General features: G+C 37.4%; 2 protein-coding genes and 1 long non-coding RNA gene across 3 annotated transcripts; 2 read left to right on the top strand and 1 right to left on the bottom strand.

Moving 5' to 3' along the window:
- The first annotated feature begins 18,858 nt into the window (after positions 1–18,858).
- LOC113339477 (cold shock domain-containing protein 4-like) lies at positions 18,859–20,861 on the top strand. The gene is made up of 4 exons (XM_026584740.1): positions 18,859–18,950; positions 19,730–19,850; positions 20,008–20,067; positions 20,607–20,861. Exons 1-4 carry the CDS (start codon positions 18,859–18,861, stop codon positions 20,859–20,861), a joined length of 528 nt encoding a protein of 175 aa, XP_026440525.1.
- Positions 20,862–23,286: 2,425 nt separating this feature from the next.
- LOC113340346 (pectin acetylesterase 5-like) lies at positions 23,287–26,834 on the bottom strand. The gene is made up of 12 exons (XM_026585553.1): positions 26,573–26,834; positions 26,384–26,466; positions 25,769–25,898; positions 25,566–25,642; positions 25,333–25,422; positions 25,078–25,202; positions 24,908–24,968; positions 24,760–24,816; positions 24,546–24,623; positions 24,358–24,457; positions 24,128–24,273; positions 23,287–23,873 (listed from the first exon to the last, which is right to left on the bottom strand). Exons 1-12 carry the CDS (start codon positions 26,775–26,777, stop codon positions 23,739–23,741), a joined length of 1,287 nt encoding a protein of 428 aa, XP_026441338.1. The 5' UTR covers positions 26,778–26,834; the 3' UTR covers positions 23,287–23,738.
- Positions 26,835–50,196: 23,362 nt separating this feature from the next.
- Positions 50,197–51,401, top strand: LOC113339876. Its single transcript, XR_003355168.1, has 2 exons — positions 50,197–50,422; positions 50,542–51,401. It is a non-coding gene; the product is annotated as an uncharacterized LOC113339876 (long non-coding RNA).
- Positions 51,402–61,223: the final 9,822 nt, after the last annotated feature.

The raw sequence follows: 61,223 nt of genomic DNA, 5'->3' as shown, positions 1-61,223 counted from the left end.
GAAACTGCACGCTGTGGAAAGCCCACTAATAAGCAAACCAACTCGGAGAATACTTGTCGAGAATCTTGAGATTCTTGAAAACATGATTGGTCTCTGTTTTCTTCTGAGGTCCGTTAGTGCCTATTTACTATGCAAATGACTAAAAATCTCCATCTTTGCGACAATGGAACAAGGAACTGATGAAGTCACAGCGCATGGCATTTTGACGTTTTACACATAAGTTACCTTCTGTCAAATACAGTGATAGCTTCTCATCCAGTGCAGCTGTAAAATAGTTGAATATGGAAACCTGCCATGAAGCTCGTCTGGGCATGATATTCGAAAAATAAGAAAACTGCTTGTTAGCTAGTTTACTCAGTTATTTTGGTGTTGCGAGTCTTGCGAGTTTCAACTACTCCTATTGGTAATGCAACTCCTCCAATTTTAGATCAGATGGTTCGCCTTAAGAGACTATTTATTTCTATAAAGAGAGACTTTAAAAGAACCATCCCATGCCCTCCACCTTTATTTCCCGATTGGAATTTCCTCACTCTTTCTCTGCCGAAATCTAAATTTAATCAAAAAGAAGAAATTTGCAGATCAAAATTTGCATATTGGGTTCAAGGTGGATGCGCGTAAATTTACTTCAAACTGTTATTAGTAAGTAAACGCATTCTCTTGAACGTGTATGAAATAGTCTTTGCGTATCTGGCGACTTAAACTAAGTCATTTAGTTCGCGCCCATCATTGGTTTGTCGCACACTAGTCATTTGTTATTCACTTTGTCTCCGGTCACCTCTATTTTGTGCATGCCTAATTACAAATAGGATAAGCTGAAAATGGTAGTGCTTTTGATTTTTATATTGCTAGACAATTGTTGTACTTAAAATTTTTAAATCTTGTTTTTAAAACTAACGGAGAATATCAGCTTTGAGATTGAGATGATGAAGGAAGCTAAATTAACAGTGCAGAACAACGCTAGCAGAGGTGTATGTCAAACTTTGTCTCTATTAAAATAGAAAAACCATGTATCATTCATGATATTTTTCAATTTTCTTGATAGAATTTTTATTAAAAAATTTTAATTCGGAAAAAACTAATAAATTCTCCACATGATCATTTTTCGAGGAGAAAAAAGTTGAATTGTTGATGAAAGAAAAAAATCTTCAAACCAAATTAAACATTTGCTACTATCATTTTATCAACTTTAATTTTTTCTTTTAACGATTTTCTTCCTTATAACGTGATCACATTAAGTGCGGGTAAATTCTCTGTAGAAGAAATTCCTCCCATCAGAGGTGTCTGCCAAATGCCTTTAATGGCAATCAAATCTTTGGCACTTGAAAATCTGGCTACTAACTGTAAACCTATTGGATGATCAGATTACGGATCAATATAAATTTTAATTTGGTCACACAGCATATTTCGGGTTATAATATAAATTCAGAATCAGATATTCTTTTTTGTGATAGCAAACAAGTTTTAGACTATAGAATAAATTCTGGATCACAACTTCAGATTTAAATTAAAGTTTACGGTCTGCTGAACAAATTTTGAGAGCCCTTAACAGATTTTTGAGTTAAAATGTTCATTTCTAACTCTGGAAGACCCATGCTGGGTAACCACGCAAATTTTGCAATACCATCAGCGGAGTTATGACAGGCACTCAATTACTCAAATGTAATGGTTACCGCCTCACTCACTGTCACCAATAACGCCAATAGGGGTACCAAATTGTTTGGAGATATACCAATCTTACGTTTCGAGATATTTTGTTTTATAGAGATTTTGGTATAATCTCAATAAAATTTGTACATCCACGACTCTAACATGCATATATAGATTCCCTATAGTTAGAAATTACAGTAGTAACTCACCTGGTTTTGTCATATATTTAGTGTCCATCGTCTAACTGGGGAGGACTGGTCATTTACTCACTGCCCATCATCTAGTCATTTTTTTCCGGCGCCAAGTTATGAAAGAGAAGACAAAAGAAAGGAAAAGCAAAAAGAAATAACAAACCCACAAAAGAGAATAACAGCTAGTCATTTACTTGTGTCTTAATCGCATCCATTTTGTGTCTTTACGCTTACAAATATGATAACAAGAAGATACAATTCACGTTAAGATTTTTGTACGTAATTCAATTCGCAAAAGTGTATATCAGGAAATCCTGGTCAGGTTTTCAACTTTGAGGTGGTGGAGGAAACTAAAATTACATTAAAGTATACCATCAGAGCCGCTAAATCTACGATTTATAAAGGGAATTCGAAATGTTTGAGAGGACACCAATCCAAAATTCAAGTGATCATGATTATTTTATTTTATGGATTAGTATCCTGTAAAGATTTGGTATGCCTTTTGTAAATCACGCCGAAATCAACTATAAAGTGTATTACCCTATGATTATTTGTGACGTCATAAGCAATTAATTATAAATGCCTGAAGGATAGCCCGAAGGATAGAAATGAACAAGTTTGCTGGTTTGGTTATATATTTCGCGCACATCATCTAATTAGGGTGCACTAGCTAGTCATGATTTAGTCACCATCCTGCCCATAGAAAAAAACAAGCACAACTGCTCTTCATTTACTTGTGGCTTATAATCTCATTAGCGTCTTTATGTCTATACACACTACAAGAAAAGTTGAATTAAGCGACCAGGTATTTTTGGTTGGAAAAGCCCATATTGAATTGCTCTAACCCTTAAAGCGATTTAATTTGGCTCTCGCTCTCGAGTTGCAAAAGATGGGATTTCTACAAGTCTAGAGCAGCTAGGCAATCGCTTTAGTAATCAAGCAACTATCATATAACGTCTTTTTTATTAATTGCTTCATGGCTAGACAGACCTTCCTAGAGCAAGCAAAATAATGATCGCTTTAAACCTAGACCAACCAAAATACAACAAGCAAAATAATGATCGCTTTAAAGCTAGACCAACCAAAATACAACAAGTGAAACACTGATTGCTTCATAGATAGACCAACCATATTAGAACAAGTGAACCTGAAGTTTGGTTGCTTACATTTTTGAGCTACCAAACTTTTTGCCCGGAATTATCTAGCCGATTTCGATTTAGATAAATCCCAAATTGAAATTAAAATGAAACTTACAATTAAAATTGATACTAAAACAAATTATGAACCAAATTAAAAATTGAATCAAATTTTATTATATCACATAGATCAATTTACATCATTTCTTAAAAAAAAGAAAATCTTTACACGAACAAAAAGATCAAAAATACTAACCAATCATTTCTTTAAAAATGATGATTACAATTTCCTTAATTTTTAAATAAAAGATGAACACTCCTTCGACTTTGTAGCACCAAGCTCATGATAAGAGATTCATACTTCCATCATTCTTGTGTTTAAGTTCCTCTCTGATCATTCATCATTGGGATCTTGATGGAGTACTCATACTCTAATAACATCATGGAAGGAATCAAAAGCACCGTGAGAGATTAGGCTGTAGTATGAAGGAAGTGATTCACATAATTATAATCAGGAGATAATGGATTCTCATCTATAAAGCCATCAAACCTCACAATGCACCTTCAAAAGATCTCCATAACTAGCTAGCTCAAATCCTAATAAAGATTAACTCAATTAGAATTAACACAACAATGACAACAATTTCTTGGGCAACGAACGAAACCACTAAGGGAAAAAGTGGATAAATGTCTAGTATAGATACCACTGTCATCAATATGACCAATGTTAAACTGAACTGAAGAATGGTCTTTTGCAGTAATAATTCTCTTTGTAGCAGAACTGCAAAACCATCGTATCAAAGAGGGCACTCTGCTCATTCTCCTGAAAGAAATTAAACACAATGTTAATGCTTTAGGTTCGTTTAACGAGATTATAGCACAAAAGTTTACTAATTTGGTAAAGAGCTTACATGGCTTACCAAGTGCAAAGAATCCAAATTACCGGGATTAACATCATTTCATCATTGGGGAAGCATCCTTCATCATAAGAAATTATTTCTTGGTTCATTTCGCCTTCAATTAACTGCATCCTACAAAGAGATATGATTGATCGATGCATCTTCATCCAGCAGAAATTATTACTTCAGTACAAAAATTCCATACCCAAAGTCTCTTAAAATACATAACCTAAACAGACCTAAAAAGGAAAATCAATTGAGTACAGTAAAATTAAGCCCAAAATTAAACAAAATCAAAAGACAAGATACTTAGCAAATCCTTTGGGAGCATGTTATTCAACTCTAATTCGATTAAGAAACAATTATTAGAAAACGAACCAACTTCTACTTGTTCTTCTCCTCCTCTGTAATTCATCTTCCATTTTCTTCTGCCCTCTTTTCCACCTTCTTCTTCTCAATCCCCTTCTTTATATACTCCTCCACTTGGTTCCCCTGTTTACACCAACAATTACAAAATCAGTACAAAAATTAGAAATCAAAAATTAAATTTCTATAATCAAAATCAACCAAATCAAAAGGAGAGAACCTCGTCAGAGCTGTCAATGTAAGAGTTTTCCACTGTTCTTAAGTATGATTTTGTTGCACCCCTCAACGTAATCTACATCAAAAAAATAGACATCAATTTCACTTAAATCTTCACTCCATCTCAACGTAACCTACATCAACAAAACAGGCATCAAACCCTTAATCTTTTGATTTTGTTGCACCCCTCAACGTAATCTACATCAACAAAACAGACATCAAACCCTTAAATCTTCACTTCATCTCAAGTTCACCTCAAACCCTTGTTTCTTGAAATCTTACAGACATCAATTCCCTAATTCCATTACAGATTCATCTTCTACAACATCAACGAGATCAGTTCTTCCCTCTTTTATCGATCAGTAGCAACATAAACATTGTCAGAATATGAAATAGATATCTTTTTAGATTAAGAGAGGTAGGGAATGATCTAGGTGTGTCTATTAGAGGTGGTGTTAATACGAGTACGTGATTTTATTCAGAACCAGAAGAACATGTAAATCCGATGATATAAATTAGGGTTTTGGGGACGAGTTCAAGATGAAGTAAAATAGAGAAATCAGTGATGAAATTAAGGGTTTCCACTTGAAATAAAGCTAGGGTTTGTGAGGATTCAGTATGAAATCGAAAAGAGAATCAGGGATTTGTGAAATCAGTGAATTAAGGTTTCGTGGAATTGTTCAAAGGAATATGTAGAAGATGAAATTGAGAGTCTTCGGGGAAGATTAGAGATGATTTTTTACTGAAATATAGAGATGGAAGAATCGAGTTCTGTGATGAAGATTCGAAGCAATTGAAGCTAACGAAACTTGGGTTAAGGTTTTTTTTTTCTGAGGGAGGGGAAGATGAGAGACGAGAGAAGTGAATGAAGATAAGTGAGAGAAAAAAAATCGTTTTATCTAAAAGAATTTGAACGGATAAGATGTGGTAGGATGGGGTCATACGGATTGTGAAAATATTTGGACGGTATAGATTTAAGTAAAGAGTGTCATACGGATCAAGGCAAGTGTGTTTTCTTTGTGCTTTCTCTTTGTGTTAATACGAACTCATGTTTTCGGTTTAATTATCAACCTTCGACATAAAAAAAATTCAGGAAAAATATTAATAAATTTAGCACATTGTTATCGACATTCTGGTATAAAAAAATCCAAAAAATGTATAAGAATGAATTGGGAAAATGAAAAATGAATTCGATAATTGGTATGTTTCTTTGTGCTTTTGTGCTTTCTCTTTGTGCTTACGGTTTGAATTTCGACTATTCGCATTGGTCATGAAGTAATTTTGACAAGTCATATAGGTCATGAAGTAGCTTTAGTTCACACTGGTAAACTCTATAAGAATGAGTACTCAGTCATTAGCCAACGCTCGTTCTTCTTTGCATAGCTCCTTCATCTTCTTAAACGTAGAGTATTGAATTGGTGAGAATACAGACAGAGAATTAGAGTTTCATACCCATCCACAAAAATCCAAACCCTGTAGATGCACAGAATGAATCCTAAACGGATTGCATAAATTAAGATTTTCTTTAGGATGTTGATACGGATTGCATAAATTAAGCGATGGTGTAGATTCGTTTTAGGACGCTCATACGGATTGAGAAGCTTGTGTGTTTCTCTTTGTGCTAGTTCAAACTCGTGTATTCGATTTTATTATCAACTTTCCATATGAAAAAAATCCAAAAAATATATCAATAAATTTAAGATATTATTGTCGACCTTCAATTATAAAAAAAATTCCAAACATATATGGAAATGAAACAGAAAAAATAAGAAAGTGTGTTTTCTTTGTGCTTTCTCTTTGTGCTTCCGGTTTGAATTTCTATTAGTCACATAGGTCATGAAGTAATTTTGACTAGTCAAACAGGTCATGAAGTAGCTTTAGTTCACACTGGTAGACTCAAGAAGCATAAAAACTATGAACCAAGAAGCTCCGGCAGGATTCTGACTTCAAACTTAGCAGGATACATCATCGAAATCGATAAATATAAAGCTCAATGTCAATTCGAACTTCAAATGTGGTATAACGACATACAAAATATGAAGCACGAAGCTTCGGGAGGGTTCTGACTTCAAACTTAGCATGATATATCATCAAAATCGATAAATATAAAGCTCGGTGTCTATCCGAACTTAAAATGTGGTATAACGGCATACAAACTATGAACCAAGAAGCTTCGGCGGGGTTCTGACTTCAACATAGAAGAATACATCATTGAAATCGATAAATATGAAGCTCAGTGTCGATTCGAACTTCAATATGCGATATAACGACAAACAAACTATGAACCACGAAGCTCTAGAAGGGTTCTGACTTCAAACTTAGCAGGATACATCATCGAAATCGATAAATATAAATCTCAGTGTCGATTCATACTTCAAATGTAGTCTAACGAGATACAAACTATGAACCGGGTATGGATACAACACCGGTTTCAATACCAACAGTTTTGTCGGTCGACCTCACTCACTTTCTCTTGGATTACGTCGGCTTCTCATGTTATTGATCATTTTAGCCGCATGTCCATACTGTTTAGTCAATTTCACCTGTTATATATTAACCTTATCCAACATCGCTCGCTCCACGCGATTTTCCTTGGATTCCATGGGTATAATTGTATTATTTCCTATTAATTTGAAACGAATTTCACCCGTTATCAATCAATTTTATTCAATAGTTACTCGATTTTTCTTGGATTCCATGGGTTTATATGGTTGACTATTAAGTCAACTCAGATATTCATTTAGTTCGCTTAACGTATCCGGGACCAAAAATTTCACCTTGGCCAAGCTGATTTCTATTTTCCACCGAGATGAGAACTGATGCGTTAATCAGCATAATTGACCAAGTTCCACAGATTTTTTGACCAAAGGAATTATCGATATAATTTTAAATTTTCAAGGTTTCGGTAAAGCTCCGAGATCCATTTCATGTTGTAGGATAGTTTTTTGGTTTCTTTTGTTTGTTTGTTTTTCCTCATTTGGAAGCAGTTAAAACAATAGTAGCCAGAAAAATGACCTAACGGACTGGAATCGGTTTCAAACGCAACCGATCCATCAACAATTCGGTGGCAGTTTTGAAATTGAAAACCGAGGTGTATACGGTTTGGTCAATGGTTTTGCCTAAAAACCGGACCGACAGGCCATTGTGCACTCCTAATAGTAAACTAAGATAACAACCACGATATGTATGACGCTAATCTAACCAATAAGAAACTAAAATGAGATCATGATCGGTTTCAAATGCCTACTTCCAAAACTGACTTCTCTTTTGAACTTGTGGTGGCCGCTTAAACTTGGTTGCTCAGAGAGGTTGTACCAACTGATTCATTTTTTAGTTGTTAGGAGTCGGTGCCTCAAAGTGAATAGCTACCTGAGCACTTTTCAAGCTGCTATAGATGACTTGAAAGAGTGATGTAGCGAGCAAACACATTCGGTCGTGGCTAGATATTAGATGACACAGGTTTGTAGCCGCCAAACTTTATGGCAGTTGCAACTTTGGATGCTTAAACCCTTAAAATGACTAAAATTATGGTTGTTTGGATTTTGGTCGCTTAAACCAGGTTTTCTTGTAGTGACATAGGATTATAACTTGCACCGAGGTGATTTAGTTGTTTATGTCATATATTCTTGTAATTCGATAAGCCAAGATTTATATCCAAATCTGGTCGAGAGTACTATTAGCTTGAGGTGATGGGTTATAATTCAGTGTTTTTGTATATCCCCATACAGATGGTTGACACGTCAGTGATCAGAAGTATAATATTCTGTTGTGATAAAAAGCTTCTGTAAATTACTTTCATTAATTTAAGATACGGTACAAATTATTTGGTAACCGTGAGCCACAACTACGTTTCAAACAAAAGTTGCCATCTTGATCGACTAAAGCATCTCATAAGAACATACAGCAGAAGACTCGGATAATATGCTACCCCCAAAATTTTGGTGGGATTAGAAGCTGTTTCATATACTATTGACAGATACCCCGTGAAAACACCAATTATATATAGTTGTAAACTTAAATCATTTATCCCTTCACGATCACATAAATCCATACATATTTTTTCTTATCTGAAGTTTTCTCCGTATTGGTTCAGCAACAAGCCTACAAGCCTTCTCCATTTTTCATACAGTTAGACGTAGTGATAGTGAAGACTCTGAAGTTGGGAATGGATTCCAGAGTTGTGTTATCTATCTCTAGGATACCTTTTACGATAACCCCAAGCATTGGTTGGGGTTTACAGGGACTCGGAAAGAGGGTAAAAACTTACATATTTATGCGCTAAATATATTTATCCCTTCCATTTTGTTACCTTAGACCGGGTCTTGTGGAGCTGCCCAAGCTCTTCCCAAGATCAAAAACCGTGGTTGAAAGTGCCTCTTCCCGCAAGGCTTCCCTAGTGTGCGGAAATCCCAGCGGGAAGACTCCGGATACGGCTAACCATTAGCCGTTCTAAAAAAATTAAAAAACGGGTAATGACATACCGTTTTAACCAAAAAAGGCGGATTATGATTAACCGTTCCTTGACCTTTCTATAATAGTTTCACAACATCCAAATCATAGATCACAAACCAGAAATTTCTTCCAATCACAAACCCAATAACCAACAGAGAATCAATATAGCTGAAATTTTCTTCTAATCTAAGTATTTCACAATGAACCATCTCTTCTCTTTGCTTGAATTCCTCCTGAAGAAGATGAAGAATTCGTTGATGCTTCTGTTAAATATCTAGATTACAGGGTTCAGTGATGATGCTGCTGTTAAATATTCGTTGATCGGCTTTTCCCTAAATGTTTTCTCACAATTATTAATCCATTTGATAAATTACCCAACCCCTGTTTCGTCGCACCCAAAATTCCTAACGAAAATTAAGAAACAGGAGGTCAACTTTTAATTATTAAATTCCTAGAAATAAACAAACATAAGTAGCAATAACATAATAATAGTGAAACTACTGATGGAGATAAGGGAGAGAATTAATCTGTAAGGACCCTCAACCTCGTCAACGCTATTAGACTAGTCAAGAGACGAATTAGTCGATAATAGTTCGATTAGTTGAGCATGGACTTTAATTAATAGGAATTAATCTAACAAAAATTTAGATACGAAACTAGTACCGTTAGATAAGACTCGAAAAATTGTGCGAGATGGACTACTCGAGCGTGTCATTTGAATACCAGACGAAGAAGAATTTATCAGATTAGTAAGAGGGAAAAAATAGTCTTTAACACTCAAACCGACCTGGCTACCCTCATCTTTTGGTTGGGTGCCGTTAGCATTCTTGGTCGACCTTATCTCCAGTCTAGCCGAGAGGATAAACTCGTTCTCATTTCTTTCTTCTTCTTTCTCTTTCTTCTCGTTTCTTCTTTCTTTTTCTCCTGCTGCTGTTCTGTGAGGCGAGAGTGAGATGATTTGAGAAGTTGAATAGAACTTTGTGATCGTTAGGAGGTGCAGAATATTATGGAATAGTTGGTGGTAATGATTTGCTTATCTGTATTTGAATTCAGACTTAAGAGAAGAAGGGAGTTAGAGAAAGAAAAATTAGGGTTTGAGGATTTGATTATTGTTCTGAATTTTTAATAAGATATAGGGGTATGGCTAGATGAAGAACGAATGGGGTTGGTGTTTAATTAACGTCATGAGGTAGTTTTTATGAAGAATCAAGAGTTAGGGTTTCCTTGAAGATTTCAGAACGAAATTAGAAGATGAAACGAATGTTCTAGGAAAGGGGTTTGTGATGGGTGTTGATCAATTGAGTGAATTAAGGTTTAAGATGAAGAGTAATTCGAGATTAAAGAATATTAAAGTTTCTGTTCTTCCTCAAATGAGAAATTAGGGTTCTTGGAGATTAAATCGAAAACCCAATTTGAGAGATGGTTTATGAAGAATCTGATAGAATCGGTAGAAGGGTTTTTGTTTGAATTGAAGTTGCAGACAGTTGGTAGAAGAGGAATTGAATCAAATATTTAGAGTTCATGGGTTCAGATGTTAGATAAAGTAGATGTAATTGATGGTGAGAAACTAAAATAGGAAGGTTTCTGAATCAGATGAATGTGGAGAAGAATTTGATCCTAGATTATTGATGGAGAAACTATGTTGAGGTAGTGGTTCTTCTTAGTTAAGTTAATAATGTTTATTTACTTTCATTTAAGAGCTTTTGATCTGTGTGATGTTGATGAAGGTGTTCTGAAACTGTGATTGAGATAATTATAAAATGAAACTGTATTGTTGAATTAAAAGATGTTCTTAAGCCACAATTGATGATGGTGGAAGAATGGTTATGCAAATGAGAATGACTAGGTCAGATAAAGATAAATGAATGGGTTTAAGTTGGAACTGCTGGTGGTGGTGCAAGTGATGCTACTTCAAGGAAATGGGATCGTAATGCTGAGAGTTCCCGTTGATGTTAGTCTGAGCTGTTGAGTTGTTCTGAGATGCAGGTGTTGGTGTTAGTCTGTGAAAGAATGAAGTTAAAGATGGTGGTGTTGTCTGTGTAGTTGTTAATGCTGAATTGAAATTGCAGAGATATGGATTCAGAAGTGATGTTGGTGCTGAGATGGAGATGCAGGTGATATTCTGTGATGTTTTATAAAGATGAAGTTCGAATTGTAATGAAATGGTATGAACCGAATAGAAGAATTGCTATAATACAACTCAGTTAGTTGAGCTGGTGATGTTGAAATGAGATACAAGAGTAAGTAAAGGATCTAATGGTTGTGTTGAATTGAATTTGAGTGTGCTTATGAGATGTTTCAGCAGATTTTGATTGTAATGTTGTTAGCAGTGGATTTAGTGAAAGCCTGCAACTGCAGACCAAGGTAAGCTGTAATTGTGTTTGTAGTTAGAATTATGAAGTAATAGAATGATTGTATTGTAAGAGTGAAGGTTAGATGAACTTTGGAGTTGAACCTGTGTACTGAGAGACTTGCAGTTGCTTCCTTAAGGTAAGCTGAAGTTGTAATTGAAATTGTGTTATGAAGTTATTTTAAAATTGAATGGAATGTATAATGATTGTATGAACTTCTGTTCTTGAGATTTAAGCCTGTTAGTCATCCCAGTCAGATTATCTGACTGCTTTTGTACCTAACTGACTCAGTGAATCGTGACTGAGTCGGATCAGACTTTGACTCAGTTGACCTGACCTTGACCATGGACTTTGACTGATATTTACCGTTAGATGACTCAGCTGACCGTTAGTTGACTCAGGTTGACTAGACCTTAGTTAATGGGCCTGTTTAGAGAACTTGGGCTTAGTACCTTGTATCCTTAGTTTGATATTTTGGATTCTTTATGGTCCGAATTAGACTCTCGCCTTTTCTACAAAGTTGTAGATATTCATAAGACTTAGTTACAGACTATAGAATCAACCTAATTGAAATAGTAAACTCTTAGTTATGTTAAAGATGGAGAAAGAGATACCATAATGGGCTTAGAACCATTAGACAGAATTGTATGATTCTTGTGTGAGCCATCTTGGCTAGTAAAGATAATCAAATTGGAATCAGGTTTCGATAGAATTTACCTAGATCTGGACGATTAAAGGTGAAGAAATATATCCATTGATTTCGGGAACTTTATTCCTCCATTTTTGAAGATGGAGATTAAAGCAGCCATAAAAGCATTAGAAGAAGAAAGGCACTGGTGTGGACGCGAACAAGAGTTGAGCAAAGAACCAAAATTGGTTTCACCATTATTGCATTTTTTTAGTGAAGAAGATGACATTTTAGAAAATTCACTGAAATAAAACTTAATTATGCTATGTGTACAACAGTGCTGACTCAGCTAACCGAGTAAGGGATGGAAACACTAATTTTGGGGAGAAAACGCTAATTAGCGATCTTGGGGAGGGGAGGAAATGCAAAAGCATTTCGAATTGTAATGAAATGGTATGAACCGAATAGAAGAATTGCTATAATACAACTCAGTTAGTTGAGCTGGTGATGTTGAAATGAGATACAAGAGTAAGTAAAGGATCTAATGGTTGTGTTGAATTGAATTTGAGTGTGCTTATGAGATGTTTCAGCAGATTTTGATTGTAATGTTGTTAGCAGTGGATTTAGTGAAAGCCTGCAACTGCAGACCAAGGTAAGCTGTAATTGTGTTTGTAGTTAGAATTATGAAGTAATAGAATGATTGTATTGTAAGAGTGAAGGTTAGATGAACTTTGGAGTTGAACCTGTGTACTGAGAGACTTGCAGTTGCTTCCTAAAGGTAAGCTGAAGTTGTAATTGAAATTGTGTTATGAAGTTATTTTAAAATTGAATGGAATGTATAATGATTGTATGAACTTCTGTTCTTGAGATTTAAGCCTGTTAGTCATCCCAGTCAGATTATCTGACTGCTTTTGTACCTAACTGACTCAGTGAATCGTGACTGAGTCGGATCAGACTTTGACTCAGTTGACCTGACCTTGACCATGGACTTTGACTGATATTTACCGTTAGATGACTCAGCTGACCGTTAGTTGACTCAGGTTGACTAGACCTTAGTTAATGGGCCTGTTTAGAGAACTTGGGCTTAGTACCTTGTATCCTTAGTTTGATATTTTGGATTCTTTATGGTCCGAATTAGACTCTCGCCTTTTCTACAAAGTTGTAGATATTCATAAGACTTAGTTACAGACTATAGAATCAACCTAATTGAAATAGTAAACTCTTAGTTATGTTAAAGATGGAGAAAGAGATACCATAATGGGCTTAGAACCATTAGACAGAATTGTATGATTCTTGTGTGAGCCATCTTGGCTAGTAAAGATAATCAAATTGGAATCAGGTTTTGATAGAATTTACCTAGATCTGGACGATTGAAGGTGAAGAAATATATCCATTGATTTCGGGAACTTTATTCCTCCATTTTTGAAGATGGAGATTAAAGCAGCCATAAAAGCATTAGAAGAAGAAAGGCACTGGTGTGGACGCGAACAAGAGTTGAGCAAAGAACCAAAATTGGTTTCACCATTATTGCATTTTTTTAGTGAAGAAGATGAGGACATTTTAGAAAATTCACTGAAATAAAACTTAATTATGCTATGTGTACAACAGTGCTGACTCAGCTAACCGAGTAAGGGATGGAAACACTAATTTTGGGGAGAAAACGCTAATTAGCGATCTTGGGGAGGGGAGGAAATGCAAAATACGCCTTGTTTTTTTCTTCCACTTTCTTTCTATTTCTTCTTCTCCATCAACTGCCGAACTTCTTTCTTTTTCTTTCTTCTCGAGCTATCTATATTAGTTTGATAGATGATTTAAATTTCATTAACAATATAGTTTCAGAACAAACCTACAATTTTCATTTTCTGTGAAAGCCAGAGTTATGCTGGATGGATTCAGAAATTAGGGTTCTCTGAAGATGAAAGGGGATCTGATTGGTGATTGTGATTGAAAAGGTGGGTTACATCTAAAAATCAAGTTAGATAGATTTATGTTGTGCCTGATGCCAATAATGGAAGCTGCAATTGATCGATGGAGTTGTAGCTATTGAAAAATAAAGAAAATACAGGGAAGAGGAGTTTGGGTTTGAGTTGAAGAAGGGTATGATTCAGATATAGGTTTTGAGAAGAATTACAAATGGATACGACAGTATATGAATTACAAGGAATGAATAGATGGAGGAGATTGGAAGGTTCTGTTTAGGGATGGTGTCTAGATGAAGATGGTGATTTCTGCAGATTGAATTGAAGCTAATGATGAATGTTATAACTCAGATTTAGTTTAAATTGAATGAACAATGATGTTAATGTTAATTGAATGAACAGATGATGTTTATGTTGATGTTTTTACACTTTGTGTTATTTTTTGGGAAATGTATAAAACGGTCCCAGTATTAGCACCCGGTTTGCAAAAGGGTCATACTGCTACAATCCAATAACAAACAGTTCCTACTTCCGTTAAAGACAGTGTTATGTCACTGGGTCCAACGAGTTCAGAGTTAAATGCACTCGCCAGTTTACGAATTTAACCTTAACCTGACCATAGTACATCCAACACCGCACATCTTACGATTGAAGCATCTCGATATGAGGACGGACAGAGATTGAAGTAGCAGGATGAAATTCTATAACAGTTTATGGTTAGGGCAAATCCAATTCATTTCCGTGTCCCCCCTTCTCTCTCTAAAACTGCTGCAGAAATGGCGATTCACTCCAAAACTTGAGTGAATCCCTGGTTTTGATCGCAAACAGTTGCTCGGTGCATTACGCTGGTAGTGTATATGGTTTTTAACATTGATTCGTGAATATTTGCAACCAAAGAATCATACTGCTTGTAAGACGTCGGTGGTTTTCTTACAAGATTTCGTCACCATGTACTCGGCGATCATGAGGTTGGTAATCACAACCATATTCTGTCAATTTCCACTACCACAATGTAATTTATCGATTATTTTTTATTTATTTTTTTGCAAAACCCTAATTTCTGAAAATTGAAAATTTTACAGACTGTTTTAGTAAACCCTAATTTGTGAAATTGGGTATGCTATCTGTTACTAGTTTATGGTCTATTGAATTTGATTATGTGTATGTGTAGGAAATATGTGAAGAATCCAGTTAGGAGATTTAGGGTTGAAGAATCTGATACAAATAAGGTTAGGTTTTTTGATAACATAAGTGTGAATTCTGGAGGATTGTAAGGTTTCAGTGATACAGTTCATCTTGCATACCAGTTACCACCTATTAAGAAGGTTAATTTGACATGGTTCAGTGACCCATACCCTTTCTATATTGGTAGTAATGATGAATTCTTTGAAATGTGGGATATGGGAGTGGTTGAATATGATGGGTATATTCATATTTACATGAATGTTACCAACATGAAAGTTCCTCTTAGTGATGAATGCCTTCATCTTCTTGTTTGTCAGTTTCAAAGAGTCTTTTTTCAACACCTGAGAAGGTGCAAAGTGCATCAAGAATTCACATTGAAAGAGGTGCAGCACCAGTCAGCATTTACCCATCTCTTTTTTATAACACCTAAGAAGAGAATCATATATAGTAAATCTCCTGAGCTACTAAGAAGAAGTCCTAGGCTGGTGCAGAAGTCAATTGTTGCAGTCACTGGTAGTGTGAATGGTAAGAAGTTATTTGTTAATGTGGATGATGATGACACTGGAGTTGAAGAAATATCAGTTGAATCAAGACAGGCTGAGTTGGAGTATGAAAACATACAACTCACAAATACTGAAGAAGATATGTGTCATCCCATTGATGACTGTAGAAGTCCAGTTGCTGATGATGCAAAAATGGGTATAGAAGTGTACACTGAGTTTGTGAATAACTACTTTGGGGGATTAGACTCTTTTGATTACTTACATCCACAACTATATAAGAAAAAGGGAAATGCAGGTATGATTTCCATCTCTATGTTTTGATTAAATGCATTTGAACTTGTCTAGGACTTCTTCTTGTATGCATTTTAACTTGTATGCATTTTAACTTGTCTGCATTTAAATGTGTATGCATTTAAACTTGTATGCATTTTAAGTTGTTTGTCTGTATTTTATGTTATAGATGAAGGTCGCAATGACAACAGTTGTGGTGTTGGTGAAGAGTGTGACCCAAAAGGAAAAGAAATAGATGTTATACCATCTGATACTGACAGTGGTGATAAGAAATTGTTTTATCTACTAATAGTGGCCAAATCGGTGTATTACCAAATCACGCCCCTATTGCCACAAGTTCTAGTAGCTGTGATTCTGAAGATGAAGATGGTACTTTATCAGTCCAAGGAGTTGTAGAGGATGAGGGACAAAAAACAGTTTGGGTCAGTCAGTATGAGAAAGTCTGGGGGGCACATATAGAAGCTGCTGAAAGAACATGTGGTTTTGATGATGACACTGGAGATGCTGAGGAATTTTTGGATGTTGATACAATGTTTGTGGGGATGGAGTTCATGGATAAGAAATACTTTAAGAAGCACTTAAGGGCTTATGCAGTGAAGAACAAGTTTCAGTACAAGTTGAGGCCCAATGACAATGAAAGAATCAAGGTTAATTGCAAGTATAACAAGTCTCAAGGCTGTAAGTTTTTTTATTTATGCAAGTGTCAGAACACATGAACCTACTTTCATACTCAGAAAGATAAACTTGAAGCATACATGTGTGACTGAAGGTGTAACCATAAACAGGACAGCAAATGCAGAATTTGTAGGAAAGTTTTTGTATGATAAGCTGAAGAATAGAGACCCAATGCCAAGTCCTTTCAATTTACAAGACCAATTCCACACTACTCATAATACTAGTGTTCATTATCATGTGTCTTGGAGAGCTAGAACTAAGACACTAGAAAAAGTGAATGGCAGTTATGATGAGTCTTACAGACTTGTTATAGCCTTTTGTGATATAGTGGACAAAACCAACCCTGGTTCTTTGAAAACCTACACATTTGGAAGGTGAGTTGCAAATTTACATAGTTTATAGATGTAAAGTTGTATTTATTTTCACTTGTTTTTAACTCTGAAATTGAACATTGATGGAAATACTTGTTTTATTGCAGTGTTGATGGATGCTTTGAGTCAATGACCATTGCCTTTGCAGCACCACTAAAAGGTTTTCATGATGGTTGCAGAAACGTCATAGGTTTTGATGCTTGCCATTTGACTGGAAAGCATGGTGGCTGTTTGATGGCTGCAATTGCTTTGGATGTAGAGAATAGAATTGTCCCATTGGCTATAATGGTAACTAGGAATGAAATTGGTGAGAATTGTCACTTGTTTATGAAAGCATTGAAGCCATATATTATCAACCATCCTAGAGGAAAGCTGAATTTTATCTCAGATAGACAAAAAAGGCTGTTAGAAACCATTACTGAATTGTTTCCAGATCATAACCAAAGATACTGTTTCAGGTAAATGTTAGTTTGTAAAATTGAATTTGAATAATTTAGTTGGGTAGTTATATTTTCCAGATCATAATCTTGTTGTGTTTTCACCTGCAGGCATATGTACGCAAATTTCAAAAAATACTATAAAGGTACAAAGCTCCATAACATAGTTTGCAATGCTGCACTATGTTACAAGGAAAGACATTGGAAGGTTAGTATTATGATGCTGCATTCTCTTTATTTTATTTTTATTTGAGAACTGTTTTGGTATGGTTAATAATGTTATCCTTATTTTAATCACCAGACCCACATGGATGAACTTGTGAAGTTGTCTCCAGCAACAGCAGAATATATGATGAGGAAAACCAAAGCAATGGTCTATGGACTTCTATGACCAATCTACTTCATCTGAGCACACCAACAACAACTTCCGTGAGTCCTTCAACAACATGGCTGGTCCAATGAGAGACAAGCCCATTTGTAACCTTGGAATGATGTATGGTCAACTCATTATGGGTATGTTTTACAAGAGAAGAGATGAGGCTGATAAGTTGGATCTTGGAACCTTGGTGCCAGAAGTTATGAAGTTGATAAAGAAGATGGAGAAATGCACAGCTCACCTGAGACCAAATGGAGCAGTATATGGCAAGTTATATGAGGTGAAGAACATTGAAACTAATGCTCTGTTTCAAGTTGATATTGTTGACAAGACTTGCGGTTGCATTCAGTGGAAACTTAGAGGAATCCCTTGCATACATGATGTATGTGTTTTGATGGATATGAGAATCAATTGGGCTGAGTGAGTTTTCTTGCCTTTTTTTAAAATTAATTTTTTTATGTAGTTTGTCATTTATAATGTGGTTGCAATCTAGTTGAACCAAGACATTATTAACGTTGTTATCTTTTGGTGGCAGTTATTTTGACAAGTGCTATCTGGTTGATGCTTTGAGAGCAACTTATGCTCCTGATATAGGTTTATTATTGGGCAGAGAAGACTGGGTTGAGGTAAGCACCAACTTTGCCCTTATTTACTCTTTTTTTTGTCCTTTCCTTTGTCCTTTTATGTAATTTTAAGTGTTACGAATCTTTCACTTTATGACAAAATATTTCTTTAATAATTAGGGTTTGCTTCCACTACTTATTATCCTGTTTCATTTCCTCTTTCCTTATCAATTCTTCTTCTTATCTCTTTCTCTATTTATCTCTTGTTTCTTTGTGTAGCCACAAGGCTTAGTTATGAGACCTCCTATTGATATCAGAAAACCAGGGAGACCATGTAAGAAAAGAAAGAGAGCTTATGATGAAGGTCACACTGAGAAGAAGGTTAGAAGTTGTACAAGGTGTAAGACAATTGGGCACAACAGGAGAACATTTGCTGGTGCACCTGTTGGATCTAATCCAAAAGCTAAGAGGCAAAGAACTATGGTTTAAGGAGGATCTCACTCTACTTCTTATCCAGATCCACATGAGCTTAGTACCAGTAGGAGAGGCAGAAAGGAAACAAGAAGAAGAGGAGCTGCTTCAACATCTGCTGCTGCTGCATCATCATCTCAACCTACAGATAGTGCTGCTGCTGGTGCATCATCATAAACAAATGCAGGAGGTAGAGGTTCAACAGGTACTAGAGGCACAAGAGGTGGTAGAGGCTCAAGAGGTGGTAGAGGCAGATTTGGAAGTACAGTGCAGGTGCAACAAACACTATCACAAAGCATTGCAGGTGTTGGTGGGATGAGTCAAACACTAACTCAAACTTTCACAGTGCCAAAGGTTACAGTTCCTGCTGCTGCTACTCAATAAGTCATTTAGATCGTTGTAATTTGTTATATCTTATTTGCAAATTCAGTCGGGAATATCAGCTTTGAGAAAACAGTCTTGTAGAGGAAAAAATTGGCCATATAAATTGGTTAGTTTTTCATCCTACAAAAGATTTCACAGTTTGATATATTCGAACCTTTTTATGAAATTATAAATGTATTTTTAAGTAGTTTCGAAGAACTATTAATGTACCAAATGATATTTTTTCAAGGACTCAGACCGTTAGTTTTTTCGGACGAAAGAAAAAGATCTTGATACAAAATTAAACATTCAGTCTCAATAATTAGTTCAATCCCCTAGGAACCAAACAACATATTACTCTATGAGAAAAGGTATAATTTTCTTTTTACCATTTTCTTCCATGTAATATGATCATTTAGAAGAGCTGATGAAATCACAGTTGCAGAATAATTCGTTTTTATATATTTATTTTCTTTAGTATAGAATAAAGTGTGATTAGCATAGTCTTTAATGTTATTAACATTTACTGGAATAAAAATAAATTGACAAAAAAAAGTATTTCTATGCATTTTTTAAACACATTACCAAGAAATACTTTTCATGAAATTTCACGGAATTGAGTTTAAAACATACTTTAGGCCACGATTACCAACATATTTTCTTTAGTATAGAATAAAGTATTTCTATAGTGCTGCTGCTGGTGCATCATCATCAACAAATGCAGGAGGTAGAGGTTCAACAGGTACTAGAGGCACAAGAGGTGGTAGAGGATCAAGAGGTGGTAGAGGCAGATTTGGCAGTACAGTGCAGGTGCAACAAACACTATCACAGAGCATTGCAGGTGTTGGTGGGATGAGTCAAACACTAACTCAAACTTTCATAGTGCCAAAGGTTACAGTTCCTGCTGCTGCTACTCAATAAGTCATTTAGATCGTTGTAATTTGTTATATCTTATTTGCAAATTCAGTCGGGAATATCAGCTTTGAGAAAACAGTCTTGTAGAGGAAAAAATTGGCCATATAAATTGGTTAGTTTTTCATCCTACAAAAGATTTCACAGTTTGATATATTCGAACCTTTTTATGAAATTATAAATGTATTTTTAAGTAATTTCGAAGAACTATTAATGTACCAAATGATATTTTTTCAAGGACTTAGACCGTTAGTTTTTTCGGACGAAAGAAAAAGATCTTGATACAAAATTAAACATTCAGTCTCAATAATTACTTCAATCCCCTAGGAACCAAACAACATATTATTCCATGAGAAAAGGTATAATTTTCCTTTTACCATTTTCTTCCATGTAATATGATCATTTAGAAGAGCTGATGAAATCACAGTTGCAGAATAATTCGTTTTTATATATTTATTTTCTTTAGTATAGAATAAAGTGTGATTAGCATAGTCTTTAATGTTATTAACATTTACTCGAATAGAAATAAATTGACAAAAAAAAGTATTTCTATGCATTTTTTAAACACATTACCAAGAAATACTTTTCATGAAATTTCACGGAATTGAGTTTAAAACATACTTTAGGCCACGATTACCAACATATTTTCTTTAGTATAGAATAAAGTATTTCTATAGTGCTGCTGCTGGTGCATCATCATCAACAAATGCAGGAGGTAGAGGTTCAACAGGTACTAGAGGCACAAGAGGTGGTAGAGGATCAAGAGGTGGTAGAGGCAGATTTGGCAGTACAGTGCAGGTGCAACAAACACTATCACAGAGCATTGCAGGTGTTGGTGGTATGAGTCAAACACTAACTCAAACTTTCATAGTGCCAAAAGTTACAGTTCCTGCTGCTGCTACTCAATAAGTCATTTAGATCGTTGTAATTTGTTATATCTTATTTGCAAATTCTGTCGGGAATATCAGCTTTGAGAAAACAGTCTTGTAGAGGAAAAAATTGGCCATATAAATTGGTTAGTTTTTCATCCTACAAAAGATTTCACAGTTTGATATATTCGAACCTTTTTATGAAATTATAAATGTATTTTTAAGTAATTTCGAAGAACTATTAATGTACCAAATGATATTTTTTCAAGGACTTAGACCGTTAGTTTTTTCGGACGAAAGAAAAAGATCTTGATACAAAATTAAACATTCAGTCTCAATAATTACTTCAATCCCCTAGGAACCAAACAACATATTATTCCATGAGAAAAGGTATAATTTTCTTTTTACCATTTTCTTCCATGTAATATGATCATTTAGAAGAGCTGATGAAATCACAGTTGCAGAATAATTCGTTTTTATATATTTATTTTCTTTAGTATAGAATAAAGTGTGATTAGCATAGTCTTTAATGTTATTAACATTTACTCGAATAGAAATAAATTGACAAAAAAAGTATTTCTATGGATTTTTTAAACACATTACCAAGAAATACTTTTCATGAAATTTCACGGAATTGAGTTTAAAACATACTTTAGGCCACGATTTTATTGCAATTTTATGGAAACAGATTTTTGACCAAACGACGGAAAACACATTATTTCTATGGAAAGATGGCTAATTCCATAGAATTAACTCCTATCAAACACAGCCTTAAAATTAAGAAATATAATTAGCATATAAAAGTTTTTGTTTCTTAAACTTCAAATTTCTTGGGACAAGGTAGGTTTCGCTTTGAATACAGGCCGATAATATCAACAAATTTACTTGTATGTACACATGAATCATAAATAAAAAAAATCACACAAAGAGAAAGGATTTGTATTATTTTGATTAAGATAAATGATTAATGGACAGTAAATCTTGTAATTTTGATGCACACCAAATGAAATCTATGATAGATATACATGCTCATACAATGTTTTTGCCCATTAGATCTCTATTTCCTCAAAAACACAAGGCCATTAGATCTTAATCCACATGAAATATAACTCAAAATCTTCTTAATAACCTTGTCTGTTCTCGTCTTTTTCTTAATGATCTTCCTCGTAGCATGATCACTAAGTAATACCTTTGAACTCACCTTAAAAGAATTATCTCTGCTCATACTTGTCGAAGTACCCACGTTTGCAATTAGATCCCTGGCACTTGAGAATCTACTACTTACGTTAAACCTCTTAGATGATCGGATAACAGAAAATGGCAAGACCATAAAATTCCTTTCAATGACATGAGTAAGAGATACTAATTCATATGAATCATATAATGGACTTCCACAATCCCATACTTCTTCTTCGACTTCATGATCATTGTGCAGAAGAGTATCTTCCTTATTCATTGAAGACTTCGATACGTTTTTGTTTGTTCGTCTGACTATACTTATAGAGATTTGGAGAGTTATGGTTTTTGGCAGTGCCACTGATGTGATTAGGCACATTTAATATTGTTCTAAAACTGTTATGTAATAAAAGCTATAAATTATTTCTAACTAAACATAATTAATTACAATTAAGAGTATTTATTTGTATTCGGTGATGTACGAAGCATCTAGCAGGGGGTCTGTAATGGAATGTAATGAAAAGAATTAAACGATGATTCGACCCTTGAATTTCATCCAAAAAGTTTCAACTCTCAAATCATTTTCATGTTGACATACGTAGTAATTTGTCAAGGAAGGATCACCGTTTTTTTTTTATTTTGAAACGACGGAACTTACTTAACTCTCTGGAGCATACCATGGGAGTCAGGGACCAAAGGGGATGAATTTAACCAGTCCATTAGTTACCGGAACGGACAGTCTCTGTGTTCTTATTCCACTTGAAGCCAGTATCTACCGATCTATTGGGTAGCATTAAAAGTTCAATGTACTTGGACAAAATATTAAAGGAAAAAGATTTTTTTTTTTACCTTATTATAGGTACCAGTAAGATATAATCGTTCATCGTTCTTGATTTGTATAGAAACATCAATCAATCGAGATCGAATATACTACCAATAATTTATAGATCCAAGAACAAATATCAGGTACAGTTCGCATCATGTGCCCTGTGTTAATGAAATCTTGCTTGTTTGTTTGTTTCTCCTCTTGTGTCAATTAAAACAATCTTAATCAGTGGTTTGCTTAACAACATTTTCTTGCATGTGGATGGTTCTCATAATGTCGTGTCTGTTTCCAACATTTAGGTTAGTGACCTAACTTAATACACGTTAATACACCTCATTTAATCATTCATTTATCTTTATTTTGCAGTATTTAGAAGCGAGTGTGTTTTCTATTTTTATCAGAAAAAAACAGGAAGTGTCAAAAATATTTTCACTGACGAGAAAAATAATTGCACCAACAAACAAAGAAAGAATCGTCATTGGCTCAGTGCTCAACGACTTGGAGGGTCACGTATGATATTGATCGCTAAAAATAACTGTCAACATGAAGGGAGGTGCAGGACGTTTGCTAGAATATAATAGAGTTGTGATAAAGTTTGATGCACTTTTGGTGCATGCCCGGGTATACCTGGCTATTCTAGCCTAAGTACATCACCATCCACGTCATACCCTGGCAACACAATTTCCATTTTTTTCTTCCGCCATCAAGAGCATATAAGAGAATGGAAACCATTTAGTACAATTATGACGAAGGCAACAAATGAAGTGCTTTTGGATATCATACCGTACATTTTTTTCTCTTTTGGCACCACTGAAGTTGAAAAGAATACAAGGATCTGTATTTGCAGCTCCCATATGTGATCATTTTCGATATGAAATGGCGCCCTGCATAGTTATTTGCTGACGACCAATTGCGTTAAGCCCGTCTTGCTTTATGAAAAGCATTGAAGTCCAGATTGTGACAAGTAGGATTGGAGGGGTATGGGCCGTCATCAATTTCCTTAACAGCTTTTCTGTCGAAATACCAATCCCCCACTGCTTCTGCAATTGTCTGTTGAAAAAGAGGGTTTAAGAAAACACGTCGTATGATATCAGAAGTATATATAACATCATTTCAAGCTGTTTTTAAGCGTCTCTGTTAATGTCTTTTTATTTGGCTTCAAAGTTTAGAAAGAACATTTGGTTTCTATCAATCCTTCTTTGCTACAGGTTTGCACATTTAAGCCTTGTAGCATCATGCATTAAACTAACAAAAAACGACAGAACTAGCAGGGTAATAGTACTCAAGCAAATTAATATTATCACCTTATTGTTGATTCTTGGGGAGTCCTCAGAATGCCATGTCTTGGTCATCCATGTCTGGCAGTGCGAAAAGCATGAGTTTATAAACATGCCCACATTCCTGCTATATTGGAATTGGTTCAGCTGCTCTAGCATAGAATTCCGGTATCCTGTGAAGGATAGGTTAATAAATGAGTAACTATTCTGTACCTTGCGATATTTCAAATTTTGTAAGTGAAGTTGTGACTTGTTACCGTGCAGTATCTCAAGTTGGCTTGGATTACAATCCATAACATTCCGTTTACATTTTAACCAACTACGATCTGATGCACATGGTACCAAAATGTGTAGTATCTAATCATAATCAAACTGTAAGCATAAGACAGTATTCAAAAACAGAAACTCTAAAGAACAAATGAACAATGATATGTACACTTCTTACCTGCCACCAATCGTAAGAAGGATTCACAAGAAAAACTGGCGTCTTTATGTACTTAACAAAATTTTGGGGAAATAAACACTGCACATATATAGCAATTCAAAAGACATCAGAGCTGGTTGTTAGGAGGAACATAATATTTAGCAGCGAAGGAGCAGAAGAATACGATATAACCATCAAATAATTATATTAACAATATATATGGAGTGAGACCTGCCTGATCAGATGATTCCATTTTCGAGATACAGTCCTTCTGGAAACCCTTTGTCACTCCCTGAGAAACCACAATCACACAAAATATTGACAAAAGTCCAGCATTTTATTCTGGTGACTACAGAAGCTCTTATTTTGATATAAAAGCACACCTGAAGATTTGATACAGCATGATAGAAAGATCGCATGGTGCGCTCTCCCGATATATCTTTCCTGAAGAGGCAGCAACACATGTGTACCAATTAAACATCATAAGTTACAGCGAAGAGATGAACTAAATAAAGGTTTGAATTTTGAAGTACATATCATATAGTACACATACTCATCCAAGAAAAATCCTGCATCTGAGAGACATTTGACATTAACTTCTTTAGGCAGCATTTCTTGAAAAGCATCACAGTGTATGAGAGCCGCCAATCCTCCAGCAGAGTATCCGGAAAGAAGAGCCTGCAGGTTCCCAATCATTACATCTATATGGCAGGAAAGTTTTCAAGACTTAACTTCGGAATACAACTATACAACATCAACTGTTTAATGTTAGCTGTCTCACTCGCAACAAAAAAGTATAAATACAGACCTGTCGAGCAGTAGCTAAACCTAGTGAAAGGAGTTCCTCCATGACTGCATCCCAGATGAGCTGACCTCTAAAGAAGAGGCCCGAACCACTCTACACCAGAAAAAGTAACGGAAATTTGTAATTACTTAAAAGAGTTAAAGATACCTTCAAAGTGATGTGACTATCAACTAAGACAACCAAAAATGAAACATCTAGCTCTTCAAGGAATGCTCAAAATTTTCCAGGGAATACACCTCGGGTTCACTTTGATTCCCAACAAATGATGCCCCATCACAATAGCGTATCTTTACTTTGTTCCAGTTAAAGAAATCTGAAGAATAGAAGGCCAAAAAGAAAAAGCGTCTAAGAAGGTTATACACTTAGCGAAAAGTGAAGATTATAAAATATTATATGCGTCCAAAATGACGACTAAGTGTTCGCGAAATAAATGTACTACCAGGATTCTGTGACTCGTTACTGCTGAAAATGCCAGTAAAAGGAACTCTACGAAACATAAACTTAGAAGATCCTAACGCAGTCCCCTTACGCAGAGTACATGACTCCACTGTATCGCACCAACCACCACCCTTGACAAGAAGGAACAATAAAAAATAAGCACACTACATTACTTTTCTTTCCATGTTAGTTTGAGCCATTTACGGCATTGTAGGATGCTTGTAGTATATTCCATTTCGCCAGCCAACCGTGGGGAAAACTCACAAAAAACATTACATCCCGAAAAAGAAAAAAAAATCACAACGGGCTTCTTGAATATTTTGTATCAACATCAAAAATGCAGCTGCGAGCTAAAAATAAAAAACTCCCTCCAAAAAGAAGTGGTTTCCATTATGAGAAATACTGGGTTCAATTTCAATTTTATTTTATTTTTCGAATTAAAGAAGTAAATGAAATGCCACGCGAAAACTATGAAACACAGCATAAAGGTTTTCATGTGAGAGGGTTGCTGTCGCACCATGGCTCAATCAATATATATATATATGAGAAGTGGTTTAATTTTCAATTGGAAGAGTGTAAAAAGTGGCAGGAATTGAGTTAGTGTTAGTGTATGTACCTCAATGTGAAGAAGCCAATTCTCGGTACCAGAATCAAAACCCTTGCTGAAATGATACCCGGGTGAACTTCCATCCAGGCAAACTATCTCCCAAACCAACATCCAAAAATTAGCTTAAATATTTTCAGTCTTTAGCTTAAAATAGATACATACATTATAAAATTTAATTGAGATTCAAATTTTGATTACCAGCTCCTTTTTGCTGAGCATTTCGCAATAAAATCAAATCAACAAGAGGGGTTCTCTGGGTTTGACTAGGAACACGATCTGATACTGATGATGATAATGACGAGTCAAGGGTCAGAATAATAGCTGATGAAAGAACAGTGAATCCAATGGCTGTTATTATCCATTCTTTTCTGCCCCATTTTGACCAGAGTATAGACTTTGCCATGGTTGATGATGATGGTGAGTTACTGTAATTTTGGTTATCTTCTCTAGCTAATCAGTACTTCCCTCTCTTAATAGAGAAGACTTTTTGGATAATCAAAAGTCAACAACCATTAATAACGTTTTACTCGTGGTGGGCTGGCCCTGGTAGAACGGAACGACCAGTACCCCGGGTTGGATAAGGCGGGCGTGTCAACTATAAGCGTGCATGAAATTTTACGGGCTGGTCTGGCCATGGAAACATGATGATTTGGGTCCCATTTTCCCACCTTAGTCTGTGAATCTGTGATAGAGTTTAGACAGGCCAGGTCATGCAGAAGAATTTGGAGACATGGAACTCATTTATCTAATACAATGGTTTTTTTTTTTTTTTTTCTTTTTTAAATTAGATATTTCATTCAACAGACTAACTTGTGGCGTTAGTAGCCGTGGTTACAACAATATTAATAAAGGTATTACAAGAAAAGTAAATGGTAGACAATAAAAGGTAAAAGATAAAATCACCAAAAGGTGTTGGACACGCATATGTTGCCTCGTTAAAAACCTTGACAAGGAAAACCCACATCCAAAGGGATAAAATCTTGACGAAGGAAAAGAGCACAACGCGATGAGTCCTAGAGAAGATTCTAAAACTAAAGTTGCAAAAATAGCTAAAACATTTGTAATTCTTCAATAACCTAGGAAGTATTCGTTCTCCATCGGTACCCAATAAGTAGTCTTCTAATGCTGGCAAAATGTATGGTTTCACAAGCAAGTTGTGAAGGTTGAGCGTCGTTGCTCGCGATATAACTAGGATTATAAACAGATATAGGCCTGATTTTCAACCCAATAGACAACCATAGGCTTGTTTTTTTTCAAATTTGCAAATCTATGCCTCTATCCATGTTTCCATCCAAATCCGTTAGTTTTGTCAATTTATCGGTCAATTCGGTTGAGTTAATGACACCGAAATTACCGATATACCCTTTACGCACGTGTATGGTTAATTATGTTTGATCTTATAACAGGGTGGATCTCCGAAAAATTCAACGGGTTAGATTAGATGGGATATAAGATTGCCACGTGTTGTATGGATATTACATCTCTACGAAAATATCAACGGGTTAGATTAATCAATTTTAGGTTAGGTCTTTATATTCGATATGAAACTGGGGAAGAAATGCAGATGCTCCCAATCTAGTGTATCTTATCAACAACTTGTGAAGGATCCAGCGAAGACAAATTCTCCGAGTCGATTCAATCTTTATCATTAAAACCCAAATATGAATATCAATTTGCACTCGATTCACCGATATTCAACATGCATACAACCCTCAAATCTCCTATTGTACTTTCAATTTAATCGATTCTAATTATGAACCAATATCGTGCTGTAATTGACTTGAATGCATGAGTGTTTATGCAGAGATTAAAACAAGAAAATGAATATATGAGATGTTTAATGAAGAACAGAGTGAATCGATGTTGCTGACGGTCAATCAATGTTTGCGTTAATGGGTTTCTGTTGATGAATAGGAAAATGGGTTGCTCAAATCGAGTCTAAAACCATAAGATTTATTGATTTCAGAAGGATGTTTGACTGATTGTTAGTGCATAGAAAGATGGTGTTCGCTGCAAAAAAGGGTGGTTTATGTCAAAGACAAGCTGAGAAAGGGGTTTAATTGTGGTTGTTGTGAATTGATTACGGAATTGGAGTGAAATGGTTACCGTGGAGGCTGAGATCGATGGGATCTGTTGCTGTGGAGGTTGAGATTCAGAAGAGGTATGAACGGAGCTTGCAATCGGTAATTGAAGAACCGAAATTGAGATACAGATGAAGAAATAGAAGTTGGGTTTCGATTGGATTGAGAAAAAGATGGTGTTGTAAGAGAGATGAGATGATGTTGATGTGAAATAGGTGGTGGTAGAATCGATTTGAGTCCGTTGTTGTTGTTTTGAGAAGTATTTGGGAGAGGGTTATGTTGCTCAGAAATGTGGAGAGCTGATGGTTTGAGTCTGAACTAGTGGGTGTAGTATAATCTCTATTGTTGTGAGCACTATCTCAGAGAGGCACTATGTTAATTGAATGAGTGCAATTTACAATGAACTGGTGGGTGATTGCTAGTGAACTGGAAGGAACGAGTTTCTGGTGGTGTGGTTTGATGACCGAAGAGATGAACATGTGAAATTGTTGACTCAGTGAAGCAGGAATTGTTGCTGTGTGCAGCGATGATTTCAGCTGAAATTGCAGGCATATTGCAGCTGCAGGAATTGATATTAAAAGGCTGGTTGTTGTTGGGGTCTTGCTGCAGAGAAGTCACAACTGATGGTAAATGGGTTTGTGTGTTGCTGCGGAGAATGTCAAAGCTAAGGAAATAGAACAAGCAAGAATTAGATTTTGTTGTTAAAGGAAAGTCTGTGGAGAACAAATGGTGTTATGAGTCTGAGATGGAATTGCAGGGAGCAAGTGTTAGCAGTAATGTTGGCTTGGAACAGAACTAACGGTGCCAAAAAGGTTGAAGTTGAAGTTTTGAGATTGAAGGGTTTTGGGCTCGACTGGCAGAAGAACCAGGTGATACCAAGGGTTTTAAGTTCATTTTTCTTCGTGTTTCATCTGTTGGCAGTCACGTATAAAGGTTTTAAATTCAGTGAAGAAGAGACGAACGGAATGGAGTTAGGATTTTGACAGGAAATGCTTGCTGCTATTGATTAATTGATTTAAGGAAGAAATGAGATGGAAGGATGAGAAGTTCAGGTCTGGTGGTGGTAGTTGATGTTTTTGCAGATGGATAACTGTAGATGCAGTTCTTTTGAAGTTTGATTAGTGATGGTAAACTACAAATGGGGGTGGTTTGAGCTATGGTGGTGGAGCTGCAACAAATAATGGTAAATGCAGTGGTGAAATTGAGCTGAAATGAATGAATAGGTCAGGTGCAATGATTGCAGTTATGGAATGGAAAATTACAGTCATAGAATGGAAAATTACAAGGTGATGGATGATTTGGGGTTTGCAGTGGCAGTTGAAAATGAGATATGGTGATGATGTTACAATGAATGTTGGTGATAGTAGTTGTAGGATTATAGTTAGTTTCAGTGAAAGCATGCATCAGCTGCTACACTCAGGTAAGCTTAACTTGAATTTGTAAATCCATTATAAAGTCAGTATGCTACTGTTGGGTTTGATGTGGGGTCCACTTTTTTTACTCACGTGGTCAGATTGATGATGTGTACAAGTACACGTGTATAGCCAGTCAGAAGCGAGTTACTGTGCAGAATCGGCGAGTTAAGCTGCAACTCGAAGATTTCAATGATTCAAATGGTTTAATTTTATTTTTATCCTACACTAACAGTGCCAAAAAGGTGGATAACACCGTTAGACGTTTTCTCAATAAAATGGTCAAAACCGTCCTAGATTTGTAACTTTCAAAAAAACGGGCCTATGGTTGTCACCCTGAAAAAAACAGGCATATATCTGTTTTTCACCCATAGAACTATCAAAAAGGTTTCCTGAGCTCTTCTATCACGAACGAGTCTGATAAAAGTGTCACGACGGCCTGTACAGGAAGTAGATTTCTTCTTAATGATTGAGGATGACAGTTTAGCCTTTTCCGCAATAGAAGATTAGTTTGGTGGAAGTTGCATATTTGAAAAAATACAACCAAATAGGACACAACCATTATTGATTTCAGCATCATGTTGTTTCACAGGAGTCTTCATTTTCTTATTCCAAGAAGAACCACAAAATTAAGGTAAATTACACACTAGCCTTACACAATCACAATATGAAATAAAAGGGAAAGCTAATAAACATGGAGAAAATTACATATACAACTAACACTATCCGCAAAATTAAAAAGTGACAGAATTGAAGACTATGTAAGGAAAATACAACTGAACAAGAGAAAATCATGTAAAACAAATTGATAACTAGGTATCCTTGAAGAAATCAGAAAGACTATCACTAATGAACCTCAAAAATTGTCATAGAAATAAATATAGAAAAAGTATTTAAAAGAGAATAAGGTTTAGAAAAAAGGCTTCTGTTTAGCCGAGATACAAATCGGCACGACAAAATGTCACACTCCTGGGCTTGAGTTTATAAGCAGATTCTGGTAATTATCGTTCTTGTGCTTGGCAAAAAGTAAAGCAAAAACTTCTGAAAGCAAACAGAAAGGAAGACAATAGGTTGATGACAGCTTTCCTTTGGGATTTGTTGGGTCAGCGAAACAATGGTTTAGATGTGAGAGCCTTGAGTTGTGTAGATGTGATGATCAATATCTAAAGAGAAACCCCAAAATCCAAATGCAGATGCAAAAGATTTCTTATAACTATTTGACACCTAGTTTACAACAATCCAAGCTAGAAGAACTAAAAATTAGCATACATTAGAAAAAGGAACTAAAGCATCCTACACTCAAGCGACACAAAGCATTACATAAAAATAAGTTTTTATTAACTAATTAACAACACGAAGGGTAACCAGAACAGACCAATCAAGAGCATACAAAGCAGAGGAAAGAGAACATAGAGGGAACTCAAGAAGCAACATGCAAAAATCAATATTTGAACACATTTTAAAGGCACAACAATGCTTTTAACAAAGACCCATAGAACGCAAGAGAAAAAGAGTAAATTAGCCGGCATAAAAGAAGAAAAAACAACCAAGAAAAGAAAGGGAAATAGAGAAAACAAAATCTTAGCAAACAGAGGAAATTGAAGGGACGATGAAACTACTTAGACCTACAAAGAACCAGGTCAAGAGATCTAACACGCAAAAAGAACCGACAGGGAGAGGGGAATCACATACAATCAAAAAATCCAGCTTTGATCCACTACATTTTAGAATCATATTTTATTCTACCAAATTGAGACTAAACAAAAACACTCACCACCATTAGCAATCATTTACTTGTTCTATCATCCTAATAACATAAATAGTTGCAAGATTTTCAAAAAATAAACTAGTCGAAAAATAAAAATTAGAGACGCAATGAACACAACAACACCCTCAAAGAATACCAGAAACAGAAAAATGAGAGACTAGAAAGAAAGAAGAGAAAGAAATAGAAAGACATCCGCATCTAAAATTCAAAAACAGGTCCTAAACCGGAATCAAAAGAAGGAAAACCACCAGAAAAATAACAGGATAAAATTGCAGACAACATGACCAGATCTAGAGAAACATAAGAAAGATTTAAGAAGAAATCAAGAGATCCATCTTGCGAGAACATAGGCAAAAAAAACAACAGACTAGAGAATCCAAGACAAAAAAAAAACAATTTAAGTTCAAACAAACAGATCTGGAGAGAGGAGCTGAGAAAGGATAACCAATCCAAAACCAAGAACAACGGACAGAGACCCAACCAGAAAGGAGAAGAGGCAAGCAAAGAAAGGCTAGAAGAGGAGAGAAGAAACTAATTCCAAGCAACACCAAAGAAAGGAGAAGACAATCAAAAAAGAAAGAGCAGCAAGAGAAAAGAAGGAAAGAAAAAAGATTGAAATCATCGATTAGGGATAAACAGAAAATTAAAATCTAAAATACCTAAAATCGGAAAAAATAAACAAAAACTACCCATCACATCTACGCATTTCTGCTTCAACTCTTGACACTCAGATCCGATCCCATCGTTATCCAAAGGTTTGCTAAGATTTACTCAGCCATGGCGGCCACGGCTAGGGTTTGAGGAGGGAGAGAGGGAGGAAGGAGAGAGAATACAATGGGGTTTAATTACTACATCTCTTTCATCTTATAAGAGAGTTCGAGTTTGATTCCCTTCGCAGGAATGTCTGGGAACTTGTACAATCTTCTACCCCTAATAAAAGGTACTGTTATGGTGTTTAAAGATAGGTACTCATTCGTTTTTAGCTATTTATCACCAGCGTCTATCCTATTGATAAACGGTAATTCTGCTGGTTTAGTCATATGTTTTGTATCCATCATGTAATTGGGGAGCACTAGTCATTTGATCGATGGCCAAAAAGACACAAATACAACTAATAATTATTTACTTGGACTTACCACATCTATTTTGTGTCTGTATCCTACAAGTAAGTAGGATAACTTGCAGAATATAAAACCAGGGAGTCTTTATTGGTTATAATTCAATTAACCAAAAGGCTTATTTCCAAATCTGGTCAAGACTATAACTTATGAGATGGTGGAGTAAACTAAAGTATGGTAAATCATTTCATACTTGCTACAATTAGATATATTGATGAGATGCAAGCCTTTTTTGGATATCATCATATGTACGGATGATGTCAGTAAAAGTTGAAAACCATGGAATAAAAATGTAAATATTGAATTAACTTAATTCATTTACAGATTTGGTTTTGGATTGATTTTTTTTTCTTTTCACTAGATTGATTCTTTTTTATTTCCAGGCTTGATTTTCTTTTGGTGGTTGTTATTTTGGGATGTGATTGTTTAAATCCAAAACACTTAAATCCATAAAAATACAGTGCTTAGCAACTTCTAAGTTTTCAGATTTCAAATTATTTTGTGTGCATTTTTATAACATTAAATCTGATAGTTTAAAATGAAAAAGGACTAGGATGATTCTACACTCATCGTGATTGATCCCACAATTTATCCCGAGAGGAGATCTGATGGATGGAATAAAATCCCTATAGTATTAATTGGGATTTGTAACGGTGGAAGTTGGCCTCCTAATTTGACTCTATCATAATATTGTACAGGATTAACCCTTTGATAACATTAGCCGAATGAAAAATATAAAAAAAGATTGAGTGGATTGCAACCCGTAGACTAAGCATTGGCTTTGCAAGGAATGATTTGACATAAAAGTATGGACGAAACTCACTCTTCACTCACAGGTACCTTCCGCAGAAAATGTCGAAGGTGACCGTGAATCATAACTTTTACGAGCAAGAAATTATTTCCTCACATAACAATTCATTTTTTAATTAAATATCATTAAAATCCAATAAACTATCCATATATATGATGAGTTGGTCCCTCTTTTATGCTTTATATAGTTTGTTCTCTTGAAAGGATCACAACCACCGGAGCCAGTCCCCTCCAAAAACTCAGCTCTAACCATTGCTCAGCTCTAACCATTGAATATCTAATATTCAATTATTGTATAGTTACACAAGGAATTGTTCTTGAATGGTTCATTTTCTGGTTCCAGTTTCTAACTTATCCTCAAATGGGATCGATATAAGTTTTATTACGTGACCCTCGGTTTGGAAGAGTGGAAGCCACCACTCCATTACTTATTCTATGAATTCATTTAGTCTTGCTTATGAGGCACTTGGGTAAGTTATTAACGAAGGAACTTAGCTGAGCAGTTTATATATACGGATCATTGAATTCCTTGCGCCTAACTAACCTCGAAAATGGGCTTGTAAAGTTAGGATTACTCGATGCTTATACACTGTGTACATATATCTCACTATCAGACACGTGTATATAAAAAGATACGTGGAAAGCATGCAGGCCAAAACATCAAAACATGATGCGTCACGAAACACCAAATAAACCCCGAGGAGTTACTTTATCTCATCCCCAAAAGAGAAGCTAAGATCAACGGTGGAGAGAAAGTTAGCTGACACGGACTGACAGGGGCAGAAGACACTTGTCTGACACGAGCAGACCCCTCAACTACCCGCATTAAACACTCTGAGCAGTGTACGTGTCGACCAACCTGTGGAACGAGCGAGGATGCTTCTGCGGGATCAAGGGGCAAACGCAGACCTCCGCGGGATGGACGCAAGGACACAAGAAGATAAGGTTCCAACGGTCTTCAGAGATGGGTCCCACGTTCTAACCTTATAAATACCCAATCTCCACCAAGAGGAAAGGGGATCGGAAAAATCAGGGAGAGAAGGAGAGAGAGAGAGAGAGATTGCAAGGGTAAGTTAATCACTTATAAGAGAGAAACATGTAAACCCAAAAGTCATTCGACTATTCGTGTAACCGTGAAGAACATAGTAAAACAACAAACCCCGTGGATGTAGGCCTTAGTGCTGAACCACGTAAACCTTGGTCTTATTTATATTTCAGCACTTTACATTTATTTAGCTCCATGGATGTTTACTTATACGTTTTGTTTTCCTTAATACTTATATCCCATGCGCAAACGCCTCGCATGGAGTTGTTAGATGAGGCCATGATAAACCCGAAGGTTTTGAACCAATGAATCAACACCAGGATATCATCATCACAATCTCTTTAGATGATAATGATTGATTGTGAGCGTACGGACCCCCTCGCAGGTTTGTGTGCTTACAATTTGGCGCTAGAAACAGGGACTTCGTCCCGGTAAAAGATTTATCTTGTCCTGTGATTTCATTTTAAATTGGCATATGATTTCTCTGATTTATCAGCTCGGACCGTATAGATCATTCGTTAACTGTATTATGTTCAAAAACCCACCTTTTATCTTCGATAAGAGTTATTGTTCTATTCCGTCGGATTTACAATTTTCGTAGTTTTTATACTAAGGATCTTCTTTAATAAAACTTTAACCCGTATATTATAACTTGCGTGTATTAATTCTCTCTTGGAAGATTGTATTTCGCCAACTAACCCGCTTCACGCGGATATTCTTGTTTTTGTTGTTTGAAATAACTTATGCAGAAAGAACGCATTGTGAGTAAAGAAGGCAAGTTTCGGCGAGATTTCATTATCAACAAAAGGGCACGTGATGGAAAAGACGCAGGAAGCAGGAAAATCCAAAGCTTTGTCAAAAGAAACACCCAGGACAACCCCGGTCATCACCCGAAGCAAGCAGAAAGGAGATAAAGCTAAAATGACCAATCGAAGGCAAGATACTGCGGAAATCACTTCACCTATGAACGCTAATTCAGTTGCAGCGGCGGCTCTCAGAGCAGCAACGACAAAGTACGGGGAGGCTGCGGTAGTCCCGAAGGCTGCGGAGGCTAGCAATACCTTCGCCATGAGTCAACTTAATCAACCAAGAGAAAGGGTGGATGAATCCAGAACATTCCAACCCGCGCACCTTCTAACTTTTGGAATGCCACTAACAAATAATCAGAATCAAACCATACCGGCGGCTCTAGCACCGCAGAGGGGCGCTCACCCCAATTTGGAAACACCAGCAACCGAAGCTGAACCCCTGCCACCTTTAGTACAGACCATGGAGGAGGGCGGCACCATGGCTGTAGCAGCACGCGCTGGGACTCCCAATCAGGGGTCCAACCAATCACACCGACTAATGGCTGAGCTTTAGGAACTGAGGAAGAGCCAGCAGGTTTACGCAGAAGCTGTAGCTCTGTTGGCCAGAGAAAATCAAGATTTAAAGGAGCGGATTGCTCTAAGCACGAAGACCAGCCAACAACTTGATGAAGAAAGCTCCAAAGCACCAGAGCCAAACCGAGACTGTAGAGTCGTCATAGCGGCTAATGAAGACGCGACAAGGAGACGTAGCGTATCCGACCCGGATTATGACGATGGAGAGTCAGACGGTAATGAGCCGAAGAATTTAGAGCACCAACGCGCAATGGAGGAACTACGAGATGAGATGATGGCCGAGATCAGGCAATTAAAAAATAAACAAGGCGGGGGAAGGTTAAAAGAGGTCATGAGAGAAGCTAACTCCACGCCCTTAACTCATCGCTTGGACAACACCCCTATTCCACTGAAATGCCCTGTCCCAACGTTCGAATGCTATGATGGATCCAGCGACCCTGATGCACATATCCGGTACTATAACCGTGTCTTAGCTAGATGGGGTCAGAACGACGCCGTACTCTGCAGATACTTCACGTCAAGCCTGAAGGGATCGGCGTTATCATGGTTTGATAATCTGCCACCAAACTCCACTCATACGACCAACTCGCAGAGAAATTCTTAAGAACATACATGTACAACAAGACTGTAAACACCGGGATGGATAAGCTCTTTTCACTAGCAATTGGCTACAAGGAAACCACGAGGGAGTACACTAACAGATGGCACAAGATCTGCCAAGCCATAGGGAGCGTGGACCCAGTGGTAAGCATCAACTGCTACAAATGGGGCTTAGACCGAATGAATCCCCTATTTGTTGAAATTCATGGGAGCGTGCCCAAGACAGAGGGAGATCTTCGAATAATTATCGAAAATCACGCTCGACTTGAAGAAATTCAACGGGAAAACCCGAGGGCATATCCGCAGAGGTCTCACCGCACCAATTCAGCGGAACAAACTAATGGGGCCAAAAGGAGTTGCTCAGATGAGAGACCTCACGAAGATAGGAAGGAACGGAGGGATGAACGAAGAACAGGCGACCGAAAATTCGAAGATCAAGTTTACACGAAACTCAACGCTAGCTATGCTCGTATCCTACGAGAGATCAAAGGGAGGGAAAACTTAGAGTGGCCATGGTCTAAGGGAAAGCAGCCCCCGAGATCCGAGAAGTCTAAAGATTACTGTGAATATCACTGTTTCAACGGACACCAGACCGAAAAGTGCAAGAACCTTAAAATAATGATCCAAAAATTAATTGATGCGGGAGAGATCAAACATTACATACGAAAGGATGTTACCGAGGACAGATCCAAACGAACCAAACCAGTCCAACTTCCGGAAGGAAACCGAACAATCAACACCATCTCGTGTTCCGAAGCCACAGGACCCTCACTCACAGCGCAGATTGGAAAAAGGTTACGGAAGCAATTCGAAGACCGCTGCGAGTTATATAAGGTCGATGGGATAGCGGTGGACGAACATGAAGAATGGATGGAATCTCCTATCATCTTCGATGCCGAGGATATCGAAGAAGATATGGAAGACCATAACGATCCCTTGGTCCTAACATTACCAGTAGATGGATGTAACCTCAAAAAGATCCTCATAGACGGGGGAAGCTCTGTAAACGTCCTATTCTATGATGCATTCAAACGGATGAAGCTCCATGATGAACAGTTAATGACCTCTTATCACACCATCTACGGATTCAATGGAGCAGCCACGAAGCCCTTGGGAGACATCGTGTTACAGGTTAACGCAGGGCCCATGAAACTGGAAACCCGATTCAGTGTGGTGGACACCCCTTCCCCCTACAACGCTATTATTGGACGAAAATGGGTACATAAGCTCAAAGGAGTTGCGGCAACATACCACCAATATCTCAGATTTCCAACACCTGAGGGAATAATGGAGATCAAGGGAGATCGGATCACTACGCGAGAGTTCCAGGCCACTCAGGATCATATCAACAATGAGCAAGAAGAGCAACGAAAAATCCGAAGAGTAAAAAATCAAGAAACCGCGAAAGAGAAGGCCGTAGACCTGTTCCTTAAGGAAACTACAGGAAAAGGCTTGACGAAAGATGGTAATGTCCAAAGCACGGAAAAAAGTACCTCAACAACCAGCGAAGAACAGAAACACGCTAAATAGCAATTAAAGAGCGTCCCAGTCCTCGGAAACCCGAAGCCTGTGTTCACACCAGTAGAACCCGTAAAGGAAATCAACATAGGAACGGAAGAAGACCCGAAGATGATCAAAATCGGGACCATCATGGACGAAGGAAGAGAACATTCCTTAACCAAATTACTTAAGGAATATGCGGATGTGTTCGCTTGGAAGTTAGGAGATATGCCGGGGATTGACCCAAAAGTAATCCAACATGAACTACGCATCAAACCGGGCACGCCCCCGTTCAGGCAGAAAATACGAAAAGTGGCTCCAGAGTATCATGAGGCAGTAGAAACAGAACTTCGGAAGCTACTAGACGCAGGATTTATCAAGGAAGTCAAGTACCCTACCTGGATCTCCAACATGGTCATTGTTCCTAAGAAAAATGGAGGGGTTAGAATATGCATCGACTTTACTAATCTCAACAAGGCATGTCCAAAGGACAGCTATCCCCTACCGAGCATAGACCAGCTGGTAGAAGCAGTAGAAGGATACGAAGAACTATTATTCATGGATGGACATTCTGGTTACAACCAAGTAACCCTGGCAGAAGAAGATCAGCCACACACAACGTTCTATACCCCACATGGCCTTTATTGCTATACCATAATGCCTTTCGGACTTCGAAACGCAGGGGCAACATACCAAAGGATGGTCGATGCTATCTTCAATCCATGGATTGGAGGAACCCTAGAAGTCTACGTGGACGACATGCTCGTCAAAAGAAAGTTGCGTAAAAATCACCACCAGGACCTGAGGAATATCTTCGAAGCAATGAGACAGCATCACATGAAAGTGAATCCGGAGAAATGTACTTTCGGTGTCACCTCGGGGAAGTTCCTCGGGTATCTGGTAACAAAAAGGGGCATAGAGGTAGACCCAGCAAAGATTCAAGCCATAGTAGAGATGCCGTCCCCAAAGAATCTAAAGGAAGTGCAGAAGCTCAATGGATCTATAGCAGCGTTGGGCAGATTTATTGCACGATCTTCGGACAAATGCAAACATTTCTTCAATATTCTCAAAAAAGGGAGCAGGTTCGAATGGACCGCTGAATGCGAGGAAGCATTCCAAAAAATCAAAGAACATCTAGCCTCAATCCCGATCCTGCAGAAGCCAGACCCTGATGAGGTTTTGGCACTGTACATAGCAGCAACGGAGGACGCAGTCAGCGCGGTATTAGTCAAAACCTATACAAAGGTAGAACAACCTATCTATTACGTCAGCAAGACACTCAATTCTGCGGAAAGAAATTATTCTAATATTGAACAACTCATCCTCGCACTGGTATGGGCTACCCAAAAACTGAGAACCTACTTCCTAACTCACCTCGTCAGGGTACCATGCAAAGCACCATTGGAAGCCGTCCTCAAAAGCACGGGAAAAGTGGGACGAATAGCCAAATGGAACACCCATCTGGACCAATTCAACATCATTCATGAAATTCAACATTCTCAGAAGTCCCAAGTTCTGGCATATTTCTTAGCAGACCTCCCCCTTGACAACGACGAATAGATTAAGGGAATACCAGAAGCCGAGGAAGAAAGCAATGATCCAATGGATATCCTCGAACCTGCGAGTCAAAGATAATGGGAAGTCTTCGTCGACGGATCTAAGAATAAGGAAGGAGCAGGAATAGGCATTGTCATTATCACCCCAACTGGAGAAAGGATTATACAGGCACTTAGATTGGAATTCAAAGAGCATACCAACAACATTGTTGAATACGAAGCTGTCGTACATGCCCTACGTATAATAATAGAGATGGGGGTAACCGATGTAAGGCTGACAAGTGATTCGCAGCTTGTCATACGGCAAATAGGGCTCGAGTATAATGTGTACGATGACACCCTTTCAGCTTACATGGCCTTGGTCTAAACATTGGCATCACAAATCCCGAACATTAAGTTCCGGCACTTATGCAGAAGGGACCTCAGGCACACGGATGCCCTAGCATATATATCATCCATGCTGAGGGATAAAATGCCGAAGCTATTAAAATAGCAAGGGTATACGAGCCTTCGATTGCATCTCAATTCTCCTTCGCTACCAATCAAGATACGGTGGAAGAAAATATCGAAGACCAGGTAGGAGAAGACATCCATAATGACTTTGACGAAGAGGATATCCTGTCAAGAGAAAATCAAGACGAAGACTTCAGCAACGAAGATGACTGGAGGGTGACAATACATGCCTTTCTCGAAAAAGGAAGCTTACCTGCGGATCAGAAACAAGCCAGGAAGATACTCTCCAAAGTGGGAAGATATGATCTTCGGGATGGGGTCCTGTATAGGAAATCCTTCCTTGGACCATTACTACGCTTCTTGTCCCGGAAAGAGGGGCATCGAATTCTAAATGATATCCATTATGGTGACGCAGGGAATCATAGCGGCATGAGATCACTAGCTGACAAAGCAAAAACGCAAGGATATTACTGGCCGACAATGATACAAGATGCCGCGAGGATGTCCCGACGATGTGAAGAATGTCAGCGCTTCGCAAAAAAGATCCACGCGCCGCAACAATGTTAAACTCCGTCGATAGCCCGTGGCCATTTGCAAAATGGGGCGTAGACATCGTCGGGCCTTTCATCGAAGGATCAGGGAAGAGACGATTTTTGATAGTAGCCACGGACTACTTCAGTAAATGGGTGGAGGCTAAGGCCTTGGCCAGGATCAGAGACGCGGATGTGTTCACTTTCATATTCCAGAACATCATTTGCAGATTTGGTATACCTGTTGAAATTGTATCTGATAACGGCAAGCAACTACAGGGGAAAAATATAGACATGCTCTTCGATACTTTCAAAATAAGAAAGAACAAGTCCACCCCCATATACCCTCAAAGCAACGTACAAGCGGAAGCTACCAACAAGACCCTCGCCCTTATACTCAAAAAACAATTAGACGAGCATAAGGGAAGATGGTGCGAACAACTGCACAATGTGTTATGGGCATACAGGACAACACGAAGATCCGCCACCGGGGAATCCCCGTTTCTTCTAACTTATGGAGCTAAAGCAGTCATACCTACGAAAATCCTCATGCCAACCACGAAGACCGAAGCTTGGGAGAAAAACCTCACAACAAATATAATGTTAGAAAGGTTGGACGACTTGGAAGGAAGAAGGGAAGTAGCATTGCAATAGATGGAAAATTATCAACGAAGACTAGCAAGGGAATACAACAAAAAGGTAAAGCTACGGAATTTTGTTGAAGGACAGTATGTGTTGAGAACAATCCCACGGTATCAGCAAGAAAATAAATGGGGAAAGTTAGCACCTACATGGGTAGGACCTTTTATAATACACGACGTTGCGGGTAACGGTTCCTACTACCTTCGTAATCTAAAAGGCGGGGTCCTCCGGCATCCTTGGAATGCTAAGTGGATCAAACCATACTTCTCATAGGAGCAACGCAGATTTGAATCTGCTTGGAGTGTACCAGAAGAAGAAGGGAGCCTGACCGCTCCACATGTTTCTATCTCTGGAAGAGGAATTGAGGCCTCAACTTATCAATCAAACAAGATTTCAAATTATCAAGTCAGTGGAATCTCCAGACAATATTGGGGAAAGTAGTTAATCTACAATCTCTCAGGGCTCCCCCATCAGTGTCCATAAGTGTAGGACCAGGGGGAAAGCACCCAGCAGAAAGAGATACCCAACCAATCTTAAGGCAACGGGTCGACGGAATGGGTGTGTAAATATTTTAATCCCATATCCTAAAACATTGCCCCGGCCCCCACCGGCTGGGAATCCTATGGCCCAGGATTCGCCAGCGGGGTGACAAGTCTCAAGACGATCACGAAGGTACCGTCCTTCAGTATCGCACCCAAACACTTAAAAACTTTTGTTTTGTGAAATGCTTAAAATAAAAAAACCAACATTGCAGGTATATCAAGAAGAGGATTCATTTCATAAAGGATGATTACAAGAAGGGAAAGGCCAAATTCAAGGATACACAATCAAAAAATATTCCTTTTACAGGATTATCAGCAAAAAAATATCCTTGTTACATGATTACAAAAAGTGAAAGGATAATGATGCCGCGGACCCTACAGAATGTTGCGGTCTCTACCTAGATGGCGGCCCCATCGGCAGGATTATTCCGAAGACTTGATGGGACGCTCCCACCAGAAGAGGGGCCCGAGGAGCTGGGCAAGGCAGAAGGAACGGGACGACGAGGATAGTTCTTCACGAGACCATGTTCGTTCCTTAGGCCAAGTTCTACCCTCTCCAGCATCTTGTTCGTCTCCTCAGCCAATTGACAACGAGCCTTGTGCTTAATAACTGTTGTCCGCTGTTGGGCTTGGGATAATAACGAAGATAGCCGATTCACTTCTCTAGAAGCAGCACCAACGGCCTCCTCGCGGGTTGCTGCTAAATTCTTTAAATGATTGGTCTGTTCTTCCTGCTGCGCTAAGGAAGATTGAGCCTTTTCAAGTTTTTCATTTGTGACGCGAAGGCGTCCCTCGAGCTCTGAAAAAGACAACACCACAGAGTTAGCGTAGAAAAAAAACATGGTCACACTCGATGAAATGGGATTATACCTTCGACACAAGCCGAAGCCTCTTCATACTCATTAACAACCGCATCTCGCGCTTCATCAAGATGGCCATATTCCGCGGATAATTTCTTATAGTCTAGTTGAAGGTTGGTGAGAGTAAATTGACAGGCATCTAATTCTACCTGCTTCATAGAGTCCATATGACAAAGGTGGTCGACCTCTTTATTTATCTCTGAGACCCCTTTGCTGAGTCTGTACATGCACACTTCAAGATTCCTCTCAGACTCAGCATGACGAGCTACGTCGGCACGGGACGCGGAAAGAGCATTGATGAGAGCGTAGAATTCAGCACGAGCATCATCTCTTTCTCTGGCAAGACAGAGCATATTATCCTGGACCCCTGAAATAGGAATGGATCGAGCCGTCTGTAATTCTTCTTCCAGCAGCTGAATCCTAGATTCCAACAAGGAAGTACGCTCACGGGCTTCCCGCAGATTATCACGGGTCCACAGCAGTGTGCCATTAAATAAAGCACGATCATGGTTGTACAGATTTTGCATGTCAACCATATGAACATGCCGCGCGCGCCATACCTCAGCCCGAGCATCCCATTTCTTAGCTTCACTCTTAATTTTCTCAACCAAATCTCTAATACGAGATTTTTGCCGAGCTCTTTCGTTTCGAAGCCATATCAGCTCGGGGACGCCACCCACTGGAGATAGGGTGGGGAGACTCAGACATAACAACTAAGAAATAGAATAATGACGACATACGGCGAGGGAAAAGAACCAAACCTGTGAAAGTGGAAACTTGGCTACGAGTTTGCTCTAACTCAGCGCGCACAACAACAAGTTCTGAACGAAGACCGGCCTCTGCTTCACCCAGCTTTTCTTTCTCCTTAAGGCTTTTCTTCAGTTCTTCTATTTCCACCTCAGCCGCAGATAATTCCTTTTCTCGGTGACGAAACTTAGCCTCGATCTTCAGAGATTTCGCTTTGAAGAACTGATACAGCACGTGGTTACAATGCTCACTCCTCATCATCTACACATCAAGATGACAAAACATTATTTCACCGAAGCATTTGATCGTCACGTAGAAGTATGTACGAAAATTTACCTCCAGCACACGCTGCTGCGGAAAGCCATATTGATACCCGTCGGCGATGGCCATCATATCGGCAACGGAAGTAGGAGGCTCCGGCACAAGGGTAGCTTCGGGAACAGTCAACTTTTTTCCCCAGGCTTCAGACACCCGCGCCTTAGAAGACATCTCCATCATGCGACGGGTATACGCGGTTGATTCCTTTTCCCCAGCAACAACAGGAGCGGGATGAGAGAAAAATAGAAGATTCTTTTCCTTGAACCAATTCATGATGGCGTCCTCACCCTCAGACGTCGGCGACTGGGGAAGATTATCAGCAGGCGCATCAATGACAGATTTTCCCTTCTCTGACACGACCCCCTCAGCACAAATGTTGGCATGCTCCTCCGCGCCTACATGCACAGCAGGCTCCTACGCACCAACATCTTCTACAGTAGCGTCTCCATTACCATCACCACCAAGCACATCCCAATCATCATTGGGTGAAAGTAAAGAGAAGTCCTCGGGAAAATCGAGGGCTTCGTCAAAGAACTCCCCCGTGGAGTACATCCGATCAAAAGAAAATTCTTGAGAAGCAGGAAGGGTATCCGCGGCATCACCAGCAGGGACGGAAACATCCCCGATAACAACGTCATCAGCCACCACGGCTTTGTTCCTTCCTTCATCACCAGCATGACCAGCGAAGACCTCTTCTTCGACATTGATAGGGGAGGTACCAGTACCTTCCTCCCCATCTGTAATCTCATCCTCAGCAAACTCTTCGTTCACTGGACTAGTAACCTCTTCTTGGGCTTCAACCTCGCCCATCACAGTAGTAGAAGACTGCTTCGGCCTAATCTTTTTCTTCTTCAACACCTGAAACCAACACCACAAAAAGAATTATTTTTCCCGACTGATGGAAGTTCTAAAAAAGAAGCGCATCTAGAATCCGCGTACCTGAGCAGCTGAGGTATTCTTCGGTGGGAGTATAGCACCGGAACCTTCCTCCTCGTCTCCCTCTACGACGTCAAGGGCATAAGTAAAATTCATACCCGCAAAGTTCAGACGCCAGAGACAGAAATCTCCATAGCGAACAGGAGGAGACTCGCGCGGCTTACTATTCTCGGTAGGCCGCCAACCGCGGGGACCAGGAATCCAACCGTAAGCCCACGGACCAACTATCTCGATAACGGTGGCGTGCCACTCGTAGTCACGATCGCGCTTGATCCTCTCTCGCGCGGGGAAGAGTTTCCGACGACTAGACGCCTCCGTGCCAGGAACATACTTCAGCTTGGCATCGCTGACCTCATTTAACAGACGAATCTCGCCCCGAGGAGTAGGGAGATTCCGAAGGATGACACTCCACGGCTTGCGATTCCTACTATTGATGTAATCACCGAAGGAGTTATTGAAATTCTCAGGAGTATACCATTCCTTCTCCATGGGATTAGGGACGTAACAAGTCATCGAAGTTTCCCCCTTACTCCGCAGATAGCATTCCTTCAGGGCACGGAGATAATTCCCCGATAGTTGGGATACGGAACGGCTGTGAGTATTGGTGGAAGAGCCTTCACGACTAGCGAGCACGTCATAGTAGAAGGAATCACCTGATTTGTATAACGGCAGCATAAGACCAGCTTCGAATGCTCCAACCGTCGTTAACAAATGATATTCATCGAACTCATACTTGGAGATAAGCTCATACGTAATATCATCCTCAGGGGCATAGAAACGAACCCCGAAGGCTTGAAGCTCATGCTTTTCCTTGAATATTTCGAGATCGATATGCTTGAAGGTTACTTTTTTCCTACTAACAGAGACACTGCGTATCAAGGGAGCAGCCTCATCCTCCTCGGCGGGGCCGGATGAACTAACGAACGCTTCCGAAGCTTTTCTCTTCACGGGGGGATTCTTTGAAGATTCAGCCCTAGGAGCTACACCCTTCGTATTATTCCCTCTAAAAGTTGGAGAAGACCGCAGATGATGCTCGGGCACTAACGAACGTAGAGGAGGAATGTCAAAAGCAACAGCGCGGGGCGGAGCCTGCGTACTCCTAGTACCATCACGAGGACGAGCCGCTGAGCGATCGAAGACTCTTCGGGAACCAGACGGAATTATCGGAGGAATCTCTTCCTTAGAGGACGAGGCTTTCGCTCCAGAAGAAACTCGACTCCGACGAACATCATCTTGAGACTCTCGACGCGGAGGAGATATCGATAGCCCAGAATCAAGAGTCTGATAAGTAAGCCGCGGACGACCAGACATGGCTGCGAAAAGAATAAAATCAAGAACAAGTTACACACAATCAAAAAACATTACCAAAGATCAAAAAACCACATCCATAGCAATACACACACGATAACGCAGAAACCCTAAAATTAGTATACATGCTCAAAATTTCATAAAATTCACACCCTCGAAGTAGTGGCTTCCTTAATTTAAGATGAAGAACAGGGGCAAACTAGTATGCAAGCATCAGAAGAAGTTCTTCATCACAAACAAGGAACAACAGTAGCAGAGAATTCACAAATCAACACAACGTAAAACAGTGGAAATAAAGAAAAGAAAAACTTACCGGCAAAAACAGCAGTAGAAGAAACAAACAGGGGAAGCGGGCGTGATTAATGCTAAGGTGGAGAGAATTTAAGATCACAGGTCCAGTGAAGACTGACAGAGAATTTAAGATCACAGGTGCAATGAAGACTGACAGAGAATTTAAGGTCACAGGTTCAATGAAGACAGACAGAAAATTTAAGGGATGAAAAAAGAATGAAAACTGAGAGAGCGTTTAGGAAGAATGAAATTAAATTTTCTTTCTATCCTTAAAATACCCGAAAGAAAGAGAAGGAAATTAAGGGAGGAATGGGAAACGTGCCCGTTACATAAGCAGTTAATGCACGAATAAAAGACGTGCCCAAGTATCTAGGAGAAGTTATTAGGAGTGAGAAGAATATGCGACGATAGTTTTTCTTCAAGGCACCCATTAGTCATTCAAGCCCGAAGAAAAGGGGCAAATTGTGTACACATATATCTCACTATCAGACACGTGTATATAAAAAGATACGTGGAAAGCATGCAGGCCAAAACATCAAAACATGATGCGTCACGAAACACCAAATAAACCCCGAGGAGTTACTTTATCTCATCCCCAAAAGAGAAGCTAAGATCAACGGTGGAGAGAAAGTTAGCTGACACGGACTGACAGGGGCAGAAGACACTTGTCTGACACGAGCAGACCCCTCAACTACCCGCATTAAATACTCTGAGCAGTGTACGTGTCGACCAACCTGTGGAACGAGCGAGGATGCTTCTGCGGGATCAAGGGGAAAACGCAGACCTCCGCGGGATGGACGCAAGGACACAAGAAGATAAGGTTCCAACGGTCTTCAGAGATGGGTCCCACGTTCTAACCTTATAAATACCCAATCTCCACCAAGAGGAAAGGGGATCGGAAAAATCATGGAGAGAAGGAGAGAGAGAGAGAGATTGCAAGGGTAAGTTAATCACTTAGAAGAGAGAAACATGTAAACCCAAAAGTCATTCGACTATTCGTGTAACCGTGAAGAACATAGTAAAACAACAAACCCCGTGGATGTAGGCCTTAGTGCTGAACCACGTAAACCTTGGTCTTATTTATATTTCAGCACTTTACATTTATTTAGCTCCATGGATGTTTACTTATACGTTTTGTTTTCCTTAATACTTATATCCCATGCGCAAACGCCTCGCATGGAGTTGTTAGATGAGGCCATGATAAACCCGAAGGTTTTGAGCCAATGAATCAACACCAGGATATCATCATCACAATCTCTTTAGATGATAATGATTGATTGTGAGCGTTCGGACCCCCTCGCAGGTTTGTGTGCTCACATACACTATAAGATCTAACCATCAGGGGTTAGCCCAGTTGGCCAGGAGCCTGACTCTCAAGTAGGAGGTCAGCGATCGAGTCTCCGCTCAAGAGTTTGGAGATCTCATGAAATACTCCCCTCCTACAAAATCGAGTTTACAATTTAAGTTCTTAATATATCCTTTCCTAAAAAAAAAAATATATAAACTGTGGGATCTTAAACTTTCATACAATTAGGGACTAATAATCTTAACATGGCCCCTCATGTGTACCTTCGTTGGATCTAACACATGAACATTAAATCGGGTGACACGGAATAAAAGTGTAGTCAATTGACTTGTCACAAATAGGCTGTTCTGATACTATAGTCGTATTCTATGGGCCTGACCAACCTCGAAAATTGTCTTTCAAGTTTAGGGTTTCCCAAGTCTTATAAATTGCAGGATCTTATGCTCTCAACATCCATAGGCTTGAATTGATCCAACTTAGCTGAATTTTGATGTTAACCCCTTACTCCACAATATTCATTTCAGAGGTAGAGCGGATGTTATATATTTTGGGTTTTGATAAGTATAGAACGACTTACTATGGATCGAAATTACGGTTTACTGGTTTTCTTTTTGCTGAGTCGACTGTACCATAATGGTTCAACAATGGGGGATTCATATGGTTCATCATCTTCCTGATTCAGGCATTGGCTTCCGTGAGACGGTGGATGCATATATTAACATCTCGCATTGTCATGAGCTGTGTATTAACGAGTCTTTTTATGCCCATGGTAATGAATTACTACTCAACGACATGATTTTTAAAAGCTTATGTTTGACGCTTCGGATCACACGAGTCGGCTCAAACCTTTTCAAAACGCTCAAAATTGGGAAATGAAAGCGAATCTAATGATGTGATTCTTGACTAAGTTAACGCGACGGCCAGTTCACATTAGTAAGTCTAATGGGATTCAAACCTCCCATCTCCCAGTCAACTAGAGTAGCTTCAACCACGGTGCCACAACCTTGTGTTCGATGGAATTGACTTATATTACATTTATTCAAAAATTATCTTCTTTGTTGAATCATATTGAAAGTAATTAAACTTAAATGTTATAACTTAATAATAACAACTAATGTTATTCATAGGAAAACATCGGATTCAAAATCAATGAATCTACACTTAATATTAAACATGTACACCAATTAGAACTATTTTCTCGGGACATAGAACTTACCTTCTGAGAAATAAATCAAAATCTTCAATTTATTTTAGTAACCTTATTTTTTATTTTCATTATGGGATTTCTTTATTTGGTTGCGTTCTTTTCTTTATTTTATTTCTTCCTAGTAACATGGGTGTCCAACAAACATCTTCATTCACAATCAAATTCTCCTCAAGTCTCCCTGACTATCCTCACTCTCCTTACTTGAGAATTGACTACTAACATTATACCTCTTGACTAATCGGATTATGGGTCGACATTATAAATTTTTGGTTACTATACAAGTTTTAGATCATACCGTTGATTTCGGGCCACAATTGAAAATCTAAATTCAAATTTGCAGAACAAATAAATTTCGGCGCTTAACTTGATTTTGGAGTTAAGAATGTACATTTTGAACTATGGGATGTTGGGAAAAGCAACTTGAGTTCAAAGATAAGCAGTTAAGCACTCATTTCATTTTTAGCTGGCACATGCTTCCTTGCATCCTTGCCTCCCTAAAGCTACAAATGACTATGTAATTCTCCTGGTTTTGCATATATTTGAGGTTCCATGATTCCATCATCTAATTTGGGCACATCCGTCACTCATTGCCCATCAAAAACATAACAACTAGTCATTTACTTGTGTCTTAGTCACATCTATTATGTGTCTTCATGCCTACAAATATGATACCCTGTAATATAAGATTAAGGTGTTTATGTGGATCATGTTGAGATTTTTGTAATTCAATTAGCTAAAACGTTACTTCTAAATCTCGTGGAAATTATGATTATCGGTTTTAAGATGGTGGAGAAAACTAAAACTACATTAAAGTAAATTTTTACCTTCACCGTGGAACTAAGATCTGAGTTAAGAAACATTATGAAGGAAGACTGAGTTCTAAATCTTTGTTTTTCATTCCTGCGATTCCATGTAATATTTTCTGTTTAGTATTTAGAGAAAGTGTGGATTAACATATGCTTTATAGTCTATATAATTAAATTGATAACTTTGTATTTTTTCTTTTCACTTACATGTAACAATTTATCGAAATAAATATTTTTAAAACTTTTCTAAGAATTACTCGCAAGATTAAGAAATGTGATCAAGATAACCACTTTCTTTTTACACTTCAAAAGTCTTAAGACAACGTAAGTTCAATTATGTGTTATTTAACGTTTGGTATCCAGTAAGTGTCCAGCACTTAGCTTTGGTACCCAATATTTAAAATATTAAGGGTTGGTATCTTGACCCGTGAAAGACTGTCAAGTCAAACCGTGGACCTGACTCTGTTGTGACTAGAGTTGTCCTAACGTCTGTTTAACACGTGTATTAATCTCCCTTTTTTATACTTAATATTAACGGCCAGGATGAGATCGCACATATAATATCAACCACCATCACCTTCGCGAACTGCTAGCTGCTGTGTATTTTCCTCGTTCTTGATTTTCATCTTGTTTACGAGCAGAACTCCACCTCCAGTCTAAACTACTAACAATCACCACTTTCTTCTCTGCTCATTTTATTATTCTTCGTTTTCTTCCTTATCCTCTTATTCTTTAACAATCACAAGAACTATAACCATCAGCACCACTATTTTCCAGTTTAAAAGAAGAAGAAAATTCGATCAAAATCATGTCAAATGATTGATTAAAAGGTATGTTAAACCATTTTATTGTTATATTCATCTTTAATTTGAATATTATGTGATAGAAATTTTTTAATTTTGAAAGTTAGGTTAACTTGATAATTTTTTCTGATATATTGTTTACTTAGGGTGATTCTAGATAATGAATGGACTGCTTTGGATGATTTGGTTCTGTGTTGCAGTTTGTGATAGAACGCCGATTCTAATGTATGTAAAGAATTTAAAGGGATTGCATTTTTTTTTCTGCCATAAATGTGTACTGAAGGGAATTTGTGTTAGTTAGTGGTTGTTTGAAAAGGGGATTATAAGGAGTTTTGAGGTTATCGTGGGTTTGGGAAACTTGGTTTCTTATCAAGTCAAGAAACCAATGAAAGATGGGACTGAAATTGTTTTTGCTCCCATCAATTTATGGTGATCAATGGAGAAAATTAGAAGTTAAATGAGGAGTCCGAATGAAGATTTTGGTTGGATACCTATCTGATGGTAAAAGCAAATGAACCAACTTTTTTGTTTTCCACAGGTTTTGATGTCTTTAGGTCTGTGTCTATTCTATCTTCAAGTGCATTACAAACTCCATGAAATCAGTTATGGTAAAGGAATTATCTGGTAATTGTAGAACAATTGAACAAGGTGTTGTCGTTAGTTTTTATGGATGAATGGCTATGATTTTGAGTGTTTTAGAGTCATGGTATGATTATGAAACTTGGGTTCTTGTTATAACTCGAATTTTCAGGTGGTAGAACATATCAAAATGGGTTAACAATAAAGCTGCAAATTTACCTTTTCATAACCAGCAGAAGCACAATAGGTGTTCGACAAAAGTCTTGTGTGAGCAGAACACTTCAAGACCGTTTGATCACTAAAATTAGTGATATACAAATTTCTCTTGGAGTCACGTGCTAACGAAGTTAACGAACTGTTATGTAATTAATGTTTATTAATAATTATAATTATTTAATTAACAGCAAGTTAAGTCAACTTTTTGACTTGACATTCTCTGACTGGGTACCAAACCCAGGTACTGGATATTTGCTGGGTACCAAACGTTAAATAACACTTTAATTATTATAATAAATTTACTTGTGTGTACAAAGAAAATGTAAAAACGAAAAGTCACATGAAGAGAAAGGTTTGGTATTATGTTGATTGAGATATATGATTAATGGACAATAAATCTTGTAATGCTGATGGGAACAAAATGAAACCTATGATAGATTCATAATCATATATTTTTGCCCATTAAATCTCTATTTCCTCAGGAACAAAAAGCCATTAGATTTTATTCCACATGAAATATAACTTAAAATCTTCTTGATAACCTTATCTCTTTTCGTCTTTTTCTTAATGATCTTCCTCATAACATGATCATTAAGTAGTGCTGATGAACTCACCTTAAAAGAATTATCTCTGCTCATACTTGTCGAACCGGGGTTTGCAATCAAATCCTTTGCACTTGAGAATCTACTGCTTGCGGTAAACCTCTTGGATGATCGGATAACAGAGAACGGTAAGACCATCATATTCCTTTCAATGACATGAGTAAGAGACACTAATTCATACGAATCATATAATGGACTTCCACAATCCCATACTTCTTCATCTTCATTATCATTGTATAGAAGGGTATCTTCTTTATTCATTGAAGACTTTGATACGTTTTTGTTTGTTCATCTGACTATACTTATAGAGATTTCGAGAGTTATGGTTTTGGGCAGTGCCACTCATGTGATTAGGCACATTTAATATTGTTCTAAAACTGTTATGTAATAAAAGCTTTAAATTATTTCTATTTAAACATTTAATTAATTACAATTAAGAGTTTTTATTTGTATTAAACGGTGTGCAAAGCATCTAGCAGGGCTCTGGAATGGAATATATTGTAAAATATTAAACGATGATTCGACCCTTGAATTTCATCCAAAAATTTTCTAACTCTTAAATCATTTTTTCGTGTTAACATACGTAGTATATATGTTGATGAAAGATCATCCATTTTGTTATTCTGAAACGACAGAACTGACTCAACTCTCGGGATCAGACCAGGGACCAAAAGGGGTGAATTTAAGTATTTAACCAATGTATTAGTTACCGGAACAAACAGTCTCCTGATTCTTATTTTCCTTAAAGCCAATATCTTCCGGTCTGTTGGGCAGCATTAAAAGCTCGATGCACTTGGACGAAATATAAAAATGAAGAATAAGGGAAAATTGCCAGATTACAGGTACAAGTAAGATATGATCGTTCATGATTTGCATAAAAATCTCAATCAATCAAGATCGGATACAGCAATTTTCTATAGATCTAACAAATATCAGGTACAGTTTGTATCATGTGCCCTATGCAGATGAAATCTTGTTTTTTTGTTTATTCTCTTGTCAATTAAATCAATCTTAATCAGCGGTTTGTTTCCAACAATTAGGTTAGTGACCTAACTTAAATACACGTTAATACACCTCATTTAATCATTCATCTTATTTTGTTTTCACCGTCCCTTCAAAGTGGATGTGTTTTCCTATTTTGGCAGAAGAAACAGGAGCTGTCAAATACATTTTCACTGACCAAAAAATAATTGCATCAACAAACAAACAAAGATTAATCGTCACTGGCTCAGTGCTCATCACTTGGAGAGTCAGCTATGATCTACTACCATCCTCAAATAAACTGTCAACATGGAGGGACAAGACTTTATCTAAAATGTAATAGAGTCGTGATCGAATGCATGGTCCTAAGCTGCTATTTTTACTCTAGATGGTTGTTGCTGGATGAACTATATGTGCTGATGTATGTGTGGTGTTTGGTTGGTGTGTTGGTTCTCCGCTCTCCACTCTGCGCATCGTCGAACATCTAATCTGAGTACCTCTTTAGTTTCACATAATCTATGACTTCCCTCGAGAAAGATCCGTATGGTTCATGTGTCTGTCAAACTGAATATCGCGAATCATTATGGAAACCCAGTTGGTTGTCACCAGCGAATAAGAAGGGTATTTTTCATTTATTTATTTTTTGGTATTGTAATGCCACAAGAAAAGACTATTCTGAGACCTGTGTAATTCATCTAATAAAGGTGAACTATGATTTTGGGCATACTGAAATCTTATTACGCATACTGAATAAAGACAAAAAAGGATGTGAAATAACAAAATCAGAAATTCCCTTAACCAAATTTTTTTTAGTGGCAAATCTACTCTTTACGTATTAGTGTTAGTAATCTGGATTAGTGATTAAAATTTTTGTTTAGTGATTAAGATAATTTTCAGAATTATAAAGGTTTGTTTAGATGAAAAAATTTGGGAAAAAAAAATCAAAGTTTTTATTGAGAAGGAGAGAAGGAGAAAGTGAGAAAAAATTTCTTCTTGATTCAATGGAGGATGAGGAGGGTCATTCTTCATCTAAAAAACCTAGGAATATACATATCAACTACAACAATGATCCGGAAATGGCTGATTTCTAAGATTGTGAGAATGATTTTACACAAACTCAAACTCAAGATGATGATTTTTATGAGCCAAATCCATATGATGAATACATAGACGAGGAACCCAATGCTTCTAACACACATGTACACTTCTATTTTATGTTTAATCTCGCTTTTGTAGCTTGAAATCATCAAAAAATTGTGTTTTTCATCATGGTTCGGCTTAAAAATATAAGCCGAACCCATTAAATTGATGAACAGTTCGGCTAGCTGAATTTGTTAACGTTATACGCGGAACCTTCATTTTCCAACTTCCAACCTATTTGCAAGATCCTAGTTCGGCTTATATTAAAGTCTAATAACAAGCCGAACTTATTCCTGAGAGTTAGGTTCGGTTCTCACTCTAAATATCGTATCAGCGGAACTATATATTTTTCCAAGTTCGTCTCATATTCAAAAAATCACATCAGCCGAACATGATACTGATTTTCCATGAAACACTTAAATTCATACACATTTAAGGGTTAGGCTTTTTATTACATATATTTTCTATTGTGCAGCCTTTTCATAGGATGAACCAAACAAAAAAAGTGGAAATTACTAAAAGTGTTAAGAAAGTGAAGTCTAATGATGGAGAATACCAAGGTCCATATTAAACTCATTAAAATCAATTATATATTATCTTCAACTTCAAGAGAATGAAAAGACAAACACAACGCAAAAATAATATGGTCATTCCGACATCGGACGAAAAAGTTATGGCCAAAACAAGATCGAAAAACTTGAGTGTGCAAAGAGAAGGTTCGGCTGATAAATCAACAACATAATCTAGCAGAACATAGAGCCTGCAAATCAATATTTCTAAGTGTTTACAGAGAGAGGTTCGGATTGAAAGTGATTTAATCGAGTCAGCCGAACCTGACAACCACCTGGGGTAAATTTCACTTCTCAGGTTAGGCCGGGAAGGTTTGCAAGGTATTAGCCGAACCTGACACTGTTCTGGGACGTATTCAATATACATTTTGCGGTTCGGCTAAAAATTGACATTTACGGTTTAGCCGAACTGTTCATAGACACTTTCAGGGTGAAATTTCAAGAACAATTCCGCTCAAAACTCAACTCAATTATCATCCGAACCGCTACTGTAACTGTCAAAAACCCTAAGATTTTAGCAATTTAACCCATTCAATCCATAAAAAACAACAAATAAAAGATTGGGTTTATAGGGAGTACCTTCTTATCCTCATTTCAGTATTTGGAGCTTCAAATGGTTGAATTTCCGATTCAATTTCCGGTTCAATTATAGTTTTTACACCTTCATCTTCAATTGGTTCTTCTTCTTTAATTCATGGATTGGAAGAGGATTTAGAACTCCTGACGTTTCCTTTTTTCTTTGTACGATCCATTATATAGTTCAATTTAGGAAATTTGGATAAAGTACCTCCGTTTTTTGATATCCAAAAAATAAATGCCTTCGTTTTTTTACAATTTGTTAAAGTGCCCTCACGTTAGTTTTTCCATCTAGTGTTAGTTAAGTCTAATTTACTTTACATATTTTCCCTTTATTTATTCCCACATTGATTTTATACATCATTTTTCAGGCTTTTCGAGTCCGGTTCAGGATCCTTACACCGCTTTCAGGTTCGTTACCTCATTCCCCCAAAAGGGTTCATCATCTCAAGTGTCTATATTTTGCTTCGCCATCATAGCCATTTATTCTATAAAAGATATTCGAAGAAGGTTACAGACTTGTTTCATAGTTTAACAAACTTAAAAGACTTATCATGTCGTAAACATAGGTTAGAAACTTTGGTTAAATAACTAGGTCAGACGACGGACTCTGTTGAGGGTTTTTGGGCCCGATATCTTTGGTTTGCCCATCAAAAAATTACAGCTAGTCATTTACTTATAGTCACATCGTAATCACACTAATTTTGTGGGTGTGTTTATGCCTTCAAATAGGATACCCAGCAGATACAAGATTAAGGGTTTATTTATTCATTAATGGTGTCTAGATATTTGTAATTCGGTTTGCCGAAACTTTTTTCTAAACCTGTGGAGATTTTAGCTTTCAGATAGTGGAGGAAACTAAAATTATGTTAAGATAAACATAGAATGCTTATAGGATCTAGGAGGAAACTCCAAAATAGCAGTGTATTTGTAATTTAATGAAGAATTTAGAAGGGGAGGAGTGCTCGAATTTTTACTTCTAAACAACATAATGAGATGCAAGCTGTTACTCATGTATGTTATCTTTCAGAGTGCTCCTGCTCTTGAAGAATTTGAAGAGACCTCTTTCAATGTACTAATTGAGAATTGGTTTAAGGTTTGTTTTGGGCCACCCGAGTTTGTTTTAGAAAGGTAGTTTCTTACGGTGGCATTTTTAGGGGCGATCCCGAAAGAATTAGGGGTAATTTCTTATTCCCAACCCATAACCAAGGTTAAGGGATGTCCAAAAGATAGAAGAATACGTTAATGCCCTTCCGTAATCGGAAGTTATTTTGTGTCCGATTGTTAATATTAAATTGGTAGTTAAGTAACACAAAGATACTACCGATTGATATAAATTTGTGCTAAATGCGTATTTGGGGCTACTATTACCGATAAATTCATTTACTACCGATTATAGGCTCAATCAAAATTCAAAAAAAATGGGATTTTTGTAAAATCTCATTTTGGGGCTACTCTGTATTCGGTAGTTATATAAACTATTTTGAGTACCAAGTATGGTTGAATATTTGCAAAGAGATCCACTGTACAATCGGAAGTCAGGATTTTACCTCATCTACTACTGATTATAGGCTCAACCAAAATTCAAAAATAGATGATTTTGGCAAAATCACATTTTGGGGAAACTCTATATTCGGTAGTTATATGAACTACCTTGACTACCGATTATGGTAGGATATTTGCAAAGAAAGTCATTGTATAATCGGAAGTCAGGAGAACTTCATTTACTACCTATTATAGGCTCAACCAAAATTCAAAAAATTGAGGATTTTTGCAAAATCACATTTTGGGGCAACTCTATATTCGGTAGTTATATGAACTATCTTGACTACCGATTACGGTAGGATTTCGGTAAAGAGATGTACTGTATAATCGGAAGCCAGGATAACTTCATTTACTACCGATTATAGTCTCAACTAAAATTCAAAAAATTGAGGATTTTTGCAAAATCACATTTTGGGGCAACTCTATATTCATTAGTTATATGAACTATCTTGACTACCGATTGTGGTAGGATTTCGGTAAAGAGATCTATTGTATAATCGGAAGTCACGATAACTTCATTTACTACCGATTATAGGCTCAACCAAAATTCAAAAAATTGAGAATTTTTGCAAAATCACATTTTGGGGAAACTCTATATTCGGTAGTTATATGAACTATATTGACTACCGATTATGGTAGGATTTCGATAAAGAGATCTACTGTATAATCGGAAGTCAGAATAACTTCATTTACTACCGATTATAGGCTCAACCAAAATTCAAAAAATTGAGGATTTTTGCAAAATCACATTTTGGGGCAACTCTATAATCGGTAGTTATATGAACTACCTTGACTGTCGATTATAGTAGGATATTTGCAAAGAGTTCCATTGAATAACCAGAAGTCAGGATAACTTCATTAACTACCGATTATAGGCTCAACCAAAATTCAAATAATTGAGAATTTTTGCAAAATCTTATGTTGGGGCTACTCTATATTCGGGAGTTAAATAAACTAAATTCACTACCGATTATGGTAGCATTTTAGCCAAAGGTCTACTTTAATCGGGAGTCAAGATAATTTTTTTTACTACCGATTATAGGATAATCAAAATTCAAAAGATAGAGGATTTTATTTTGGGATACTTTATATTCGGAAGTTATATAAACTAAATTGACTCCCGATTGTGAAGTTATCTACCGATTGTAAAGGGTAGTTTGGCCATTTTACGTTTGAGTGACCTTTTTTTATCTTTTTTTGTCGTCCCTAATTCTTTCGGGGTCACCCCTAAAAATGCCAGGCTTTGTTTACCTTATCAAGGTCTTGCTTTTGCTTTTTGTTCTATATATTTTCTTCTTTTTGGTGTTAGTAAAATTCTTTTGTATCAAATAATTTTTCAAAAGAAAGCATTTCGTTTGTAAACTCCAAACGGCCTATTAAGAGTTTCATCTCCCTTCTCTCTCCATTTTTCCGGAGAAAAAAAGAAAAAACTCAACTTCATCTTCTTGCTGAGATCTAGTCTATTTGGGGCTAGATCTGAGCAAAAATCTTAATTTTTTTTATGTTTTAGTTTTAGAATAACATGATTCTTTCCTATTAGGTTTTATTTGGCTTTGTTTGCCTTCTTTTCTTCACCTTCATGGTGATTTTTATCTTCACCTTTAGGGTGATCTTTGTCTTCATCTTCATGGTGATTCTCTTTTATTTTAATTGTTTCTTGATCTTGATTATATGTTTGTTCGAGTGCATCGTCGGATTCACGTTACTCTCGATTCGTTGGTCAACAAATTTGCAGATTACTCCTATACCATTGGAGCACTACTTCAAGAGGAAGACGATTTATCAAATGGTCTATAAATATTATGAATACCATCTTTTCTCCAATTCAATCGGTTCTTACATTCTTGTATTTGGTCACTGTTTGGAATTCCTTTTCTTTTCCTTGTCGGAATTTTCAATCGTATATCGCTACAAGCGTGTTGTTTCTTGTTACTTTTTGTATTCGATGTACTTGAGATCCATGTAATCATGATTTTCATTAATAAAAGTTGAATTACCAAAATAAATAAAATAATAATGATAATTTTTCAAAAGAAGAAAAAGAGGACTAGTTTTACTTATTATTAAGGGAAGAATAATAGCTTTATATACGTTGGACTCCCCTTAGCACACTATCGTAGTGGAGATCCACATCCCCAATTAATATGAATATACCCAATGAAACGAGTTTCTTTTAAAAGATCATAATCAAGTTAAGATACATCTTACGGGGAAAATGCAGTCTTTTGTTTGGATGGAAGAAAAAAAAAATCTATAAACAAAACTAAAACATCTGCACCGATTAAATTTAATTCCTTGCAACCTCTCCTAGTATTGGTTTATCTATCTTTGATCTTAGTATACTTTCTGTTTATCGAGAAATAAAAATAGAATGTATGATTGTTAAAAACAAGAAGAGAAAAAAAAGTAGCGCATCATCTATTTACCATAACCGGCAGGTTTTAAATCGAACCAAATTGATTAAAGGTAATTTTAGAATCCTTATCCAACCAGTGCTTTTTGCCTCAAAAAATCACAAAAAGGATAACAAATTAAAGTCGCGCTTTTAGTTAATGAAAGAGCATTTGCATGCACCCTACTGCCTACCTAATGATCAATTAATGTAGCTTTAAGTCGTTCGATTGGCACCCATATCTAATTTGCGCCCGTTGTATGGGCTGTCGTAGGCTCAATAAATTAATAAATATATTTCCCACTAATTAACTGGTAATATAGCGATAGTAAGAGATCGTTCCCACAGAGAGCCGTGTAATTGATAGGTTATTTGTATTATAAAAATAAAGTAAATAACAAAGGGAATTTTGATTGTAAGATAAATATAAAGACAAAAAGAAGAAATGGATGATTAAGGAATCCTTCGCCGTTACCAAGCATTCACAGGATTATCATACTTATCTGTCTTCCGTTAGAACCATTCATCACCAACCGTAAAATAGCAGGTACGCTTAGCTATCCCCAAAACTCCTTGTATCCCCGTATAACAGGTACGCTTAGTCACCGGATTCTATTCAACTGACCCGCCTTGAGGTACGCTTACAAGTTGTAACTCAATCGAACGCTTTAGGGTTTGTGAATTTAGGTTTGATTCCAGCAGTTAAACTAAGTACGCTCGGTTCACTTACTGGTGTTGTTTCCACACACGATTGCTTTACAGAATCCCTCTTCAAGATTTCATGTTTTCTACTTGTGTAGGAGATGCACGACAATTACAGATCGCTCAACTCACTACTAGCAATAGAATGATAAATAGACTAATCTGGTTGCGCACCCAAACCAATCTAAGAATCAATCATAAACCCTAGATATAATGAAAACAAACGATGATGATTAAAACCTCAAATAGATTTGTATTATTATTAATAAAGCTTCACGCTTAGAACATTGAATTCATCCTTAATCAATAAAGGATTTAGCTACTAATATTACAAAGAAGATGAATCATGGTGGTTTCCCTTTAAAGGGGTAAACCCTAGGTTTTTGATGTAGAACTTGTAATATGAGATTCGATGATCTCTTTACTTTTACATAACCTAATACCTTTTTATAGTTTTACATTACTTGGTCTCCAAGTATTTAGTTCGGTTCAGGAACCCGACCCGAAAAGACGACATAAAGACTCCCAAACATGACCTTAGGCCTTCCAAGGTATTAATACATGTTTTACACTTTCTAAGTACGCGTACCCAGTCCGCAAACTTCAAATTCCATCAGAAATTTTCGGAATTATAATATGCGTACCCGGTATGCGAACCTGGTATGCGAACCTTCCTGTCTTCGGTATTCAATAAAAGCTTGTTTTGGCCACAACTTCTTCATCCGAACTCGGAATGACCTCATTGTATTTGAATTATTTTTATCTTTCAATTATCTTTAAAATGGTGATGAGAAATCATTAATTTGAATGAGTTAAGATCGGTCTTTGGCCTTTCTCTTGATTTTGAGCGTTTTGCTCCTTTTCGTCGCACTTCTTCCACTCCTCTTGGACTTGGGCACTTGGATACTTGGAATACTTCTCTTCATAGCTCTTTCAGCACTTTGTATCTCCTTTTTGGATGATTCACCTAATTGAGACAAATAAGAGAAAACCAAAGTAATAATACGACAATATGCAAGAATAATAGCTACAACAAGTATGGAATGGACACTAAAATCATAAATACAACAACTCCATGTCGTGAGGATACAGTTACTCATAGCATGAATAACAGGCCTTTAAACCCCTATGTGTCCCTAATGAATGAGTTATAGTCTCATGAGGGCTTAAAAGAGGTATACCCACAAAACCTACTCCAATTTCTCACCTTGGAAGAACCACTAAGGATAGACACAAAGAAAAAAAGCCAAATAATTAGCTTCCATATGTTCTTTAGCTGCAAACATCCCACATACATTCCATTCATCACACATTAGCAATTACTCATGTGTGACATTCAACCTGGTTGCAAAACTCCACATTTAAGCTTCCAAGGCTCTCATGAGTCCGCAAGGATTGTCATCCAGAGGCAGTTCTAGAACAAATATGCACAAGGAACCGATGGACCAGCCGGACCGGTTCATTTCCATGTTTTTAATATTTTCCAGTCAAATCTTTTTGATTAAATTTATATACGGGCCTAGGAC

Source organism: Papaver somniferum, unplaced genomic scaffold (genome assembly GCF_003573695.1).
Source record: "Papaver somniferum cultivar HN1 unplaced genomic scaffold, ASM357369v1 unplaced-scaffold_21, whole genome shotgun sequence".
NCBI classification, from domain to species: Eukaryota; Viridiplantae; Streptophyta; class Magnoliopsida; order Ranunculales; family Papaveraceae; genus Papaver; species Papaver somniferum.
Note: the sequence above shows the minus strand (reverse complement) of the source record. Positions and strands in the feature narration are given on the sequence as shown.

Excerpts from the sequence above, each read along its gene's own strand:
- LOC113339477 (XM_026584740.1), top strand. The coding sequence starts at position 18,859 with ATGCAGGAGGTAGAGGTTCAACAGGTACTAGAGGCACAAGAGGTGGTA. Across the intron at positions 19,851-20,007 it reads GATTTGGCAGTACAGTGCAG|TCGGGAATATCAGCTTTGAG; the intron begins GTGCAACAAACA and ends TTGCAAATTCAG. Across the intron at positions 20,068-20,606 it reads AAAATTGGCCATATAAATTG|TATAGAATAAAGTATTTCTA; the intron begins GTTAGTTTTTCA and ends TATTTTCTTTAG.
- LOC113340346 (XM_026585553.1), bottom strand. The coding sequence starts at position 26,777 with ATGGCAAAGTCTATACTCTGGTCAAAATGGGGCAGAAAAGAATGGATA. Across the intron at positions 25,643-25,768 it reads TAACGAGTCACAGAATCCTG|ATTTCTTTAACTGGAACAAA; the intron begins GTAGTACATTTA and ends TCTATTCTTCAG. Across the intron at positions 24,274-24,357 it reads CCAACTTGAGATACTGCACG|GATACCGGAATTCTATGCTA; the intron begins GTAACAAGTCAC and ends TATCCTTCACAG.